Source organism: Pseudophryne corroboree, chromosome 8, assembly GCF_028390025.1.
Source record: "Pseudophryne corroboree isolate aPseCor3 chromosome 8, aPseCor3.hap2, whole genome shotgun sequence".
NCBI classification, from domain to species: Eukaryota; Metazoa; Chordata; class Amphibia; order Anura; family Myobatrachidae; genus Pseudophryne; species Pseudophryne corroboree.
This window is the reverse complement of record NC_086451.1, coordinates 231,305,253-231,367,711: the sequence shown is the minus strand read 5'-3', so window position 1 is coordinate 231,367,711 and position 62,459 is coordinate 231,305,253. Positions and strand designations below refer to the sequence as shown.

The 62,459-nt window shown below is 47.9% G+C and overlaps 1 protein-coding gene across 1 annotated transcript; it reads left to right on the top strand.

Moving 5' to 3' along the window:
- Positions 1–52,807: 52,807 nt before the first annotated feature.
- Positions 52,808–58,626, top strand: LOC134948850 (E3 ubiquitin-protein ligase ARK2C-like). Its single transcript, XM_063937098.1, has 2 exons — positions 52,808–53,056; positions 56,460–58,626. The coding sequence occupies exons 1-2, from the start codon at positions 52,987–52,989 to the stop codon at positions 57,083–57,085; spliced, it is 696 nt and encodes a 231-aa protein (XP_063793168.1). The 5' UTR covers positions 52,808–52,986; the 3' UTR covers positions 57,086–58,626.
- The last annotated feature ends 3,833 nt before the right edge of the window (positions 58,627–62,459 follow it).

Genomic DNA, 62,459 nt, shown 5'->3' with positions numbered 1-62,459 from the left:
GATACGAGCCTTCATAGTTTGGATGAGTCAATTTACCAAATATAAATTAATACAATGAAACATCTTTGGTAGTAGGTTGGATAAAGAGGACAAATATTTATACAACATTAATGTCAGTACAAAAACTGTGCTGCGAGAGCTTAATGGCTGTGCAGCTGTATGCAAGCCTCACATCACCAATTCCAATGTTAAGCATTGGCTGGAGTGGTGTAAAGCACACTGACACGGGACTGTGGAGCAGCGGACACGTGTTCTGTAGAGTGACAAATCATGCTTCTCTGGCAGCCAGATGAGAAAGTCTGCGTTTGGCGGATGCTGGGAGAACATTACCTCCCTGACTGCATTATGCCAACTGTGAAGATTGGTGGAGGAGGGATAATGGTATGAGGCTGTTTTTTAGGGTTTGTGCTAGGCCCCTTATCTCCAGTGAAGGGTAATCTTAATTTTTTCAACATATCAAGACATTTTGGACAATGCTATGCTTCCAACTTTGTGGCAACAGTTTGGGGAAGGCCCTTTTCTATTCCAACATGACTGTGCCCAGGGGCGCATCTAGAGAGGAGGAGGCCCGCGTGCAGGCTCCGACTGGGCCCCCTTCTCTCTAGCCAGCAGCGCAGTAGCTCAGGGCACTAGGGTCACTAGACAACCCTAGCACTGTCCCAGAGCCTAGAGCGTGCACAGGTCTCTGGGAACATGGCATGGTGGTCATTTCCTTACTGTAGAAATCATGACATTTAGATGCATGATATTGCTTTTTTTAAATTACAATATTAGCATGGTAATTTAGAAATGTTTCCAATTGTGATAATACAGTCAATAATTTGTTGCCAACAGCAACTCATTGGGCTTTCGCTTCACTGTACTGACTCACGTGGTCGCTTTGAAAACTGCCAGTTAGCATATTCAATGGATTGCAAGATTTTTGCAGTAAAAATTACAGTGGACCTCACAGCCAATTTTTCATTACCGCCGGTATGCATGCTCCTGATACCCGTGGTATGCAAGTAGAAAAAAAAAAGATTGGTTCAAAAAGCGTTATGCAAAAACCAGTGGGAGAGGGCATGCAGAGTGAGCAAGAGTGCACTGGGTGCAGAGTAAGCAGTTTTGTAGGAGCGCAGTGTGTGAGGGGATGTAGGGTGAAGGGTAGTGTAGGGATGCAGCGTGTGAGGGAAGGGGGTGCAGTGTGAGGAGTAGTGCAAGAGAGCAGTGTGTGCGGGGAGGGGGTGCAGTGTGAGGGGTAGTGCAAGAGAGCAGGGTTATTGGTAGTGTAGGAGTGTAACGCGTGAGGAAAGGGGGTTCAGGGTGATGGGTAGTATAGGAGTGCATCGTGTGCAGGATGAGGTGCAGTGTAGGAGTGCAGCATGTGAAGGGAGGGGGCGCAGGGTAGTGCAGAAAAGCACTGTGTGCGGAGAGGGGGTGCAGGGTGAGGGGTAGTGTAGGAGAGCAGTGTGTGCAGGGAGAGGATGCAGGATGGGTGGTAGTGTAGGAGAGCAGTGTGTGCAGGTAGGGGATGCAGGGTGAGTGGTAGTGCAAGAGAGCAGTGGGTGCAGTGTGGGGGGAACTGCGGGAGAGCAGTGGGTGCAGGGTGAGCGGTAGTGCAGGAGAGCAGTGGGTGCAAGGTGAGCGGTAGTGCAGGAGAGCATGGGGTGCAGGGTGAGAGGTAGACTGCTTCCAGCATATCAGTGAAGTGGAAGAGTGCAGCGCTGCAGTAGACAAGTAATTATTGGACTAAATAAGCTAGTTGGAAACCTCCAATTGCTTAATTAGTCAATGGTGGTGGTGCGAGTTATTCAAGGCATTCCAAAGCAGATCACGTCAATGTTTCCTTAAAATATTGATTTTCTGAAAAATTGGGCTTGCTTAAACAAAAAAAAGAAAAAATTGACGCCTGCATGTAAAAAAGAAAACCTTGCACCCAATTGAATACCGAAAATCTCGAACCCTGTTGTCACGGTCTGGCGGGAGAATGTGCAGGGGAGCCGGCTCTTACCTGTCCGGTCCTTCTGGAGGGTTCCAGCTGGCAGAGGTGCGGGCTGCTGGTGCCGGGAGGTTAGTCAGGTGCACTGGATGGCGGCTCTGCGGACTGGCAGCATGTTCCTCCGGCAGGGTGAGCGGTGCTGCTGTGGAGCCAGGGCTTCTGTGATCAGGCTGGGCTGTGTTCCTGGTGCCGGGTTCTGGCGGCGCCCTCTTGGATGTGGGCAAAAAGCCTGTCTTGCCCACACTTCACTTATTTATCACATTCATGTGACCAATTAGCTCTGAGCAGCTGCTATAAGACAGGAAGGCCTGGAGGAGGGAATTTGCCAGTGCAACGTCTTTCACAGTATCTGTGATGCTTGTTCTCTGTGCTCCCGCAGCGTCTCCGGTGTCAGGTTCCTGTCAACCACAAACTACCTGAGCATCTTGTTACAGTTATACGCAGTCTGCCGACCCTGATCCTGTGACCTACCTACCTACCTGTTCCGGATGCCGCAGTAACCAGCCTTCGGGATTCCTCCACTGAGCGGGGTCACAGTTCCGGTATCTTCAGCCACCAGCTAACCTTCAGTCGTGTCTCTATTCAACTGTCTTTGGCGAAACCTGCTAAAATTTCTCCGAAGTAATAAATGTGCAGACCTTCATCCATCCCGCTTGTTTGTTATTCAGAGATCCAAGTCACCAGAATCATCTTCCCCAAATCCGGATCCACAAGAATCTTCAGACGTGACAGTTTGCACTGGCCCAATGGATCCGGGAATGGGACAGGATTCTGGCTCGGATCTCTTGCACAGCATAGCGAGGCATCTGGAGGGATTGGAAAATTTGCAGCGACATTTGGCGCAGTGCCTCCAAGAGATATCCACTCGGCAGGATTCCATACAAGCCTCCCTAGCAAATGCTACTCCTGTCCGTCGACCGGAGTCCCAAGTTTCTCAGCCCGTCCTGGCGTCATCACCATAATCTCTCTGTTTGCCAACCCCCAGCAAGTTTGATGGAAACTCAAAACTCTGTTGCGGATTCCTTAATCAGTGCGATGTGCACTTTACGTTACAATCAGCCAATTTCCCACCTCAAAAGGTGAAGGTGGCATACATAGTCTCCTTACTCTCGAGGGCAGCCCTGGAATGGGTCTCACCGCTCTGGGAAAGAGATGATGTGCTGCTGAGTGACTAGCCGAAATTCTTAGCTACTTTTAGGAAGATCTTTGATGAACCGGGAAGCTCGACATCAGCATCCATTGAGATTATACGTCTACGCCAAGTAAATAGGCCAGTCGGCGAGTATATAATCCAGTTTCAAACCTACGCCTCTGAACTACAATGGAATGAGGAAGCCTTGGTATCAGCGTTTTGGAGTGGTCTATCTGACCGTTTGAAGGATGATCTAGCGACTCGAGACTTACCACCAAAGCTGGATGATCTCATTTCATTATGTAACAAAGTCGATCTACGATTCCGGGCGAGGCAGGCCAAGAAAAACAAGGGCGATCGCTACCGTTTCCGTCCTGTACCTCTGGCACTCACACCACCAGCAGTAGATTCTCTAGACGAACCCATGCAGCTGAACCAGGCCCGACTTACTCCTGAGGAGCGCCAGAAACGGCGGCGAGAGAATTTGTGTCTATACTGTGGGGCACCGGGACACATGGTGGCATCGTGCCCACAGCGTCCGGGAAACTCCCGCTCCTAACTGGGCTAGGAGACACCAGGTTAGGAGTCTTGTCTCGGTCTCCAAATTCCTCAGAACCTACTCTACCAGTCACCATTGAACTCTCGAAAGGTACTAAGTACGTTCTCTCTCTTTTAGATACAGGAGCAGCAGAGAATGTCATCACGGCCCATCTGGTTCAGCAGCTTCGGATCCCTGTGCGAGATTTATCCCATTCCATTCTGTTATCTGTGGTTGATGGAAGCCGTATTCCTGGTGGAGTAATTTCTCAGCGGACTATTCCTATTTCAGTTGGTATCAGTGCTCTTCATAAAGAGCAATTGGAACTTTTAGTTATACCCAAGGCATCACATGAAATTGTGCTGGATTACCCTTGGCTTAAGTAGGCATAACCCGCATATCGATTGGCACTCCATGCAACTCTTATCCTGGGGGAAGACTTGATTGACCTCTTGTCTGCCGTGTAATAAACCACTCAACAAAACCCTTGTCACATCATCCCGCACATTCCGCCTCAGTACGCTTCCTTCACCGACATCTTTAGTAAACAGGAAGCTGATATCTTGCCACCGCATAGGAAATGGGACTGTCCTATAGACCTCGAACCAGAGAAAGATCCACCCAGAGGTCGGACCTACCCTTTATCTATTCCTGAAACTAAGGTTATGTCTGAGTATATCCGGGAAAACTTGGCCAAGGGGTTCATTCAGCCATCTACCTCACCAGCCGGAGCTGGGTTCTTCTTTGTCCAGAAAAAAGATGGGTGGTTGAGACCTTGTATAGATTACCGGGACCTGAACAACATCACGGTAAAAAAAGTTATCCACTACCTCTCATTTCTGAATTATTTGATCGAGTCAAGGGACCGACCATCTTCTCCAAACTAGACCTAAGAGGAGCCTACAATCTTATCAGGATACAAGCAGGCAATGAATGGAAGACCGCGTTCAATACCAGGGATGGTCATTTCGAATATCTCGTCATGTCATTTGGTCTGAGTAACGCCCGTGCCATATTCCAAAATTTCGTCAACTAAATTTTTTGAGACCTTTTATATCAATCTGTCGTGGTCTGTCTGGTTGACATCTTAATCTTTTCCTCAGACCTTGGAACACATCGACGACACGTTCTAAAAGTACTACGTAGACTGCAGGAGAACCATCTGTATTGCAAGCTAGAGAAATGCATCTTCAAGCAGGTATCATTTCCCTTTATAGGGTATATAATTTCTGGCTCCAGATTACAGATGGATCCGGAGAAAGTACAAGCCATATTGAATTGGTCAAGACCATCTTCTCTTAAAGCAGTGCAAAGTTTTCTAGGGTTCTCTAACTACTATCGGAAATTTATTAGAGGGTTCTCCGCGCCTTCACCGCTCTTACTCGAAAAGGAGCAGACCCGTCTAATTGGTCACCAGAAGCAGAGTCCACTTTCCATCTGCTTAAACAAGCATTCATATCAGCACCAGTATTAAGATAAATGGATATTAATAAACCCTTTTTCTTCTAAGTGGATGCCTCCTTGGAAGCGGTAGGAGCGGTACTCTCTCAAAGGTACGAAGATCACAAGCTCCATCCTTGTGGTTACTTCTCGAAGAAGTTTCTCCCCGCTGAGAAGAACTACACTGTCAAGGAGCAGGAGTTGTAGGCGGTCAAGCTGGCTGTAGAGGAATGGCGATATCTCCTGGAAGGAGCTAACTTCCCTATTACCATTTATACAGATCATCGGAACTTAACCTGCCCGAAAGATCTACAATGTCTGAGTCTGCGTATTGCTCGTTGGACCATGTTCTTTTGCCGATTTTCATTCATCCTGACTTATCGCCCGGTTCACAGAATCTGAAAGCAGATGCTCTGTCATGGTTCACTACCTCCGTTGAATCTGAAGAACCTCCTCAAACACACCCCGTCCTAGACGCAAAAGTTTTTGCCTCCACTCGTCTGCAACCTCCTGCAGGGAAAACTTTTGTCGCTCCCCAATTATGGAAGAAACTCATAACTTGGGCTCATACTTCCCGATTTTCAGGTCATCCTGGTGTTCAAAAGACAATGGAATTTCTGCAAAGATCCTATTGGTAGCCCACACTGAAAACAGATGTGAGAGCTTTCATTTTAACCTGCGTTAAGTGCATCCAGCACAAGGTTTCTCGACAACCTCCGGCGGGAAAGTTATTGCCTCTTTCTGTACCACTTCAACCGTGGTCCCATTTATCAATGGACTTCATAACAGATTTACCATCTTCTAGAGGCCTACTACAATTTGGGTGGTGATTGACCGATTCTCCAAAATGGCCCACTTTGTACCATTGAAGAAACTACCAACAGCGTCTGATTTGGCTCATCATTTCATTTCCGAGATTTTCAGGCTTCACGGACTTCCCACCGAAATAGTGTCTGATCGAGGGGCGCAATTTGTAGCAAAGTTCTGGAAATCCCTTTGTACAGCCTTACAAATTAAATTGCATTATTCCACAGCCTATCATCCACAGTCCAACGGTTCCACGGAACAAGTTAATCAAGATTTGGAGACCTTTCTACGCATTCACCTTTCTTCTTCTCAGGATGATTGGGTAGAACATTTACCTTGGGAAAAGTTTGCCCACAATACTTACCATTCTTCTACTGGGCTCTTGCCCTTCCTCATTGTTTACGGAGCCCATCCTAATGTTCCAGCATTTCAGAGTCTGCCAGCACTCAACCTACCAGCAGTTGAGACTTCACTAAAGCGTTTCTTGAACATATGGAATCTGGTTCATACCAATCTTCAAAAGTCTTCCCTTTGTTACAAGAAATGGGCTGATAGGAAACGAAGAACAATCCCTAGTCTCAAGGTAGGAGACCAAGTTTGGCTTTCTACAAGGAACTTGCACTTACGAGTACCTTCGATTAAGTTTGCCCCCCCCCCCACCACTTTATAGGTCCTTTCCCAATTGTGGGAATAATCAATACAGTGGCCTATAAACTCAAACTACCCCTTACCTCAAAATTCCTTCTTCTTTCCATGTTTCCTTGCTAAAACCTTTAGTTTTGAATCAATTTCGGAGACTGTTACCACGACCAGGGCTTCTGTGGAGCCAGTGCTTCTGTGATCAGGCTGGGCTGTGTTCCCAGTGCCAGATTCCGGCGGCGCCATCTTGGATGTGGACAAAAAACCTGTCTTGCCCACACTTCACTTATTTATCACATTCATGTGACCAATTAGCTCCAAGCAGCTGCTATAAGACAGGAAGACCTGGAGGAGGGAATTTGTCAGTGCAACGTCTTTCACAATATCTGTGATGCTAGTTCTCTGTGCTCCTGCAGCGTCTCCGGTGTCAGGTTCCTGTTAACCGCAAACTACCTAAGCCTCTTGTTACAGTCTTACGCAGTCTGCCGACCCTGATCCCATGACCTACCTGGCTACCTGTTCTGGACATCGCAGTAACCAGCCTTCGGAAATTCCTCCACTAAGCGGGGTCATGGTTCCGGTATCTTCAGCCACCAGCTAACCTTCAGTCGCGTCTCTATTCAACTGTCTTTGGCAAAACCTGTTAAAACTTCTCTGAACCAATGAATGCGCAAGACCTTCATCCATCCTGCTCGTTTGTTATTTAGAGATCCAAGTGCACCAGAATCATCTTCCCCAAATCCGGATCCACAAGAATCTGCAGACGTGACACCTGTGGTGCGAGATTTTTGGATTTTTGCTCCCAACTGACTATGGGGTCATTCCGAGTTGATCGAACACTGACGATTTTCACTGCGCTGCGATCAGGTCTCTACTGCGCATGCGTATGCACCGCAGTAGAGACCTGATCGCAGTACAATGCGGAACGTTGCTCAGCTATGGATTTAATGAAGAATCCATACACACAGCCGATCACAAGAAGACTGACAGAAAGAGGGTGTTTATGGGTGTCAACTGACCATTTTCTGGGAGTGGTAGAGAAAACGCAGGCGTGTCCGTGTGTTTGGAGGGCGGGTGTGTGATATCAATTCCTGCACCAAAAAGACTGAAGTGATCGCAAGGGCTGAGTAAGTTCAGACTTACTCTGAAACTGCACAAAATGTTTTTGCACAGCTCGGCTGCACAGGCGTTCGCACACTTGCAAAGCGAAAATACACTCCCCTGTGGGCGGCGACTATATGTTTGTACGGCTGCTAAAAACAGCTAGCGAGCGATCAACTTGGAATGAGGGCCTATGTCCCTTAGTAAACATACCCAAGAAAACTCAATTCCAGAGTTAAGATGGCTATACTTAGATTATGATTTTGAAATAAAAATTAATTAAAATGTAAGTAGTACATAAATCAAAGCAACTGTAGTTAGTCTACCTATTAGGGAGATTATAAGTGGATACATTTTAAAAAGGACACAGTGGATAGAAATAACAAAGCTTGGACTTCTTCTGAAACTGCATATCAGAACAATTAAAGCAATGCTATGAGCCTGTGTTCCGTGTGTGCCTTGTGAGTGATCATCATGAATTAGATTTTAATTCAATGTGAAAAATATTAAATTTTTCCAAAACTTCTCTTTCAGAAAATAAAGCTGTTTTATTCAAAGGCTAGAGGATATTTTGTCACTTGCTTCGATAAAGATATTAGAAGGTGATCAACTTCTACCTATGAATTTGACCTTGTTGTAGAATAGTATTGCTTTTTTATAGTCTGAATACACTTGGACAGAGGATCGCAAAGACTAAACCCATTAAGCTGGGTTAAGGTACACACTGAGCTATATGTCGTCCAATCATACAGATATACAGGGCCGGATTAGCAATGGGGCAGATGGAGCTGCAGCTCCAAGCCCCCATTGAAAATAGGCCCAGAGAGTTCCCTGCAGTGCTGACAGGAAAAAATATATTTCCTGTCATCACACACAGCAGCGCACTCACCTCCGGCTTCCCATTCACCTCACCACGGCACTAAACCTGCCTTTCCTTGCCCGTATCGATGTGAGGCTCCGCCCCCATTCGACCCGAGGCTCCGCCCCCTACCAATCCAAAATGCATGCTTATACTGGATAAGCATGCGTTTTGGATTGGTGGGGGGGAGCCTCAGGTAGAATGGGGGCGGAGCTTAGGGCGGACCCAGGGGCAGAGCCTCACATCGATACTGGCAAGGAAAGGCAGGTTTAGTGCCGTGGTGTGGTGAATGGGCAGCCGGTTGCAGCAATGTGTCTAGCTGCTTCAGGGTCCAGGAGCTGCGCTGCGGTCCCCGCCACCTCCCAGCGCTCACCAGCCCCGTATCGCCTGCACACTCCCGCCCACTGGTCTCCTCCTCTTGAGAGCCTCTTTCCAGCATCTGGGCGGCAGACTTTCCACCCGCAGTGTGTCAGTGTACTGTCCCCCTCTCCAATGTGTCAGTGTTCTGCACCCCTCCAATGTGTCAGTGTACTGTCCCCCCAACCCTCCCTCCAATGTGTCAGTGTACTGTCCCTCCACCTCTCCCTCCAATGTCAGTGTACTGCCCCCCCTCCAATGTGCAAGTGTACTGTCCCTTCCTCTCCCTCCAATGTGTCAGTGTACTGCCCCCCTCCAATGTGTCAGTGTACTCTCCCCCCGCCTCTCCCTCCAATGTGTCAGTGTACTGTCCCCCCACCTCTCCCTCCGATGTGTCAGTGTACTGTTCCACCCCTCCCCTCTCCCTCCCATGTGTCTTGCTGCTTTCTAGATCCGGGAGCTGCGCTGCGGCCCCCGCCACCTCCCAGCGCTCACCAGCCCCGACATCGCCTGCACATTCCGCCCGCTGGTCTCATCCTCTTGGTGTCCTCGTTCCGGCGGCTGACTTTCCACCCGCAGTGTGATGAGCTGCCGCTATGTTACCGGATGCTTGCTGGCCTGGAGACCCTGCGCTGTGGCCTGGCTCGATCCTCTGAGCTTCCGGAGACCCCTGCACTGCTGAGAAGATCTTCGGGACCATGACCCATGCCACTGAGCTAGGACCAGAGGACCTGCCCATCAGGGTGAGTGATGCTGTGAGGGGGGAGATTGCAGGGACCACATGGCAGCCTCAATCTTGCTGCATGCACGCTTACCAGCTGCACCTCTGGGGGGTGGTTAGGGTCAGGCCCTAAGGGGTGATGTTAAATTTAGCTTGCGGGACTGGATCCGGGAACAGCTCCTGGATGCTGAGCAGGATTGAATATCTTATAGAACAAGGTACCCCACAGAGGGTACCACCCTGCCCTTCCTGTCTGATCTCATTCCATTCCTTCTATCAACTGTCACCCACTGTCTCCCTAGTGATAATGTTGTTATTATCTTAAAACATAAAGCTATACCTTTAAACACACTTATACCATGGAGCCGCTGCGGCCACTAAACTTAATATGCACTCTACGTACCTTTTACGCTATTTGCGTAATGAGTCCCGTACCATGTACGGACTCTGCGTACAAACACTGCGCTGGGGGTACAAAGTACACGCAGCGTGTACACACTCAATTAATACACTTTTAAACCTTATACAGTTAGGCAATGTAATACACTTTAAACCCTAGCAGGGAAAAGAGGACACAACACCGATTTGTAGTTAATCACTGGGTTCCGACACCACAGATTAAATATTTGTGAAAGGGGGTTAACAATACAAATTATGCACTACAATACAACAGAGTAAATGGCTACAGTCAATGTACATACGTGAGAATATTCGCTTGCGCTTCGCGGTCCTCCGCTATCAGGTACATAGCGTTGAAAGTCGTGTGTCCGGCCAGGCAGCAACAGGCTTTTTATACAATACTTCCAAAAGCAATACAATGGATACTGTAATCCCTTTGTCCATTGGACACAAGGATGCATCTTTACAGTACAGGAGAGGTCATAGGTTGATTTGAAAAGGTGGGCGATGTCTTTCTCAACTGTTCTTGTGGGTGGTCTCCTCTGGATTCCCGCCGCATACATAATATACAGTAAATACAGTTTATATCTATATTCTGCTTCTGCACATAACTATCCGCAGGAACATGCGATCTTCCTCAAACCAACACCGGAATGTTACCCTTAAAATACCCTACAGCTGGATACCAGACACCACCTTATAACCTTAGTCTGTCCCCTCCTATCATGCAAAGGTGAATCCCTTTGTTCTGGAATCACTTAAACTGTTGATACTTTCTGATGTGGTGCAGGGGTACTATGTGTACAATGTGCACTATTTGGATTAAATATGTAATGTTTTGATCGCCCTCCATGCGTTCGCAAACTCAGCCGTAAATACCCATACCACGCGCAGGACCGCGGGAGCGACCATACGCAAATTGCGGATATGTGCACGCACGGCGGAACAAGTGCACGTGCTGTGTGTTCTGTAATATTTTTCGACTTTGACAGTCCACCCTTTGGCAGTCAACAATAACTGCCACTATCTAATCACTAAACAGAAAAATATCAATACAATATCTACAGACGATTGGATGGTAGGAGGAGAGTTGTAGGCGGGAAATGTATGACCTAGTGGGATAGTAAAAAGCATGTATGTATGAATCCATGTCTGAGGGGCATGTATCATCGTGCCGTATATGTTCTAGATAAGCTTCGAGGTATTGCGAAGTATATATTAAATCCTTCTTATCCCGTATTAAGAGTCTGTAAGTGCGCCAACAAACACTACCGAGCTCTTTTCGGCTTCTTGTTCCAACAAATGGGGTGCACATTTAGTTGATGATACATGGAGGGGGAACATATGTGAGTGCTAGTATATGTGGATATCACCTGTCGACTATGTGTGTCATTAACTGAAGGTTGTAGAGATGAAGATAAGACACATCTAAAATACATTCACATAACATTTTCATAATGATTCTTGGGTATGGTCGATGTCTTTTCCGGATCAGTGTATCTGGGCAGAGGGGGAGACAAAGGAAAAAACGGGTGAAAGAAACAGGCCATGGAATTAATTTGCAATCCTTATCATAACACTGTCTCTATGGATGGGTCGTAAATTAAATCTGCTGCTGTAACAATGCCCCCGCTCCTTAAACTCATCAAATTTGTGCCGTGCTTGCGCCGCGTTAGAATTCGAACACACCTAAATATCAAGCCAATAATTATGACGACTCCCAGGATACAAAGGAGAAACTTTCCTACACTCATAATAACATTTTGAGCCCACTCTCCTAATCCTGAGAACCAATTTCGTGGGTTCAACCATGAGACCCAGCCGGTCAGCTCATTACCCACAGCGGTCAGGGTAAGGTTGTGTCTCCTCCGGAACTCCCACTTCAACTGCAATATATCATCCATCTTTTGATCGATAATCTCTGTGGGGTCATCAGTGCTGTTTGTAATATACGTGCAGCACTTCACACCATATTGAGTTGCCAAAGTGACACAGTACCCACCCGTCACGGCTGTGATATAATTGAGGACCATCCTGTGCTGGATCAGTTCTGTCTTGTAAGCTTGTAACTCCCTACCCATAAACCTGAAGGTGTCATCATACATCTCAGTGATATTATCTATCAAGTTTGCTAGCGCATGGATATACCTATAATTTATAATTCCTCTGGCAGTACGGGTGATGTCTAATGCGAGAAGGAATTGAATCCCGGTGGATTCGTGGATCAAATCAGAGGCTACGTGCTCTGTCCTCTCTATGAGGTGTCTCTTGACGATGTGTTCATAGTGAGTATGAGTATAAGGAGCCTGAGCACTGCGGTGGACATCTTTCATCTTATCATGGGTTATGGTCATGACCTCTGGCAACACTCTTCCAACATAACACAATCCCTCTGAGTTCGGGGCAAGCCACTTATACGCCTTCCTCCCACATATGAAATAGGCATCATCGGGGAGAACATATGGGACAGAATATGACATTACCATATTACAAACTTTCCAAGTGAAAAACCCAATCCCTAGTTCTCCCATCTGCTCAGTACAAGTATCAGGCTGGATGATATGAGCACAGTACCCTGGTGATACTTCTCCAACCCACATGGTCTTGCTTCCTCGAGTATACCTATACCGAAAATACCTTCCACTGTTGGCTATTTGGCGTACAAGTTCAGAGTCTATGGGTATCCTATCAGCTCTGGGCGAAAAGGCCATTGTCTGGTTATTACATGTCACCTCCCAATTTCCCGGTTTTTGGAAATTGGAAATATTGAAACATAATAAGGATCTATCTACATGATACTGGTGGAGCTTCAAACTAGGGGGCCTAGAAATATTGAATTTCTTGTCCACCGGTCTCCCACCCCGTAATTCGAGTACCTCATCTATTGCTAAAGGGTACGGTACTAATCCTGACTTGCTCTGACCTTGAGGTACTTGTGAGCACACAAAGCATTCTGTCTGGTTTAAGACCTTACCCACTAGTGAGTGGTAATCACTCAATGGATGACGGTCCATGTTGATATTAAAGCTGGACTGACATCTCTGGATGCACCCATCCTCGACTATGTTCTCACAATTCCTACAAATGCAATTTTCCTCAGCCAATAACCCTTCACAGTGCCTCCGAGCTCCCTGACTACCAGATCGCTTTCTGATACTCGCCTTTGCTCGAGTGATGTGTTGCTCTTGAGATTCTACAAATCCATCCTCGCCATCAGTACCCATTTCAGATCCTTTCTCGACCTCTCTGGGACCCTCACCAAAACAGACTGTCCTGGTCAACAACAGGATTAACAGGAAAACCCGGAACACAGTCTCTTGGGGTAAGTCCATCTTGTTAAGGGAAACAAGAAGGGGGCGGGGAAGAGAAGGTGGGTAGTGGGAGATGGAGAAAATAATAAAAAAGAAAAACTGGTGCGACAACCGCCTCTGGTCTTGTTGTTCTCCGCGCTCAGGTGCCGTCTCAACAGTTCTGCCTCTCAACCTTCCCAGAACAGACACTCCAGTGATACGATGTTCTCTACACTCTGCTCTTTGTCACGGGTTATCTCTGGGTCAGCGACCTTCTTACAGTGGGACGAGTGGACCCAAGTCCCTCTTTCGGCAACCTCTAATGCTGTCGTGCTGGTTAGTAAGACTTGGTATGGTCCTTCCCACCTGTCAATGAGGCAACCTGAGCGTAGAAAATTTTGAATCATTACATAATCCCCAGGTTCAATGTCATGACAATTACTGTTCAGTAAGTCAGGAATCACCAGCTTTAGATTTTTGTTTTGATTCCTTAGCTGCTGGCTCATCTTAACCAAATATTTTACAGTCACTTCGTTATTGCATTTCAAATCATCCTGGGTGTCTATCATTACATGGGGTTGTCGGCCAAAAAGAATCTCAAAGGGTGATAGGTTAAGTGGGGACCTGGGAGTGGTTCTGATGCTGTACAATACTAGTGGCAAAGCTTCTGGCCACAACAATCCAGTCTCAGCCATCACTTTGCTCAGCTTGTTCTTAATAGTGCTGTTCACTCTCTCCACCTTCGCACTCGCCTGTGGTCGGTACGGAGTATGCAGCTTACTAATAATTCCCATCAGTTTGCACATAACCTGAAAGACTTCACCTGTAAAATGGGTACCCCTATCGCTTTCAATTATTCTAGGGATACCATATCTACACACAAATTCCTGCACAATTTTCTTTGCAGTGAACGTAGCAGTATTTGTGGCAGCAGGGAACGCTTCTACCCAATTGGAAAACATATCAATACAGACTAACACATATTTTAAATTCCTACAGGGTGGTAACTATGATGTCAATTTGTATTACCTGAAAAGGGCCGTCTGTTGGAGGGATATGGGATGGTTCTGTTGGTATTGACTTTCCAATATTCTTCCTCAAGCAAGTAAGACATGTCATTGCTCTCTTACCCGCATGAGAAGAGAATCCTGGCGCACACCAGTAGGCTCTCACCAGCTTACACATACCCTCTTTACCCAGATGAGTCAGACCGTGTGCCGCCTCAGCTAAGCTTGGAAGATATGCTCTGGGGGCCACGGGCTTACCCTGTCAACCTGTCCAGAGTCCTGAGGACTCCTGGCCATACCCCTTTGACCTCCAGGCCGCCTTTTCCTGTGGAGAACACAAATTTTGCATTTCAATTAATTTTTGTGTGTTGATTGTGTTGAATGTCATCAGTGATGTGATATTTGTTTGTATGGGGGTGCTGGCTGCTGATTTAGCAGCTTCGTCTGCCCGGCTGTTACCAAGTGAGATTGGATCTTGGTTGTAAGTGTGTGCTTTGCACTTGATAACAGCCACTCTGTCTGGTTCTTGTATCGCTGTTAGAAGCCTTTTTATGTGGGATGCATGTGCTACAGGTGTGCCAGCTGCCATCATGAAATTTCTGAGGCACCATAGGGCCCCGAAATCATGCACTACTCCAAAGGCATACCTAGAATCTGTGTGTATATATTGGCTGACTTACCCTTGGCCAATTCACACGCTCTGGTTAGGGCGACCAGCTCAGCAACTTGTGCTGAGTGCGGTGGGCCCAGGGGTTCAGCTTCTATGATACTTCTGTCATCTACGACTGCGTATCCAGTACACAGGTCTCCTGAGTCCGTCTGTCTGTGGCAACTACCGTCAGTGTAAAAAGTAAAATCTACGCCTTCCAGTGGGTTGTCACTAATGTCAGGTCTTGCAGTGAAAGTCTGGTTCAGGTATTCCATACAATCATGTGTGTCAGTGTCTGCACTAAATCCTCCTTCACCATCATTCTCATCCTCCACCCTTTGTGCCTGTCCAGGCATACTTGGCAGATAAGTTGCAGGATTTAGTGCACTGCATCTCTTTATGGTGATGTTTACAGGGGCCATTAGTGCTAATTCCCACTTTGTAAACCGTGCCGATGAGACATGTCTGGTTTGGGCGGAGTTCAGTAAGGCTGATACTGCATGAGGTGAATGGATTGTCAGGTTGTGTCCTAACACTATGTCTTCGCTTTTACTTACTAGCAAAGCTATCGCTGCAACACTTCGCAAGCATGTGGGGAGAGTGTCCAACTGTGCACTGTAGTAAGCTACCGGCCTGCTGGAATCACCATGTCTCTGGGTTAGGACACCTGCCGCACACCCAGCACTTTCCGTACCGTACAATTCAAAAGGTTTCCCATAATCTGGCATGCCTAATGCAGGTGCCTGTGATAGGCACTATTTGAGTCTCTCAAATGCCAGTTCGGACTCATCTGTGTGCGAGATCCGATCTGGTTTGTTCAAAGAGACCATTTCTTGCAATGGTAAAGCCAGTATGGAGAACCCTGGGATCCAGTTTCGGCAGTACCCACACATTCCAAGAAAAGTGCGGATCTGTTGCTGGGTTTGTGGCAGAGTCATGTCGCGAATCACCTGGATTCTATCAGCGGTAAGGTGTCTAAGTCCTTGCGTCAAGCAATGTCCCAAATATTTTACCCTGGTCTGGCACAGCTGCCACTTATCCTTTGAAACCTTGTGTCCCGTATTAGAAAGGTGAAACAGAAGCTGTTTCGTGTCTTTCAAGGACGATTCGAGTGAATCAGAACACAGCAATAAGTCATCTACAGTATATACTGTATTAATACTGATCCGCTCTCAGGTTGAAAGGATTGTAAACAGTCATGCAAAGCCTGGGAGAAAATACTTGGGCTGTCAATGAAACCTTGGGGTAGGCGAGTCCAGGTGTACTGTACTCCCCTGTATGTGAATGCAAACAGGTATTGGCTGTCAGGGTGCAGAGGGACAGAAAAGGCAGAACAGAGGTCAATGACAGTGAAAAATTTTGCAGTAGGGGGAATTTGCATGAGGATGACAGCTGGATTTGGCACTACGGGGAATTGGCTCTCAACTATCTTGTTTATCTCCCTTAGATCTTGCACTAGCCTGTAACCCCTCCCCCACTCTTTTTCACAGGGAAGATGGGACTATTGGCAGTGCTGGACGTCCTGACTAGGATGCCCTGTTGTAGCAAGCGCTCTATGACTGGGTAAACTCCTAATTCCACCTCTGGCTTCAGAGGATACTGAGGGATTTTTAGAGCTATCCTACCATCTTTTATTTGCACTACTACGGGAGCTACATTCGCCATCAATCCAGTGTCTTGTCCATCTTTGGTCCAAAGGGAACCCGGTATTTGCGAGATCATTTCCTCTACCTTTGATGGACACTTGTCTATAACAGTAGAATGCGACATTAGCCTTTGAGGGGTGTCTAATATATCTTGCACTTCTTGAGCATGGTTCTCCGGTATATTCAAGAAGACACCCTCAGGAGTACAGTATATGACACACCGCATTTCACACAATAAATCTCTGCCGAGTAGATTAGTCGGAGCCGATGCAGCCAGCAGAAAAGAATGTTTGGTTTGCAAGGGCCCTATCGTAATCTCTGCAGGTCTACTCAAAGGGTATTGTTGCACTGTTCCTGTTAAACCCATTGCTCGAATAATTTTTCCCGTGGTTTTTATACCTGATGTGGAATTCAACACTGTATGCCACCAGCTCCCCCGCTGCCTGTACTGTATGCCACCGGCTCCCCTCTGCTGCCTGCACTGTAAGCCACCGGCTCCCCCCGCAGCCTGCACTCTATGCCACCAGCTCCCCCCGTTGCCTGCACTGTATGCCACAGGCTCCCCCGTTGCATGCACTGTATGCCACCAGCTCCCCCGTTGCCTGCACTGTATGCCACCGGCTCCCCCGTTGCCTGCACTGTATGCCACCGGTTCCCCCGTTGCCTGTACTGTATGCCACCGACTCCCCCGTTGCCTGCGACACCTTTAAGCTGTATCTGCGATGGGAAGCGGGGAGATACGCATGCTCCCTCTGAGGTGCGCCATGCCATAAAAAGCAGCTTGCGATGCATTCGCATAGCGGGAAAGATGTGTAAGGACGCATCTGTACAGAAATAGGGTTATTTATACTGTATACCATGTCAGCAATGAATATTTAGATATATAGGGCTAGATGTAATAAGGTGCAATTTTTGGAAACGTGCGATTTTTGCTAAAGAATTGCGTGTTTTCTTAAAATCACAATTGTAATGGAGTGCGGAAACATGCAAAATCGCATGTTTCCTGCAGTCTAAAAAATCGCAATGGCAAAAATCGCAACCAGATGTTTTGCCATTGCAAATATACAACTCAGCAATATAATAAGGGGGGTAATTCCAAGTTGATCGCAGCAAGATTTTTGTTAGCATTTGGGCAAAACCATGTGCACTGCACAGGAGGCAGATTTAACATGTGCAGAGAGAGTTAGATTTGGGTGTGGTGAGTTCAATCTGCAATCTAATTTGCAGTGTAAAAATAAAGCAGCCAGTATTTACCCTGCACAGAAATAAAATAACCCACCCAAATCTAACTCTTTCTGCACATGTTATATCTGCCTCCTCTGCAGTGCACATGGTTTTGCCCAACTGCTAACAAAAATCCTGCTGCGATCAACTTGGAATTACCCCCAAGATGCGACTTTTCAACTCACACCTAAAACATTATCAAAAAATAGACCATCTTCTGGCTGGCGAGATTGACAGAGGCGTGCACAGATCTGTGAGATCCATGCGTGCTTCTGTCTGGAAAAGTAAAGAAATAGGTATAACTTAAAATGACGTACTATAGAATCTTGTGGACACAGCACATCTAATACAGCAGAGTCAGTGCAGCATATGGCATGGTGCGCTGTGCCCCCTATACACAGTCACTATAGAGTCTTGTGGACACAGCACATCTAATACAGCAGAGTCAGTGCAGCATATGGCATGGTGCGCTGTGCCCCCTATACACAGTTACTATAGAATCTTGTGGACACAGCACATCTAATACAGCAGAGTCAGTGCAGCATATGGCAGCGTGCACTGTGCCCCCTATACACAGTCACTATACAGCACAGTCACTCATGGACACAGCACATCTAATACAGCAGAGTCAGTGCAGCATATGGCAGCGTGCACTGTGCCCCCTATACACAGTCACTATACAGCACAGTCACTCGTGGACACAGCACATCTAATACAGCAGAGTCAGTGCAGCATATGGCAGCGTGCACTGTGCCCCCTATACACAGTCACTATACAGCACAGTCACTCGTGGACACAGCACATCTAATACAGCAGAGTCGGTGCAGCATATGGCATGGTGCGCTGTGCCCCCTATACACAGTTACTATAGAGTCTTGTGGACACAGCACATCTAATACAGCAGAGTCAGTGCAGCATATGGCATGGTGCGCTGTGCCCCCTATACACAGTCACTATACAGCACAGCCACTCATGGACACAGCACATCTAATACAGCAGAGTCAGTGCAGCATATGGCAGCGTGCACTGTGCCCCCTATACACAGTCACTATACAGCACAGTCACTCATGGACACAGCACATCTAATACAGCAGAGTCAGTGCAGCATATGGCATGGTGCGCTGTGCCCCCTATACACAGATACTATACAGCACAGTCACTCGTGGACATAGCACATCTAATACAGCAGAGTCAGTGCAGCATATGGCAGCGCGCACTGTGCCCCCTATACACAGTCACTATACAGCACAGTCACTCGTGGACACAGCACATCTAATACAGCAGAGTCAGTGCAGCATATGGCATGGTGCGCTGTGCCCCCTATACACAGTTACTATACAGCACAGTCACTCGTGGACACAGCACATCTAATACAGCAGAGTCAGAGCAGCATATGGCATGGGTGGTCATTCCGAGTTGATCGCTCGTTATTTTTTTTTCGCAACGGAGCGATTAGTCGCTAATGCGCATGCGCAATGTCCGCAGTTCGACTGCGCCAAGTAAATTTGCTATGTAGTTAGGAATTTTACTCACGGCATTACGAGGTTTTTTCTTCGTTCTGGTGATCGTAATGTGATTGACAGGAAGTGGGTGTTTCTGGGCGGAAACTGGCCGTTTTATGGGAGTGTGTGAAAAAACGCTACCGTTTCTGGGAAAAACGCGGGAGTGTCTGAAGAAACGGGGGAGTGTCTGGGCGAACGCTGGGTGTGTTTGTGACGTCAAACCAGGAACGAAACTGACTGAACTGATCGCAGATGCCGAGTAAGTGTGGAGCTACTCAGAAACTGCTAAGAAGTGTCTATTCGCAATTCTGCTAATCTTTCGTTCGCAATTTTGATAAGCTAAGATTCACTCCCAGTAGGCGGCGGCTTAGCGTGTGCCAAGCTGCTAAAAGCAGCTTGCGAGCGAACAACTCGGAATGAGGGCCATGGTGCGCTGTGCCCCCTATACACAGTTACTATAGAGTCTTGTGGACACAGCACATCTAATACAGCAGAGTCGGTGCAGCATATGGCATGGTGCGCTGTGCCCCCTATACACAGTTACTATAGAATCTTGTGGACACAGCACATCTAATACAGCAGAGTCGGTGCAGCATATGGCATGGTGCGCTGTGCCCCCTATACACAGTCACTATACAGCACAGTCACTCGTGGACACAGCACATCTAATACAGCAGAGTCGGTGCAGCATATGGCATGGTGCGCTGTGCCCCTATACACAGTTACTATAGAGTCTTGTGGACACAGCACATCTAATACAGCAGAGTCAGTGCAGCATATGGCATGGTGCACTGTGCTCCCGGGTTGGGTAGAGAACGCCGGCGGTCAGAATACAAACCACAGCATCCTGACGATCAGAAAACAACAAGGGAAGGTAAGTATACTTAGCTTACACACATGGCCCCCTAACCCGGGGTGTGGTATGCAAGGTCGACAGTAACTAGGTTGACAGGGTCTCTAGGTCGACATGGTGTAGGTTGAAAGGTCAAAAGGTCGATATGAGTTTTTAATGTTTTTTTGGTGTCATTTTCTCCGTACAGTGATCAGGAACCCCAATTAGTGCACAGTGTCCCCTCGCCTCGTTCGCCATGCTTCAGGCAAGGTGCCTCGCTCTGCTACCACTGCGCTCGGCACAGGTCACCATTCCCAATCGTAGTCCACGTGGATCGTTAAGTATGAAATGGTCAAAAAAACACAAAACAGGATTTTGATACCTACCGGTAAATCCTTTTCTCCTAGTCCGTAGAGGATGCTGGGGTCCACTTCATGACCATGGGGTATAGACGGTTCCGCAGGAGCCATGGACACTCCTAAGACTCCTCAATGGGTGTGAACTGGCTCTTCCATCTATGCCCCACCTCCAGACTCCAGTTATAGGAACTGTGCCCAGGGAGACGGACATTTCGAGGAAAGGATTTACTTTAAACTAGTGGTGAGATACCCACCAGCTCACACCTCAACCATGCCGCACAACATGGCATTTAACATAACACACGCCAACAGGCATGAATCACTTCACTGCAGGAAAAGTACGCACTGGGACGGGCGCCCTGCATCCTCTACGGACTAGGAGAAAATAAGAATTTACTCACCGGTAATTCTATTTCTCGTAGTCCGTAGTGGATGCTGGGGACTCCGTAAGGACCATGGGGAATAGACGGGCTCCGCAGGAGACTGGGCACTCCAAAGAAAAGATTAGGTACTATCTGGTGTGCACTGACTCCTCCCTCTATGCCCCTCCTCCAGACCTCAGTTAGGGAAACTGTGCCCGGAAGAGCTGACATTACAAGGAAAGGATTTTGGAATCCAGGGTAAGACTCATACCAGCCACACCAATCACACCGTACAACTTGTGATAACCTTACCCAGTTAACAGTATGAACAACAACTGAGCCTCATTCAACGGATGGCTCATAACAATAACCCTTTATTAAGCAATAACTATATACACGTATTGCAGAAGAAGTCCGCACTTGGGACGGGCGCCCAGCATCCACTACGGACTACGAGAAATAGAATTACCGGTGAGTAAATTCTTATTTTCTCTGACGTCCTAGTGGATGCTGGGGACTCCGTAAGGACCATGGGGATTATACCAAAGCTCCCAAACGGGCGGGAGAGTGCGGATGACTCTGCAGCACCGAATGAGCAAACACAAGGTCCTCCTCAGCCAGGGTATCAAACTTGTAGAACTTAGCAAATGTGTTTGAACCCGACCAAGTAGCAGCTCGGCAAAGCTGTAACGCCGAGACCCCTCGGGCAGCCGCCCAAGAAGAGCCCACCTTCCTTGTGGAATGGGCTTTCACTGACTTTGGATGCGGCAATCCAGCCGCAGAATGAGCCAGCTGAATCGTGCTACAGATCCAGCGAGCAATAGTCTGCTTCGAAGCAGGAGCACCCAGCTTGTTGGGTGCATACAGAATAAACAGCGAGTCAGTCTTCCTGACTCCAGCCGTTCTGGAAACATATATTTTCAAAGCCCGGACTACGTCCAGCAACTTGGAATCCTCCAAGTCACGAGTAGCCGCAGGCACCACAATAGGTTGATTCAAATGAAATGATGATACCACCTTTGGGAGAAATTGGGGACGAGTCCGCAATTCTGCCCTGTCCATATGGAAGATCAGATAGGGGCTTTTACATGACAAAGCCGCCAATTCTGACACACGCCTAGCCGATGCTAAGGCCAACAGCATGACCACTTTCCACGTGAGATACTTTAGATCCACGGTCTTAAGTGGCTCAAACCAGTGGGATTTCAGGAAATCCAACACAACGTTAAGATCCCAAGGTGCCACTGGTGGCACAAAAGGGGGCTGAATATGCAGCACGCCCTTTACAAACGTCTGAACCTCAGGCAGTGAAGCCAGTTCTTTTTTAAAGAAAATGGATAGGGCCGAAATCTGGACCTTTATGGACCCTAATTTTAGGCCCATAGTCACACCTGACTGTAGGAAGTGCAGAAATCGACCCAGCTGGAATTCCTCTGTAGGGGCCTTCCTGGCCTCACACCAAGCAACATATTTTCGCCATATACGGTGATAATGCTTAGCTGTCACATCCTTCCTAGCTCTAATCAGCGTAGGAATTACTTAATCCGGGATGCCCTTTTCCATTAGGATCCGGCGTTCAACCGCCCTGCCGTCAAACGCAGCCGCGGTAAGTCTTGGAACAGACAGGGCCCCTGTTGCAATAGGTCCTGTCTGAGAGGCAGAGGCCATGGGTCCTCTGTGATCATCTCTTGTAGTTCTGGGTACCAGGTCCTTCTTGGCCAGTCCGGAACGATGAGTATTGTTCTCACTCCTCTTTTTCTTACTATTCTCAGTACCTTGGGTATGAGAGGAAGAGGAGGAAACACATATACCGACTGGAACACCCACGGTGTCACTAGCGCGTCCACAGCTATCGCCTGAGGGTCCCTTGACCTGGCGCAATATATTTTTAGCTTTTTGTTGAGGCGGGACACCATCATGTCCACCTGTGGCAGTTCCCATCGATTTGCAATCTGTGTGAAGACTTCTTGATGAAGTCCCCACTCTCCCGGGTAGAGGTCGTGTCTGCTGAGGAAGTCCGCTTCCCAGTTGTCTACTCCCGGAATGAACACTGCTGACAGTGCCTGCACGTGATTCTCCGCCCAACGAAGAATCTTCGTGGCTTCCGCCATTGCCACCCCACTTCTTGTGCCGCCCTGGCGGTTTACATGGGCGACAGCCGTGATGTTGTCTGACTGAATCAGCACTGGTTGGTCTCGAAGCAGGGGCTCCGCTTGACTCAGGGCATTGTATATGGCCCTTAATTCCAGTATATTTATGTGCAGACAAGTCTCCTGACTTGACCACAGGCCTTGGAAGTTTCTTCCCTGAGTGACTGACCCCCATCCGCGGAGGCTTGCATTCGTGGTCACCAGGACCCAGTCTTGTATGCCGAACCTGCGGCCCTGGAGCAGATGAGCACTCTGCAGCCACCACAGAAGAGGCACCCTGGCCCTCGGGGACAGGGTGATCAGCAGATGCATCTGAAGATGCGATCCGGACCACTTGTCCAACAGATCCCACTGAAAGATCCTGGCATGGAACCTGCCGAAGGGAATGGCTTCGTATGAGGCCACCATCTTCCCCAGGACTCGCGTGCAGTGATGCACCGACACCTGTTTTGGTTTCAGGAGGACCCTGACCAGAGTCACCAACTCCTGAGCCTTCTCCTCCGGGAGAAACACCTTCTTCTGTTCTGTGTCCAGAATCATACCCAGGAAGGGCAGACGCGTCGTTGGAATCAGCTGCGACTTTGGAATATTCAGAATCCAGCCGTGCCGTTGCAACACTTCCTGAGAGTGTGCTACGCTGATCAACAACTGCTCCCCGGACCTCGCCTTTATGAGGAGATCGTCCAAGTACGGGATAACTGTAACTCCTTGCTTCCGAAGGAGTACCATCATTTCCGCCATTACCTTGGTAAATACTCTCGGTGCCGTGGACAGACCAAACGGCAACGTCTGGAATTGGTAATGACAGTCCTGTACCACAAACCTGAGGTACTCCTGGTGAGGTGGATAAATGGGGACATGCAGGTACGCATCCTTGATGTCCAGGGATACCATAAAATCCCCCTCTTCCAGACTTGCAATGACCGCTCTGAGCGATTCCATTTTGAACTTGAATTTTTTCATATAAATGTTCAAAGATTTTAAATTCAGAATGGGTCTTACCGAACCGTCCGGTTTCGGTACCACAAACAGTGTGGAATAGTAACCCCTTCCCTGTTGAAGGGGGGGGACCATTATTATCACTTGCTGGAGGTACAGCTTGTGAATTGCCGCCAGGACTACCTCCCTGTCCGTGGGGGAAGCTGGCAAGGCCGATTTTAGGTAACGGTGAGGGGGGGTCACTTCGAACTCCAGCTTGTATCCCTGAGATACAATTTGTATAGCCCAAGGATCCACCTGTGAGCGAACCCACTGGTTGCTGAATTTTCGGAGACGCGCCCCCACCGCTCCTGGCTCCGCCTGTGGAGCCCCAGCGTCATGCGGTGGACTTAGTGGAAGCCGGGGAGGACTTTTGTTCCTGGGAACTGGCTGCATGGTGCAGCTTCTTTCCTCTACCCCTGCCTCTGGCAAGAAAGGACGCACCTCTGACCTTCTTGCTTCTCTGAGAACGAAAGGACTGCATTTGATAATACGGTGCTTTCTTGGGCTGTGAGGAAACCTGAGGCAAGAAAGTCGACTTTCCAGCTGTCGCTGTGGATACAAGGTCCGAGAGACCGTCCCCAAACAATTCCTCACCCTTATAAGGCAAAACCTCCATGTGTTTTTTAGAGTCGGCATCCCCTGTCCATTGCCGAGTCCATAAGACCCTCCTGGCAGAAATGGACATTGCATTAATTCTAGAGCCCAGCAGGCAAATGTCCCTCCCTAATAAGCGTGTCAGCGCCTTGTCCACCCTAGGGGAGGATTCCCAACGTAACCTATCCGTTGGCAGGAAAGGGTACGCCAGCAGTAATCTTTAGGGAATCACTACTTTCTTATCAGGGGAGTTCCACGCTTCTTCACATAACTCATTTAATTCATGTGACGGGGGAAAAAACACTGCCTGCTTTTTCTCTCCAAACATATGTACCCTCTTGTCAGGGACAGGGTTAACCTCTGAAATGTGTAATACATCTTTCATTGCAATAATCATGTAGCGGATGGCCTTGGTCATTTTAGGCTGTAATTGTGCCTCATCATCGTCGACACTGGAGTCGGACTCCGTGTCGGCATCTGTGTCAACCATCTGAGATAGTGGGCGTTTATGAGACCCTGACGGCCTCTGAGTCGCCTGGGCAGGCCCGGGTTGAGAGCCCGGCTGTCCCCCGGCTGCAACGTCATCAAACCTTTTATGCAATGAGTTTACATTGTCATTTAAGACCTTCCACATATCCATCCAATCAGGTGTCGGCCCCGACACCACATTTATCTGCACTTGCTCCGCCTCCACGTAACCCTCCTCATCAAACATGTCGACACAGCCGTACCGACACCCAGCACACACACAGGAATGCTCTGACTGAGGACAGGACCCCACAAAGGCTTTTGGGGAGACAGAGAGAGAGTATGCCAGCACACACCACAGCGTTATTATAACCCAGGGACCCTCACTATAATAAGTGATTACCCAATAGCTGCCGATAATATGACTTTTGCGCCTAAATTTATGTGCCCCCCCCATCTCTTTTTTACCCTTCTTGTATCAGGATACTGCAGGGGATAGCCTGGGGAGCGTCCTTCCAGCGGAGCTGTGAAGAGAAAATGGCGCTGGTGTGCTGAGGAAGAAGGCCCCGCCCCCTCAGCGGTGGGCTTCTGTCCCGCTTCTGTGTGAGAAATATGGCGGGGGATTTTACATATATACAGTGCCTGACTGTATATATGCAGTTTATACCAACAGGTACTTCAATTCCTCTTCCGTAGGAGCCTTCTTGGATTCACGCCAAGCCACACATTTTCTCCAAATACGGTGGTAATGTTTCGACGTTACCCCATTCCTGGCCTGAATAAGTGTGGGAATGACTTCCTTTGGAATACCCTCGCGAAGAGGAAGAGGCCGAGGATCTTCTACCTGAAGATCTGGGTAAAAAGCCCTCCTTGGCCAGTCTGGGGCAATGAAGATTGCTCGAACTCTTGTTCTTTTTATGATCCTGAGAACTTTTGGAATCAGTGGAAGTGGAGGGAAGACATACACCGACCGAAAACATCCACTGGGCCACCAGTGCATCCACTGCTATTGCTTGAGGGTCTCTCGACCTGGAACAATATGTCTGAAGCTTCTTGTTGAGACGAGATGCCATCATGTCTACTTGAGGAACTCCCCAAAGACTTGTCACCTCTGCGAATACTTCTTGGTGGAGGCCCCACTCTCCTGGATGGAGACCATGTCTGCTGAGGAAGTCTGCTTCCCAGTTGTCTACTCCGGGAATGAAAATTGCCGACAGAGCCTTTACATGTCTTCAGGCCCAGAGGAGGATCTTCGTCACCTCTGCCATTGCAGCTCTGCTTTTCGTTCCGCCCTGCCTGTTTATGTACGCGACTGCTGTTACATTGTCCGACTGGATCTGAACGGGATGATCTTGAAGAAGATTTACTGCTTGTTGAAGGCCGTTATAAATGGCTCTCAATTCCAGCACGTTTATGTGAAGGCAGGTTTCCTGACTTGACCATTTTCCTTGGAAGCTTTCCCCCTGAGTGACAGCTCCCCAGCCTCGGAGACTTGCATCCGTGGTTACCAGGACCCAGTCCTGAATCCCGGCCCTGCGTCCCTCTAGTAGGTGCGAGCTGCGTATCCACCACAGGAGCGAAATCCTGGCTTTTGACGACAGGACTATCTTCCGGTGCATGTGTAGGTGGGATCCCGACCACTTGTTCAACAGGTCCCAGTGGAATATTCTTGCACGGAACCTGCCAAACTGTATGGCCTCGGAGGCCGCCACCATCTTCCCCAACAACCGAATGCACTGATGGATCGACACACTTGATGGTTTCAATAACTGTTTAACCATTTTCTGGATTTCCAGAGCCTTTCACACCGGAAGAAATACTCTCTGAACTTCTGTGTCCAGAATCATCCTGAGAAAAGACAATCTTGTCGTCGGTTCCAACTGTGTTGCTGGAGTATGGACAGGGAGAGCATGATGTTCTGTAGCAACTGCTCCCTGGATCTCGCCTTTATGAGGAGATCGTCCAGATAAGGAATTATATTGACTCCTTTTTGACAAAGGAGGACCATCATCTCCGCCATCACCTTGGTGAATACCCTCGGCGCCGTGGAGAGACCAAAAGGCAACGACTGGAACTGGTAATGGCAATCCTGAACCGCGAATCTCAGATAAGACTGGTGAAGAGGATAAATGGGAACATGTAGGTAAGCATCCTTTATGTCTACTGACACCATTTAATCCCCCTCCTCCAGACTGGAAATCACTGCCCTCAGTGATTCCATCTTGAACTTGAACCGTTTCAAGTAGAGATTCAGATTTTTTAGGTTTAGGATCGGTCTGACCGAGCCGTCTGGCTTCGGAACTACAAAGAGGCTTGAATAAAACCCCTCCCCTTGTTGTGACAAAGGTACCAGGACTACGACCTGATCCTGACATAATTTTTGAATTGCCTCCCGCAAGGGAGCCCCAGCGTCATTCTGTAGATTTGGCAGAAGTAGGGGTTGACTTCTGCTCCTGGGATCCTGAAGTTGTGGAGGACTTCTTTCCCTTTCCCCTACCTGCAAAGAAGGGAGAATCTTTGGCCGTTTTGTATTTATTGGGCGGAAAGGACTCCATTTGAGAGTGATATGTCTTTTATGCTGGTGCAGGAGTAGAAGGCAAAAAAGTCGACTTACCTGCGGTAGTCGCTGAGACTAACGCATCCAGTCCATCACCAAATAAGGCCTCACCTTTTTACGGGAGAGCCTCCATATTCTTTTTGGAATCTGCATCCGCGTTCCACTGGCGAATCCACAACGCCCACCAAGCCGATACTGCAATGGTAGCGGCTGTTGAACCCAAGAGTCCATTATCTTTCATCGCCTCTAGCATGTATGCGGCAGCATCTTTGATATTCCCTAACTTAAGGAGTATCTCATCATTATCAATCATGTCAATCTCTGATGACAAGCTTTCTGACCACTTTTCAATAGCGCGACTCGCCCACGAGCAAGCAATTGTGGGCCTGAGCAGCGTACCATTGGCAACATAAATGGATTTTAATGTAGTCTCCATTTTGCGCTCTGACGGCTTTTAGTGAAGCCGTCCCAAGTGCAGGGAGAATTACTTTCTTTGTCTACCTGGACAGTGCACTGTCTAACACCGGGGGTGACTCACACTTTTTCCTGTCCTCTGTAGGGAAAGGATAAGTCATCTGAATCCTCTTGGGAATACGAAATTTCTTCTTAGGATTCACCCACACCCCTTCAAAGAGAGTATTAAGCTCGTGGGAAGGAGGGAAAGTGACCTTAGATTTCTTTTCTTTATAGAAATAAGCCTTCGTATAGGAGTGGCTTCCGTGACTTCCAGAACTTCCCTTATAGCCACAATCGTATATTTTTCGCCAATTTATGATCTATTTCCCTGGAATCACTATTGTCGACACAGGAATCAGTGTCCGTGTCGGTATCAGTATTTACAATATTTGCAAACGGTCTCTTATGTGACCCAGAGGAGTCGCCTAGGAGTGGAAGAACAGAACCCTGAAAAATCACATCCTCCACAGATTTTCTCCAGCACACAGCATGAGAATCAGACTTATCTAATCTCCTATTGATATGATGCATACTATCACAGATTTCTTTCACCCATGCAGGCTCTTGGTGTGCCGGCAGCGCCACCACATTACAAGTGTGTGTCCCTAAAATGGTTTCCTCCGGGGAGGAACTCCCTGCCTCTGACATGTCTTAAGCTGGCCATACATCAGGACGATATCTTTCCAACCAGCCAACTAGTTGGCTGGTTGGAAAGATAATGTGGCAGTGTGTGGGAGCAAACGATTATCAGCCGTTTGCTCCCAAACGGACAGAAACGGTCTGTCCAACTAGTTGGGAAAATCAAACCTGTTTGATTTTCCCAACCAATCGTTCAGGTGTAGGGGAAACTTTCCCCCCCAACTGAACGATAAGTAGGCGGACACTGCCTGCTAGTGTCCGCCTACTGCGCGGCAGCATGAAACCCCCCCCTCCCCACAATCACCTGTGACAGCGGGCTGTGCAGTTCGGGGCCTGAAAAGGGGGCGGAGCTACGGCGGCACGAGGGGGCGGAGCTACACGGAATAGAGGGGCGGAGCTACACGGGACCAGACAGCTTTGCAGTGATGGCCAGCCAGACTTGGTAAGTGGAGGGTGAGAGAGAAGTGTGTGTGTGTGTGTGTGTGTGTGTGTGTGTGTTTGTATATATGTGTGAAGTGTGTGTGTATATATGTGTGTGTGTATGGTGGGGGTGTGTGTGTGTGTATGGTAGAGGTGTGTGTATGTGTGTGTGTGTGTGTTTGTATATATGTGTGAATTGTGTGTGTGTGAGGTATGTCTGTGTGTGCGCGCTTTATGGACGCCACTGCTGGCAGGGCCATTACATGCAAGGACGCTACTACTATAGGGGGGGCATTATGTATAAGGACGCTACTATTGCTGGGGGGGCCATTACGTATAATGATACTACTGCTGGGGGGGCATTATGTATAAGGACGCTACTATTACTGGGGGGGCATTACCTATAACAATGCTACTACTACTGGGGGGCATTATGTATAAGAACGCTACTACTACATGGGGGCATTACATATAACGATGCTACTACTACTGGGGGGGCATTATGTATAAGAACGCTACTACTACAGGGGGGCATTACATATAACGATGCTACTACTACTGGGGGGCATTATGTATAAGGAGGCTACTAATACTGGGGGGGCATTACATATAAGGACGCTACTACTGGAGGGCATTATGTATAAGGATGGTGCTACTACTACTGGGAGGGCATTACATGTAAGGATGCTACTACTACTGGGGGGGCATTATGTATAAGGACGGTACTACTACTGGGGGCACATTACGTATAAGGATGCTACTACTACAGGGGTGGCATTACGTATAAGGACGCTGGATCAGATGAGTATAATTATCTTTTATTTTCAGGTACCCGTGGATTCTACTTGGAGAAGAGGACCGACTGCTTCGGGTCAACATAGGTAAGTATGTGTGTGTCGACATGTGTGAAATAAAGTTTTACTGTCACGGTGTGTGTCTCCTGTTTTTATTTGGGTATTTTTTTCCCATTAGAACTACAGGTACCAGCGGGCCCGTTTTTTTCTCCCGCATGCTGGTACTTGTGGTTCTCCAAGTACCAGCTTGCGGGGGAGGCTTGCTGGGACTTGTAGTACTACTGGAAAAAACAATATTCTTTCAATTTTCTATCCCCGCAGCCTTTGGATGGGGGGGACAGCCTCGGGCTTCACCCCTGGCCCTTGGGTGGCTGGGGGGGGGGACCCCTTGATTGAAGGGGTCCCCACTCCCCCAGGGTACCCCGGCCAGGGGTGACTAGTTGGATATTTAATGCCATGGCCGCAGGGCACTGTATAAAAGTGACCCCCGGCTGTGGCATTATCTGTCCAGCTAGTGGAGCCTGATGCTGGTGTAAAAAATATGGGGGACCCCTACTCTTTTTGTCCCCCGTATTTTTTGCACCAGCACCAGGCGCAGAGCCCGGTGCTGGTTTTAAAAATACGGGGGATCCCCTGTCCCTTTTTTCCCTGGATTTTTAGAACCAGGACCGGCTCGAAGAGCCCGAGGCTGGTTATGCTTTGGAGGGGGGACCCCACGCAATTTTTTTCCGGGTTTTTCCCATTCCATTTAAAAAAAAAATATATATATATAATAATAATAATCTTTTTAAAAATATATAGTGCCGAATATCTACATCTTATATATATATATATATATATATATATATATTTGCCTTGGCAGCCCAACCATGCTGGTACCCATAGTTCAGTATAAAAATAAGTAAATCTAATAAATGTATGGTGGTGAAAGAAAAGCCCAGTTTCACTGAAAAAAAGACACGTCTGCATGTTTTGAAATTAAAAAACAAAACAAAACTGAAGAACTGTAGGCAGGCACTGTCCGCCTACTTCGGTGACATCACAAGTTGGACAGAAGTTGGTAGGTTGGTTGGTCTGATGAAAAGTTGGTTAGATGTGTGGAGCACTGGTAAAAAGTTGGTGAGATGTGTGGGGCACTGTTTTAGTTGAACAGACAAGTTGGATGGTTGGAAGTTTGGAGTGTTGGAGAAAAGTTGGTCTGATGTATGGCTAGCATTACACACGTGTATAACACACACACACACTGGGACTTATAGGGGACAGACCCACAGTAAAATCTGTCAGAGGGACATAGTTTAGGAGCAGTCAGTTCACAACCACAGCATATAATGCCTGTGGACACAAAATGCCCACTGACATGCAGCACTTTTTACACAGTAAAACACACTTGTAAAGCACCAAATTCGCTTGTGCCCCCCCCCCCCCCCCCCCCGTTTTGCGGTATCCGTTCACATGGTCGACCATGTTATGGTCGACCATGTTATGGTCGACAGTCATTAGGTCGACCACTAATGGTCGACATCGACATGGTCGACACATGAAAATGGTCGACACGTGAAAGGTCGACACATGAAAAGGTCGACATGAGTTTTTGAACTTTTTTTTCTTTTGGGGAACTTTTCCATACTTTACGATCCACGTGGACTACGATTGGAATGGTAATCTGTGCCGAGCGAAGTGGTAGCGGAGCAAAGGCACCATGCCCGAAGCATGGCGAGCGAACGCGGTGCACTAATTGGGGTTCCCAGTCACTTTACGCAAAAAACGACACCAAAAAAAGTTAAAAAACTCATGTCGACCTTTTCACGTGGCGACCATTTTCATGTGTCGACCATGTGTCCATGTCGACCATGTCAATGTCGACCAATAGTGGTCGACCTAATGACTGTCGACCATAACATGGTCGACCAGTCATACCGGAACCCTGTTTTGCACCCTGATACTTGTAGTCAGAAGTGGAGGAGGACCAGCGATCTCTCTGCAGCCTGAGGAGAGAGAGAAAATGGCGCTGAGCAGTGTGCTGGCTGCCTGTGGAAGAAGCTCCGCCCCCGCAATGGCGCGTTTTTACCTCAGAGTGATTTTATAATATTTTTACTGGCGGGGGTAGGGCTGTGCCTGGGCATCTTATGCCCCCTTTTAGCCAGTTTACATAGGAATTTTGCTGCCCAGGGCGCCCCCGCCCTGCACCCTGCAGTGCCTGTGTGTGTGGGCAGCAATGGCGCGCTGCATTTCCGCCAGCCGCGCGGTACCTCAGCCGTCACTTTACTTGATTGAAGATCTATCTTCTTACACTCACCTGTCTTCTGAGCTCTGGCTCTGTGAGGGGGGTGACGGCGTGCTGTGGGAGTGAGCATCTAGACACGGCTAGCGTTCAGTTCCCTTTAGGAGCTAATGGTGTCCTGTCAACCAGAAGCAGAGCCATGAAACTCTTCAGGAAGTTGGTTCCTACTTCTGCCCCCCCAGTCCCACGAAATTTATATTTACGCCATTGTACAGGGAGTTTCAAAAGTCCATCCACAGTGAGCACAGGCACCTTCAGCATTCAATGTAGATAAGTATGACACACATTCTTTTTAATGTGAATACAGTGTTTAACAGCAATTGTGTTGTCGTATTAGGCTGGGTACAGGAATCAGACAGTCAGGATGCCGACACTTTCATAGGTAAGCTAATCCTACCCCTTGTCCACCCCCTAACCTTCCTGTCCTGCAGCCTAACCCTCCCACAGCCTTACCCTCTCCATAGTACCTGACCCTAACCTACACCCCGCAGAATAACCCTAACCCTCTCCCTAGTGCCTGACCCTAACCTACACCCCGCAGTATAACACTAACCCTCCCGTCGTAGCCTAAACCTCTCCCTAGTACCTGACCTTATCCTACACACTGCAGTATAAGCCTCCCCTCCTGCAGCCTAACCCTAACCCTCTCCCTAGTACCTGACCCCAACCTACACCCCGCAGTATAACCCTAACCTTCCACGCCTGCAGCCTAACCCTCTCCCTAGTGCCTGACCCTAACCTACACCCCGCAGTATAACACTAACCCTCCCCTGTAGTAGCCTAAACCTAACCCTTTCCCTAGTACCTGACCCTAACCGACACCCCGCAGTATAACCCTAACCCTCCCCTCTCGCAGCCTAACCCTAACCCTCTCTGTAGTACCTGACCCTAACCTACACCCCGCAGTATAACCCTCCCCTCTCGCAGCCTAACCCCCTCCCTCTCCCTGGTACCTGACCCTAACCTACACCACGCAGTATAACCCTAGCCCACCCCTCCCATAGCCTAACCCTCTCCCTGGTACCTGACCCTAACCTACACCCCGCAGTATAACCCTAACCCTCTCCCTAGAACATGACCCTAACCTACACCCCACAGTATAACCCTAACCCTCTCCCTAGTACCTGACCCTAACCTACACCCCACAGTATAACCCTAATCCTCTCCCTAGTACCTGACCCTAATCTACACCCCGCAGTATAACCCTAACCCTCTCCCTAGAACATGACCCTAACCTACACCCCACAGTATAACCCTAACCCTCTCCCTAGTACCTGACCCTAACCTACACCCCACAGTATAACCCTAATCCTCTCCCTAGAACCTGACCCTAACCTACACCCCGCAGTATAACCTTCCCCAGCATACTTATGTTCTGGATGCTGACTGTTGGGATTCTGATCGGTGCCTGGATTTCGGCGCCGGTCACCTGACCGCTGGCATCCAGAGTGTCGGGATGCCAACTACATTCCGTCACATTACTTGGCACACAGTCACTGGTGTTCCTTAGGATGGGGGGGGGTGTGCGTGCTTTATTGGTGGTCTACGTTTTGGGGAGAGTATCCCCTTCCTCGGGACTGTAAATACACTGTGGCACACAAAGTCATATTTAACCAAATAATAACTTGCCCCCATAATGGTCTCCAGCTGAAAGAGCACTGTGATCCTGCCGCGCTGGAAATGACGTCACTCAGCCGGACCCGGGACCATAGGTACACACTGTACACAATAACACAGTGTGTCATATCACAATCGCACATGTGCATTATACAGTATACATAAAATGAACATTGCACTGTGCACCAATACAATAACACAGTGTGTCCTATCACAATCGCACATGCGCATTATACAGTATACATAAAATTAACACTGCACTGTGCACCAATACAATAACACAGTGTGTCCTATCACAATCGCACATGTGCCTTATACAGTATACATAAAATGAACATTGCACTGTGCACCAATACAATAACACAGTGTGTCATATCACAATCGCACATGTGCATTATACAGTATACATAAAATGAACATTGCACTGTGCACCAATACAATAACACAGTGTGTCATATCACAATCGCACATGTGCATTATACAGTATACATAAAATGAACATTGCACTGTGCACCAATACAATAACACAGTGTGTCATATCACAATCGCACATGTGAATTATACAGTATACATAAAATGAACATTGCACTGTGCACCAATACAATAACACAGTGTGTCCTATCACAATCGCACATGTGCCTTATACAGTATACATAAAATGAACATTGCACTATGCACCAATACAATAACACCTTGGGGTATATTTACTAACATTCGTAATTCTCCCGATTTGGTGGGAGAATAATCACGAATGACATCGAAAGTGTAAAACTGCAACTTTTTGAATTTATTACGACTAATTTACTAAGCTGCCGTATTCTGCATTTTCGGGTTTTCCGATGTCGATGTCATTCGTTTTTTTAGGCAGTGTTTTACGTGAGTGAATTGTAAAACACTGCCGACTTTAATACAATGAATCTCGGCCGGATCTGAGAGATCCGTGCTGGGCTTCATTGTGCACTTTGTTTTTAAAAAAAATAAAGTTTAAATGTTAAAAAAAAAATTGCGTGGGGTCCCCCCTCCTAAGGCAAACCAGCCTCGGGCTCTTTGAGCCGATCCTGGTTGCAGAAATATGGGAAAAAAATGGACAGGGGTTCCCCCATATTTAAGCAACCAGCATCGGGCTCTGCGCCTGGTCCTGGTTCCAAAAATACAGGGGACAAAAAGAGTAGGGGTCCCCCGTATTTTTAAAACCAGCACCGGGCTCCACTAGCTGGACAGATAATGCCACAGCCGGGGGTCACTTTTATATAGTGCCCTGCGGCCGTGGCATCAAATATCCAACTAGTCACCCCTGGCCGGGGTACCCTGGGGGAGTGGGGACCCCTTCAATCAAGGGGTCCCCCCCCAGCCACCCAAGGGCAAGGGGTGAAGCCCGAGGCTGTCCCCCCCATCCAATGGGCTACGGATGGGGGGCTGATAGCCTTTGTTGAAAATGTAAAGATATTGTTTTTAGTAGCAGTACTACAAGTCCCAGCAAGCCTCCCCCGCATGCTGGTACTTGGAGAACCACAAGTACCAGCATGCGGCGGAAAAACGGGCCCGCTGGTACCTGTAGTACTAATACTAAAAAAATACCTAAAAAAAGACAAGACACACACACCTTGAAAGTAAAGATTTATTACATACATCCACACAAACATACATACATACTTACCTTATGTTCACACGCAGGTCGGTCCTCTTCTCCAGTAGAATCCATGGGGTACCTGTTGAATAAATTATACTCACCAGATCCAGGGTCCCAGGCTCCTCGTAGAATCCATTTGTAATCCAGGTACTTGATTAAAATAAAAAAACGGAGACCCGAGCCACGCACTGAAAGGGGACCCATGTTTGCACATGGGTCCCCTTTCCCCGACTGCCAGAAACCCACTCTGACTTCTGTCTAAGTGGGTTTCTTCAGCCAATCAGGGAGCGCCACGTTGTGGCACCCTCCTGATCGGCTGTGTGCTCCTGTACTGACTGACAGGCGGCACACGGCAGTGTTACATTGTAGCGCCTATGCGCTACATTGTAACCAATGGTGGGAACTTTATGCCCTGCGGTTGACCGAAAGTGACCTCACCGCTGAGCAGAAAGTTCCCACCATTGGTTACAATGGAGCGCTTAGGCGCTACATTGTAACACTGCCGCGTGCTGCCTGTCAGTCAGTACAGGAGCACATAGCCGATCAGGAGGGTGCCACAACGTGGCGCTCCCTGATTGGCTGAAGAAACCCACTTAGACAGAAGTCAGAGTGGGTTTCTGGCAGTCGGGGAAAGGGGATCCATGTGCAAACATGGGTCCCCTTTCAGTGCGTGGCTCGGGTCTCCGTTTCTTTATTTTAATCAAGTACCTGGATTACAAATGGATTCTACGAGGAGCCTGGGACCCTGGATCTGGTGAGTATAATTTATTCAACAGGTACCCCTTGGATTCTACTGGAGAAGAGGACTGACCTGCGTGGGGCCATAGGTAAGTATGTATGTATGTTTGTGTGGATGTATGTAATAAATCTTTACTTTCAAGGTGTGTGTGTCTTGTCTTTTTTTGGGTATTTTTTTAGTAGTAGTACTACAGGTACCAGCGGGCCCGTTTTTCCGCCGCATGCTGGTACTTGTGGTTCTCCAAGTACCAGCATGCGGGGGAGGCTTGCTGGGCCTTGTAGTACTGCTACTAAAAACAATATCTTTTCATTTTCACAAAAGGCTATCAGCCCCCCATCCGCAGCCAATTGGATGGGGGGGACAGCCTCGGGCTTCACCCCTGGCCCTTGGGTGGCTGGGGGGGGGACCCCTTGATTGAAGGGGTCCCCACTCCCCCAGGGTACCCCGGCCAGGGGTGACTAGTTGGATTTTTTATGCCACGGCCGCAGGGCACTATATAAAAGTGACCCCCGGCTGTGGCATTATCTGTCCAGCTAGTGGAGCCCGGTGCTGGTTTTAAAAATACAGGGGACCCCTACTCTTTTTGTCCCCCATATTTTTGGAACCAGGACCAGGCGCAGAGCCCGATGCTGGTTGCTTAAATATGGGGGAACCCCTGTCAATTTTTTCCCCATATTTCTGCAACCAGGATCGGCTCAAAGAGCCCGAGGCTGGTTATGCTTAGGAGGGGGGACCCCACGCATTTTTTTTTAAGGGAAAATAACCACTTTCCCACCCCTTCCCACTGATATACATGCACGGATCTCATGGATCCGTGCATGCCTATCCAATCACGGTAAAAAAAAGCAGGTCTGGGTTTTTTTAGCACTTTTTTACGAGTTGTAATTTTTCACGGCAGTGTTTTTTTTTTTTTTTGCTTTGCACTTCTTAGTAAATGACCGAGATTCATACTTAAACAGCCGCGTTTTGACCGATGGTGTATTCATTCGTAATTTTTTTCTTGGACTTCCAAAAAAATACGAATGGCCTCATCACTGCCGTGATTTGAGTTTAGTAAATTACCGAGATGACACTTTGAAGAAAAAACGGCATCTCGGTCAAAATCGGGATCTTAGTAAATATACCCTAGTGTGTCATATCACAATCGCACATGTGCATTATACAGTATACATAAAATGAACATTGCACTGTGCACCAATACAATAACACAGTGTGTCATATCACAATCGCACATGTGCATTATACAGTATACATAAAATGAACATCGCACTGTGCACCAATACAATAACAGTGTGTCATATCACAATCGCACATGTGCCTTATACAGTATACATAAAATGAACATTGCACTGTGCACCAATACAATAACACAGTGTGTCATATCACAATCGCACATGTGCATTATACAGTATACATAAAATGAACATCGCACTGCGCACCAATACAATAACAGTGTGTCATATCACAATCGCACATATGCCTTATACAGTATACATAAAATGAACATTGCACTGTGCACCAATACAATAACACAGTGTGTCATATCACAATCGCACATGTGCCTTATACAGTATACATAAAATGAACATCGCACTGTGCACCAATACAATAACACAGTGTGTCATATCACAATCGCACATATGCATTATTCAGTATACATAAAATGAACATCGCACTGTGCACCAATACAATAACACAGTGTGTCATATCACAATCGCACATGTGCATTATACAGTATACATAAAATGAACATTGCACTGTGCACCAATACAATAACACAGTGTGTCATATCACAATCGCACATGTGCATTATACAGTATACATAAAATGAACACTGCACTGTGCACCAATACAATAACACAGTGTGTCATATCACAATCGCACATGTGCCTTATACAGTATACATAAAATGAACATTGCACTGTGCACCAATACAATAACACAGTGTGTCATATCACAATCGCACATGTGCATTATACAGTATACATAAAATGAACATTGCACTGTGCACCAATGCAATAACACAGTGTGTCATATCACAATCGCACATGTGCATTATACAGTATACATAAAATGAACATTGCACTGTGCACCAATGCAATAACACAGTGTGTCATATCACAATCGCACATGTGCATTATACAGTATACATAAAATGAACATCGCACTGTGCACCAATACAATAACACAGTGTGTCCTATCACAATCGCACATGTGCATTATACAGTATACATAAAATGAACATCGCACTGTGCACCAATACAATAACACAGTGTGTCCTATCACAATCGCACATGTGCATTATACAGTATACATAAAATGAACATCGCACTGTGCACCAATACAATAACAGTGTGTCATATCACAATCGCACATGTGCATTATACAGTATACTAGAGATGAGCGCCTGAAATTTTTCGGGTTTTGTGTTTTGGTTTTGGGTTCGGTTCCGCGGCCGTGTTTTGGGTTCGAACGCGTTTTGGCAAAACCTCACCGAATTATTTTTGTCGGATTCGGGTGTGTTTTGGATTCGGGTGTTTTTTTCCAAAAACACTAAAAAACAGCTTAAATCATAGAATTTGGGGGTCATTTTGATCCCAAAGTATTATTAACCTCAAAAACCATAATTTACACTCATTTTCAGTCTATTCTGAATACCTCACACCTCACAATATTATTTTTAGTCCTAAAATTTGCACCGAGGTCGCTGTGTGAGTAAGATAAGCGACCCTAGTGGCCGACACAAACACCGGGCCCATCTAGGAGTGGCACTGCAGTGTCACGCAGGATGTCCCTTCCAAAAAACCCTCCCCAAACAGCACATGACGCAAAGAAAAAAAGAGGCGCAATGAGGTAGCTGTGTGAGTAAGATTAGCGACCCTAGTGGCCGACACAAACACCGGGCCCATCTAGGAGTGGCACTGCAGTGTCACGCAGGATGGCCCTTCCAAAAAACCCTCCCCAAACAGCACATGACGCAAAGAAAAAAAGAGGCGCAATGAGGTAGCTGTGTGAGTAAGATTAGCGACCCTAGTGGCCGACACAAACACCGGGCCCATCTAGGAGTGGCACTGCAGTGTCACGCAGGATGGCCCTTCCAAAAAACCCTCCCCAAACAGCACATGACGCAAAGAAAAAAAGAGGCGCAATGAGGTAGCTGACTGTGTGAGTAAGATTAGCGACCCTAGTGGCCGACACAAACACCGGGCCCATCTAGGAGTGGCACTGCAGTGTCACGCAGGATGTCCCTTCCAAAAAACCCTCCCCAATCAGCACATGATGCAAAGAAAAAGAAAAGAAAAAAGAGGTGCAAGATGGAATTATCCTTGGGCCCTCCCACCCACCCTTATGTTGTATAAACAAAACAGGACATGCACACTTTAACCAACCCATCATTTCAGTGACAGGGTCTGCCACACGACTGTGACTGATATGACGGGTTGGTTTGGACCCCCCCCAAAAAAGAAGCAATTAATCTCTCCTTGCACAAACTGGCTCTACAGAGGCAAGATGTCCACCTCATCTTCACCCTCCGATATATCACCGTGTACATCCCCCTCCTCACAGATTATCAATTCGTCCCCACTGGAATCCACCATCTCAGCTCCCTGTGTACTTTGTGGAGGCAATTGCTGCTGGTCAATGTCTCCGCGGAGGAATTGATTATAATTCATTTTAATGAACATCATCTTCTCCACATTTTCTGGATGTAACCTCGTACGCCGATTGCTGACAAGGTGAGCGGCGGCACTAAACACTCTTTCGGAGTACACACTTGTGGGAGGGCAACTTAGGTAGAATAAAGCCAGTTTGTGCAAGGGCCTCCAAATTGCCTCTTTTTCCTGCCAGTATAAGTACGGACTGTGTGACGTGCCTACTTGGATGCGGTCACTCATATAATCCTCCACCATTCTATCAATGTTGAGAGAATCATATGCAGTGACAGTAGACGACATGTCCGTAATCGTTGTCAGGTCCTTCAGTCCGGACCAGATGTCAGCATCAGCAGTCGCTCCAGACTGCCCTGCATCACCGCCAGCGGGTGGGCTCGGAATTCTGAGCCTTTTCCTCGCACCCCCAGTTGCGGGAGAATGTGAAGGAGGAGATGTTGACAGGTCGCGTTCCGCTTGACTTGACAATTTTGTCACCAGCAGGTCTTTCAACCCCAGCAGACCTGTGTCTGCCGGAAAGAGAGATCCAAGGTAGGCTTTAAATCTAGGATCGAGCACGGTGGCCAAAATGTAGTGCTCTGATTTCAACAGATTGACCACCCGTGAATCCTTGTTAAGCGAATTAAGGGCTGCATCCACAAGTCCCACATGCCTAGCGGAATCGCTCCGTGTTAGCTCCTTCTTCAATGCCTCCAGCTTCTTCTGCAAAAGCCTGATGAGGGGAATGACCTGACTCAGGCTGGCAGTGTCTGAACTGACTTCACGTGTGGCAAGTTCAAAGGGCATCAGAACCTTGCACAACGTTGAAATCATTCTCCACTGCACTTGAGACAGGTGCATTCCATCTCCTATATCGTGCTCAATTGTATAGGCTTGAATGGCCTTTTGCTGCTCCTCCAACCTCTGAAGCATATAGAGGGTTGAATTCCACCTCGTTACCACTTCTTGCTTCAGATGATGGCAGGGCAGGTTCAGTAGTTTTTGGTGGTGCTCCAGTCTTCTGTACGTGGTGCCTGTACGCCGAAAGTGTCCCGCAATTCTTCTGGCCACCGACAGCATCTCTTGCACGCCCCTGTCGTTTTTTAAAAAATTCTGCACCACCAAATTCAAGGTATGTGCAAAACATGGGACGTGCTGGAATTTGCCCATATTTAATGCACACACAATATTGCTGGCGTTGTCCGATGCCACAAATCCACAGGAGAGTCCAATTGGGGTAAGCCATTCCGCGATGATCTTCCTCAGTTGCCGTAAGAGGTTTTCAGCTGTGTGCGTATTCTGGAAAGCGGTGATACAAAGCGTAGCCTGCCTAGGAAAGAGTTGGCGTTTGCGAGATGCTGCTACTGGTGCCGCCGCTGCTGTTCTTGCGGCGGGAGTCCATACATCTACCCAGTGGGCTGTCACAGTCATATAGTCCTGACCCTGCCCTGCTCCACTTGTCCACATGTCCGTGGTTAAGTGGACATTGGGTACAACTGCATTTTTTAGGACACTGGTGAGTCTTTTTCTGACGTCCGTGTACATTCTCGGTATCGCCTGCCTAGAGAAGTGGAACCTAGATGGTATTTGGTAACGGGGGCACACTGCCTCAATAAATTGTCTAGTTCCCTGTGAACTAACGGCGGATACCGGACGCACGTCTAACACCAACATAGTTGTCAAGGACTCAGTTATCCGCTTTGCAGTAGGATGACTGCTGTGATATTTCATCTTCCTCGCAAAGGACTGTTGAACAGTCAATTGCTTACTGGAAGTAGTACAAGTGGGCTTACGACTTCCCCTCTGGGATGACCATCGACTCCCAGCGGCAACAACAGCAGCGCCAGCAGCAGTAGGCGTTACACGCAAGGATGCATCGGAGGAATCCCAGGCAGGAGAGGACTCGTCAGACTTGCCAGTGACATGGCCTGCAGGACTATTGGCATTCCTGGGGAAGGAGGAAATTGACACTGAGGGAGTTGGTGGGGTGGTTTGCGTGAGCTTGGTTACAAGAGGAAGGGATTTACTGGTCAGTGGACTGCTTCCGCTGTCACCCAAAGTTTTTGAACTTGTCACTGACTTATTATGAATGCGCTGCAGGTGACGTATAAGGGAGGATGTTCCGAGGTGGTTAACGTCCTTACCCCTACTTATTACAGCTTGACAAAGGGAACACACGGCTTGACACCTGTTGTCCGCATTTCTGGTGAAATACCTCCACACCGAAGAGCTGATTTTTTTGGTATTTTCACCTGGCATGTCAACGGCCATATTCCTCCCACGGACAACAGGTGTCTCCCCGGGTGCCTGACTTAAACAAACCACCTCACCATCAGAATCCTTCTGGTCAATTTCCTCCCCAGCGCCAGCAACACCCATATCCTCCTCATCCTGGTGTACTTCAACACTGACATCTTCAATCTGACTATCAGGAACTGGACTGCGGGTGCTCCTTCCAGCACTTGCAGGGGGCATGCAAATAGTGGAAGGCGCATGCTCTTCACGTCCAGTGTTGGGAAGGTCAGGCATCGCAACCGACACAATTGGACTCTCCTTGTGGATTTGGGATTTCAAAGAACGCACAGTTCTTTGCGGTGCTTTTGCCAGCTTGAGTCTTTTCAGTTTTCTAGCGAGAGGCTGAGTGCTTCCATCCTCATGTGAAGCTGAACCACTAGCCATGAACATAGGCCAGGGCCTCAGCCGTTCCTTGCCACTCCGTGTGGTAAATGGCATATTGGCAAGTTTACGCTTCTCCTCCGACAATTTTATTTTAGGTTTTGGAGTCCTTTTTTTTCTGATATTTGGTGTTTTGGATTTGACATGCTCTGTACTATGACATTGGGCATCGGCCTTGGCAGACGACGTTGCTGGCATTTCATCGTCTCGGCCATGACTAGTGGCAGCAGCTTCAGCACGAGGTGGAAGTGGATCTTGATCTTTCCCTAATTTTGGAACCTCAACTTTTTTGTTCTCCATATTTTATAGGCAGAACTAAAAGGCACCTCAGGTAAACAATGGAGATGGATGGATTGGATACTAGTATACAATTATGGACGGACTGCCACGGTTAGGTGGTATAAAAAAACCACGGTTAGGTGGTATATATTGTAATACAATTATGGATGGACGGACTGCCTGCCGAGTGCCGACACAGAGGTAGCCACAGCCGTGAACTACCGCACTGTACACTGGTTGATAAAGAGATAGTAGTATACTCGTAACAACTAGTATGACTGACTATGACGGTATAAAGAATTAAAAAAAAACCACGGTTAGGTGGTATATATTGTAATACAATTATGGATGGACGGACTGCCTGCCGAGTTCCGACAGAGAGGTAGCCACAGCCGTGAACTACCGCACTGTACACTGGTTGATAAAGAGATAGTAGTATACTCGTAACAACTAGTATGACTGACTATGACGGTATAAAGAATGAAAAAAAAACCACGGTTAGGTGGTATATATTATAATACAATTATGGATGGACGGACTGCCTGCCGACTGCCGACACAGAGGTAGCCACAGCCGTGAACTACCGCACTGTACACTGGTTGATAAAGAGATAGTAGTATACTCGTAACAACTAGTATGACACTATGACGGTATAAAGAATGAAAAAAAAACCACGGTTAGGTGGTATATATTATAATAATACAATTATGGATGGACGGACTGCCTGCCGAGTTCCGACACAGAGGTAGCCACAGCCGTGAACTACCGCACTGTACACTGGTTGATAAAGAGATAGTATTATACTCGTAACAACTAGTATGACTGACTATGACGGTATAAAGAATGAAAAAAAAACCACGGTTAGGTGGTATATATTATAATACAATTATGGATGGACGGACTGCCTGCCGACTGCCGACACAGAGGTAGCCACAGCCGTGAACTACCGCACTGTACACTGGTTGATAAAGAGATAGTAGTATACTCGTAACAACTAGTATGACACTATGACGGTATAAAGAATGAAAAAAAAACCACGGTTAGGTGGTATATATTATAATACAATTATGGATGGACGGACTGCCTGCCGACTGCCGACACAGAGGTAGCCACAGCCGTGAACTACCGCACTGTACACTGGTTGATAAAGAGATAGTAGTATACTCGTAACAACTAGTATGACACTATGACGGTATAAAGAATGAAAAAAAAACCACGGTTAGGTGGTATATATTATAATACAATTATGGATGGACGGACTGCCTGCCGAGTGCCGACACAGAGGTAGCCACAGCCGTGAACTACCGCACTGTACACTGGTTGATAAAGAGATAGTAGTATACTCGTAACAACTAGTATGACTGACTATGACGGTATAAAGAATGAAAAAAAAACCACGGTTAGGTGGTATATATTATAATACAATTATGGATGGACGGACTGCCTGCCGACTGCCGACACAGAGGTAGCCACAGCCGTGAACTACCGCACTGTACACTGGTTGATAAAGAGATAGTAGTATACTCGTAACAACTAGTATGACACTATGACGGTATAAAGAATGAAAAAAAAACCACGGTTAGGTGGTATATATTATAATACAATTATGGATGGACGGACTGCCTGCCGACTGCCGACACAGAGGTAGCCACAGCCGTGAACTACCGCACTGTACACTGGTTGATAAAGAGATAGTAGTATACTCGTAACAACTAGTATGACACTATGACGGTATAAAGAATGAAAAAAAAACCACGGTTAGGTGGTATATATTATAATAATACAATTATGGATGGACGGACTGCCTGCCGACTGCCGACACAGAGGTAGCCACAGCCGTGAACTACCGCACTGTACACTGGTTGATAAAGAGATAGTAGTATACTCGTAACAACTAGTATGACTATGACGACGGTATAAAGAAAGAAAAAAAAAAACCACGGTTAGGTGGTATATAATTATACAATTATGGATGGACGGACTGCCTGCCGAGTGCCGACTGCCGACACAGAGGTAGCCACAGCCGTGAACTACCGCACTGTACTGTGTCTGCTGCTAATATAGACTGGTTGATAAAGAGATAGTATACAACAATATACTACTATACTGGTGGTCAGGCACTGGTCACCACTAGTCACACTGGCAGTGGCACTCCTGCAGCAAAAGTGTGCACTGTTTAATTTTAAATTAATATAATATTATGTACTCCTGGCTCCTGCTATAACAACCTGCAGTGCTCCCCAGTCTCCCCCACAATTATTATAAGCTTTTATACATTGATGTGCAGCACACTGGGCTGAGCTGAGTGCACACAGACTGAGTCACACTGTGTGACTGCTGTGTATCGTTTTTTTCAGGCAGAGAACGGATATAGCAGAGAACGGATATATTAAATAAAAGTTAACTTAACAACAACTGCACTGGTCACTGTGGTAAACTCTGTCTGCACAATCTCTCTCTCTTCTAATCTATTCTAATGGAGAGGACGCCAGCCACGTCCTCTCCCTATCAATCTCAATGCACGTGTGAAAATGGCGGCGACGCGCGGCTCCTTATATAGAATCCGAGTCTCGCGAGAATCCGACAGCGTCATGATGACGTTCGGGCGCGCTCGGGTTAACCGAGCAAGGCGGGAAGATCCGAGTCGCTCGGACCCGTGAAAAAAAAGTGAAGTTCGTGCGGGTTCGGATTCAAAGAAACCGAACCCGCTCATCTCTACAGTATACATAAAATGAACATTGCACTGTGCACCAATACAATAACACAGTGTGTCATATCACAATCGCACATGTGCATTATACAGTATACATAAAATGAACATTGCACTGTGCACCAATACAATAACACAGTGTGTCATATCACAATCGCACATTTGCATTATACAGTATACATAAAATGAACATTGCACTGTGCACCAATACAATAACACAGTGTGTCATATCACAATCGCACATTTGCATTATACAGTATACATAAAATGAACATTGCACTGTGCACCACCTCAATAAAATACACATATGTACATATTTAAAATACAAAAGCAGTATAAAACATAGGGGGTCATTCCGAGTTGATCGTAGCTGTGCTAAATCTAGCACATCTACGATCATCTTCCCTGACATGCGGGGGGACGCCCAGCACAGGGCTAGTCCGCCCCGCATGTCAGTGCACCCCCCTTTCCCCAGCACAAATACAAAAGAATCACACAGCGGCGATGCTTTTGTATTTCAGGAGTAACTCCCGGCCAGCGCAGCTCCTGCGGCTGGCTGGGAGTTGTTTGTCGCTGCCGCCATGGCCCCCCAACCCCCCTCCCCCCACTGTGTTGGCCGGACAGCGCCTCCTAAACGGCGGCTTAAAGCCGCCGTCCAGCCCCCTCCCGCCAGCAACCGCCTCTATCTGCCATGCGCTGCGACAAACTGCAGCGAGTGATTGGGTCGGAATGACCCCCATAGAATGGATGTTATCCTAAGGAGGACAAATATGTCTAGCTTAAAGTGCTAAAATCATATATAGTGTTAATCGACATACTATAATAAGAATTTACTTACCGATAATTCTATTTCTCGTAGTCCGTAGTGGATGCTGGGCACTCCGTAAGGACCATGGGGAATAGCGGCTCCGCAGGAGACTGGGCACAAAAGTAAAGCTTTAGGACTACCTGGTGTGCACTGGCTCCTCCCCCTATGACCCTCCTCCAAGCCTCAGTTAGGATACTGTGCCCGGACGAGCGTACACAATAAGGAAGGATTTATGAATCCCGGGTAAGACTCATACCAGCCACACCAATCACACCGTACAACTTGTGATCTGAACCCAGTTAACAGCATGATAACAGAGGAGCCTCTGGATAGATGGCTCACAACAATAACCCGATTTAGTTAACAATAACTATGTACAAGTATTGCAGACAATCCGCACTTGGGATGGGCGCCCAGCATCCACTACGGACTACGAGAAATAGAATTATCGGTAAGTAAATTCTTATTTTCTCTGACGTCCTAGTGGATGCTGGGAACTCCGTAAGGACCATGGGGATTATACCAAAGCTCCCAAACGGGCGGGAGAGTGCGGATGACTCTGCAGCACCGAATGAGAGAACTCCAGGTCCTCCTCAGCCAGGGTATCAAATTTGTAGAATTTAGCAAACGTGTTTTCCCCTGACCAAGTAGCTGCTCGGCAAAGTTGTAAAGCCGAGACCCCTCGGGCAGCCGCCCAAGATGAGCCCACCTTCCTTGTGGAATGGGCTTTTACAGATTTTGGCTGTGGCAGGCCTGCCACAGAATGTGCAAGCTGAATTGTATTACGAATCCAACGAGCAATAGTCTGCTTAGAAGCAGGAGCACCCAGCTTGTTGGGTGCATACAGGATAAACAGCGAGTCAGATTTTCTGACTCCAGCCGTCCTGGAAACATATATTTTCAAGGCCCTGACTACGTCCAACAACTTGGGAGTCCTCCAAGTCACTAGTAGCCGCAGGTACCACAATAGGTTGGTTCAGATGAAACACTGAAACCACCTTAGGGACAAAATGAGGACGAGTCCTTAATTCCGCCCTGTCTGAATGGAAGATCAGATAAGGGCTTTTACAGGATAAAGCCCGCCAATTCTGACACGCGCCTGGCCGAGGCCAGGGCCAACAACATGACCACTTTCCATGTGAGATATTTTAACTCCACAGATTCAAGTGGTTCAAACCAATGTGACTTTAGGAACCCCAAAACTACATTGAGATCCCAAGGTGCCACTGGAGGCACAAAAGGAGGCTGTATATGCAGTACCCCTTTTACAAACGTCTGAACTTCAGGAACTGAAGCTAGTTCTACCTGGAAGAAAATTGACAGGGCCGAAATTTGAACCTTAATGGACCCCAATTTTAGGCCCATAGACACTCCTGTTTACAGGAAATGCAGGAATCGACCTAGTTGAAATTCCTCCATCGGGGCCTTTCTGGCCTCGCACCACGCAACATATTTTCGCCAAATGCGGTGATAATGCTTTGCGGTTACATCCTTCCTGGCTTGATCAGGGTAGGGATGACTTCATCCGGAATGCCTTTTTCCTTCAGGATCCGGCGTTCAACCGCCCTGCCGTCAAACGCAGCCGCGGTAAGTCTTGGAATAGACAGGGTCCTTGCTGGAGCAGGTCCCTTCTTAGAGGTAGAGGCCACGGGTCCTCCGTGAGCATCTCTTGAAGTTCCGGGTACCAAGTCCTTCTTGGCCAATCCGGAGCCACGAGTATAGTTCTTACTCCCCTCCGTCTTATAATTCTCAGTACTTTTGGTATGAGAGGAAGAGGAGGGAACACATACACTGACTGGTACACCCACGGTGTTACCAGAGCGTCCACAGCTATTGCCTGAGGGTCCCTTGACCTGGCGCAATACCTGTCCAATTTTTTGTTTAGGCGGGACGCCATCATGTCCACCTTTGGTTTTTCCCAACGGTTTACAATCATGTGGAAGACTTCTGGGTGAAGTCCCCACTCTCCCGGGTGGAGGTCGTGCCTGCTGAGGAAGTCTGCTTCCCAGTTGTCCACTCCCGGAATGAACACTGCTGACAATGCTACCACATGATTTTCCGCCCAGCGAAAAATCCTTGCAGCTTCTGCCATTGCCCTCCTGCTTCTTGTGCCGCCCTGTCTGTTTACGTGGGCGACTGCCGTGATGTTGTCCGACTGGATCAGCACCGGCAGACCTTGAAGCAGAGGTCTTGCTTGGCTTAGGGCATTGTAAATGGCCCTTAGCTCCAAAATATTTATGTGAAGTGATGTCTCCAGGCTTGACCACAAGCCCTGGAAATTTCTTCCCTGTGTGACTGCTCCCCAGCCTCGCAGGCTGGCATCCGTGGTCACCAGGACCCAGTCCTGAATGCCGAATCTGCGGCCCTCTAGAAGATGAGCACTCTGCAACCACCACAGGAGAGACACCCTTGTCTTTGGTGACAGGGTTATCCGCTGATGCATCTGAAGATGCGATCCGGACCATTTGTCCAGCAGGTCCCACTGGAAAGTTCTTGCGTGGAATCTGCCGAATGGAATTGCTTCGTAGGAAGCCACCATTTTTCCCAGGACCCTTGTGCACTGATGCACTGACACTTGGCCTGGTTTTAGGAGGTTTCTGACTAGTTCGGATAACTCCCTGGCTTTCTCCTCCGGGAGAAACACCTTTTTCTGGACTGTGTCCAGGATCATCCCTAGGAATAGAAGACGTGTCGTCGGGATCAGCTGCAATTTTGGAATATTGAGAATCCAACCGTGCTGCCGCAACACTACTTGAGATAGTGCTACCCCGACTACCAACTGTTCCCTGGATCTTGCCCTTATCAGGAGATCGTCCAAGTAAGGGATAACTAAAACTCCCTTCCTTCGAAGGAGTATCATCATTTCGGCCATTACTTTGGTAAAGACCCGGGGTGCCGTGGACAAACCAAACGGCAGCGTCTGAAACTGATAGTGACAGTTCTGTACCACAAACCTGAGGTACCCTTGGTGAGAAGGGTAAATTGGGACATGGAGATAAGCATCCTTGATGTCCAGAGACACCATATAATCCCCTTCTTCCAGGTTCGCAATCACCGCTCTGAGTGACTCCATCTTGAATTTGAACCTTTGTATGTAAGTGTTCAAGGATTTCAGATTTAAAATAAGTCTCACCGAGCCGTCCGGCTTCGGTACCACAAACAGCGTGGACTAATACCCCTTTCCCTGTTGTAGGAGGGGTACCTTGATTATCACCTGCTGGGAATACAGCTTGTGAATGGCTTCTGCTGCAGCCTTTTTCCTCTCCCTCTGCCACGGGGCAGAAATGAGGAGTCTTTTGCCCGCTTGCCCTTATGGGGCCTAAAGGACTGCGCCTGATAATACGATGTCTTCTTATGTTGAGAGGCTACCTGGGGTAACAATGTGGATTTCCCAGCCGTTGCCGTGGCCACCAGGTCTGTTAGACCTACCCCAAATAACTCCTCCCTTTTATAAGGCGATACTTCCATATGCCTTTTGGAATCAGCATCACCTGACCACTGTCTTGTCCATAACCCTCTTCTGGCAGAAATGGACAGCGCACTTACTCTTGATGCCAGTCGGCAAATATCCCTCTGTGCATCACGCATATATAGAAATGCATCTTTTAAATGCTCTATAGTCAGTAATATACTGTCCCTATCTAGGGTATCAATATTGTCAGTCAGGGAATCCGACCAAGCCACCCCAGCACTGCACATCCAGGCTGAGGCGATTGCTGGTCGCAGTATCACACCCGTGTGAGTGTATATACATTTTTAGGATATTTTCCTGCTTTCTGTCAGCAGGTTCCTTAAGGGCGGCCGTATCCGGGGACGGTAGTGCCACCTGTTTAGACAAGCGTGTGAGCGCTTTATCCACCCTAGGGGGTGTTTCCCAACGTGCCCTATCCTCTGGCGGGAAGGGGTATGATGCTAATAACTTTTTAGGAATTAACAGTTTTTATCGGGGGAAACCCACGCATCATCACACACTTCATTTAATTCCTCAGATGCAGGAAAAACTACAGGCAGTTTTTTCTCACCCAACATAATACCCTTTTTAGTGGTACTGGTATTATCAGAAATATGTAAAACATTTTCCATAGCCTCAATCATGTAACGTGTGGCCCTACTGGAAGTCACATTCGTCTCTTAATCGTCGACACTGGAGTCAGTATCCGTGTCGGCGTCTGTATCTGCCATCTGAGGTAACGGGCGTTTTAGAGCCCCTGATGGCTTTTGAGACACCTGGACAGGCACAGGCTGAGTAGCCGGCTGTCTCATGTCATCAATCTTTTGTAAAGAGCTGACACTGTCACGTAATTTCTTCCATAAGCTCAGCCACTCAGGTGTCGACTCCCTAGGGGGTGACATCTCCATTACAGGCAATTGCTCCGCCTCCACACCATTTTCCTCCTCATACATGTCGACACAATCGTACCGACACACAGCACACACACAGGGAATGCTCTGATAGAGGACAGGACCCCACTAGCCCTTTGGGGAGACAGAGGGAGAGTATGCCAGCACACACCAGAGCGCTATATATATACAGGGATAACCTTATAGAAGTGTTTTTCCCCTTATAGCTGCTGTTTTATTAATACTGCGCCTAATTAGTGCCCCCCTCTCTTTTTTAACCCCTTTCTGTAGTGTAGTAACTGCAGGGGAGAGCCAGGGAGCTTCCCTCCAACGGAGCTGTGAGAGAAAATGGCGCAGGGTGCTGAGGAGATAGGCTCCGCCCCTTTTTCGCTGACTTTTCTCCCGCATTTTTATGGATTCTGGCAGGGGTTAAAATACATCCATTTAGCCCTGGGGGTTATATGTGATGTATGTTTGCCAGCCAAGGTGTTTTTATTGCTGCTCAGGGCGCCCCCCCCAGCGCCCTGCACCCTCAGTGACTGCAGTGTGAGGTGTGTATGAGGAGCAATGGCGCACAGCTGCAGTGCTGTGCGCTACCTTGGTGAAGACTGATGTCTTCTGCCGCCGATTTTCCGGACCTCTTCTTGCTTCTGGCTCTGTAAGGGGGCCGGCGGCGCGGCTCTGGGACCGGACTCCGAGGCTGGGCCTGTGTTCGGTCCCTCTGGAGCTAATGGTGTCCAGTAGCCAAGAAGCCCAAGCTGGCTGCAAGCAGGCAGGTTCGCTTCTTCTTCCCTTAGTCCCTCGATGCAGTGAGCCTGTTGCCAGCAGGTCTCACTGAAAATAAAAAACCTAAAACTAAACTTTCACTAAGAAGCTCAGGAGAGCCCCTAGTGTGCACCCTTCTCGGCCGGGCACAAAAATCTAACTGAGGCTTGGAGGAGGGTCATAGGGGGAGGAGCCAGTGCACACCAGGTAGTCCTAAAGCTTTACTTTTGTGCCCAGTCTCCTGCGGAGCCGCTATTCCCCATGGTCCTTACGGAGTGCCCAGCATCCACTAGGACGTCAGAGAAAATATAATATGAACAAGTTAAACAATATATAATAGTATATAAAGAAATAAAATGTATATAGAAAATAAAAATAAATACTGTGTCAATGGCTAACACCATTATGCTGTAAGTGCTGCCATCTTGTGGCTAAATATTAAAAGTACATTATACATCCAAACCGAGCCAAATAAAACCAGCAAACTCCTATTAAATACAAAAAAATACAAAAAATCTAAGATGGATACCTAATCTGAACTGATAACAGCTAACCAGCGGATAACGGGGGTAATTCCAAGTTGATCGCAGCAGGGTTTTTTATAGCAATTGGGCAAAACCATGTGCACTGCAGGGGAGGCAGATATAACATGTGCAGAAAGAGTTAGATTTGGGTGGGTTATTTTATTTCTGTGCAGGGTAAAGACTGGCTGCTTTATTTTTACACTGCAAATTAGATTGCAGATTGAACACACCCCACCCAAATCTAACTCTCTCTGAACATGTTATATCTGCCTCCCCTGCAGTGCACATGGTTTTGCCCAATTGCTAACAAAAATCCTGCTGCGATCAACTTGGAATTACCCCCAACATCCAATGCGTTTCACCACAACGCAGCTATGTCCTGTCACTCAGACACATTTTGTTAGAATCTGGAAGAAGCGCAGTTCTGCAGCTCCTGTTCAAGCGGCTGTAATCAGACTCCTGGCCAAGGCCACAGGATTGATAAGCAAGGCTGCAGATAAGAAATAATATGGAAATTCTTACATTATCAATTGGGGGCTATGGATTAGTATGTTGCAGACTGTAGAGTAATGATTTGGAATTGAGAATTTACCATGAGACATACCAGCCACTATTACATACAAACACAAACTGTCCCTATTTGTGAACTTACAGGGGGTGGTGCTTATGGGGTAGTGGGTGGGGCTTCATTGGAAAGTTTGTAGAAATATTGTGTAAGCTAGTCAGCAGTAAAATTCATGATAATACAGATATTCAGTAGCTGGTTTTCTCCATGCCAGTAAGAAATATGGCTGCCTGACTGCAGTGATGCGAGCAGTCGGCCATTTGTCTATGGACAGGTATATAAGCCCAGTGCACAGCCACATCAGTGGCAGTTGACAGTTGAAGCTCTGGTGGCTGATACTATAGTCTTGCCTTGGAAGAGCGAGCTAGTGTGCTTTGGCAGCTAGTGTTCTACTTCCAGCGTTTATCTTGTTGTTCAGAGCACAATAAAATCTGTGATTTTCCTGAACATTTTTATTTTTTTATTTTTTTCTATTTGGTGGATTTATTGAACATCTGGAGATGAGCCGGAGAATGGAGCTGAGACGGCTCCTGGAGGATCAGAGGAGGTGGAGCCGTCACGGAGATCATGGTAAGTGAGATTTTGGGGCAGTGATTTCAATCTAAAGAGCAGATTTATCAAAGATTGGAGAGAAATTAAGTACTAAGTGATCAGCTTCTAACTGTCATTAAAATAACAGGAGCTGACTGGCTGGTACTTTATCTCTCCCCACATTACCTTTCTCCAAGCTGTGATAAATCTCCGCTATGTCCTCTCAGCCTGTGTGGCATGCGGGTGGTAGTTGGAGTTAGCTGCACATTAGCTATATGTCCTGCCTTACACTTTGTGGGAGATTCCTGAAAGCTTGGGGAGAGATAAAAAGGTCTATGTACTAAGACTTGGAGAGAGATAACGTGAAAGGAGATAAATTACAAACCAACCAGTTCCTGTCATTTTTCAACACACAGCCTATAACATGGCAGTTAGGAGCTGATTGGCTGGTACTTTATCTCATCCACTTTATCCCAGGCTTCATACATAGACCCCAATATACCAACCAATCAGCTCCTAACATTTTACAGTCAGAGGGGGAGATATACTAAGCCTTATCCTTAAAGTGATATAGTGGATACAGATAAAGCACCAGCCAATCAGCTATGTTACAGGCTGGGTTTGAATGATGACAGTTAGCACCTGATTGGCTGCTACTTTATCTCTCTCCAAGCACCGATAAATATACCCCCATGCTATGTTACCCTGGGTAGCATGCGGGTGGCAGCTGATGTGGCCCCCATACATCAGCAATAAATTAGGGCAATTTGGCATTTTGCAGATCATTCTGTAAACAAAATCCACAATATATGGGGATCACAGATCGCAGATTCTGACCAGTGATTGGTAAATCAGGTTTTTAAATATGTTGAATTTCACAGATCAATTAAAGCTGTAGATTGCTGGTGTATGGTAACAATCAGCAGATTTGCAGACCGTTACTAGTAACATGATGAGACTTTCCAGATTCAGCAGATCTGTATTTGCTGAAAATGATCTGCAATCACTGAACAATATCTGTAATGTATGGGGGCAGATTGGTGGATTGGGGAATCTTTAACCACTTAACTGATGATTTTTCTCTCTAAAACCATTCGTAACAGTGTTTTCCTTAAAAAAAATGTTATTAATATAACTTAAAAAGTATTTTTTTCCAGTGTTATATTATACTCATCTGCAGAACGTATCTCCTTGTTACACACTGGGGGACACAGTGGGGTGGGGCGGGCGCATGTGATCTGACCATGCTGCACATTATCTCTATGCCCTGCCACACACTTTTTATATTTACATAAACCATCCGACCCTTATGGGTACTGTTCAGTAATAATACTGGGGCTGAGGATTTGGGATCACACGTAACACAAGGCTGATTTAGGATCTATTGAGCTGCCATCTCTATTCAGTTGCTGGACCAATAGGGGGGGTGACGCAGTCTGATAACAATGCAATGTGCTCCGAGTGCCAAAATGAACTGGCAATGGGGTGTGATAGATAGTGAAATAAGAAGATCATGGATGGGTGTGAGTGGTGCCGCATTAAACCCTGTGGAGGCCCCTAGGCAGCCGAAATCTCAGAGCCCCTCTCACAAACTATCTCAATATATATTTAATTTTACCAACCAACAGTCTACGATCTGGAAATTGTAATGTGAATCTGAGGTCTATGGTTTATGTACTTTACAGAGTATGGAAGATATGTGGGTCAGGTTGGAGGGATTACATGCATGGGCTGGATGGAAAGTTTTGGGGTGGAAAGAGGAGTGTGAGCAGATAGTGGGGAGTGTACGGGGTCCCGGGTTGGGTGAGATGTCACCACCAGCCATGAGAAGGTGCAGGGTGAGATAGAGGACATGCCCGGATGAATTGTGGGTGTGAGGTGCTTCTGCTTATATAGGCCTGAGAGTGCGCTGGTGCAGGGAACAAAGCAGGTCATGGTGCAGACTAGGGAGGAGGGACGCAGTGATGGGGAACTAATGCAGAGGGAGAAATAGGAGCTGACAGTTGAGCTCTGGGTCCAGCAGCTGAACAGAGATGGACACGGCCAGCTTGGCCCAAAGTAACATGGTGTCTCCGAGTTCACAAAATCACCAAGTCATTGTATGATGTAAGGGGTTTCTCATACTCAGCCCTCAGGACTGCTGACAGGTCACGTGCTGCAGACCCCCTAGCTGGGGCACAGGTGGGCTCATCACTCGCTGTATCTGTCACATTTCAAAAGTTGCAGCACATTCATTCCTGACTGACACAGTCTAGGGAAACACAGGTCTGGAAAACATGACCTGTTAGGGGTGCTGAGGACCAAGTATAAGAAACACTGACCTGAACCATTAGAGCTCAGTCCTCAGCAGGTTTTCATTTATAGACTAGTTCAGTATTTTTAGATGATTTTCCCATTCCGCTACTCACTTATGTTCCTTACAGGCTAGCCCAGACTCTCCCACAGCCCTCACACCCTTATTCCCATCTCTTTATTACCCTACTCCCACCTATTCTACCCCCACTAATGCACCCTCACATGTAGCCCAATCTCCACTCTGAGCCGCACTCGTTCCTCTGGTGCCTTCTCATTTAATCCCCCTCCGACCACTCATAGATATTATAGGGGCTCCTTGGGATACTTATGGTGGATCTGTCTGAGAATCACAGGGTTCTGGTCAGCGACTGATCGTCTGAATGTCACACTCACTGGTATTACCATTCCCTACTCCGCTGCAGACACACACATCAGTACTCACTCATGCAGCTAAATGCAGCTAATTGTACTGCTGCTGCTCATTAGAAACATCCAGCGCTGCCTCCCTTCTCTGCTCTACTTAACCCTATTTGGAAAATCTACACCTGGAATACATTTCTAGCGTCCTGCCTGAGCACCCCAGCCAGTTTGCATATATTTGGGCACCTTGGGTTTGTCATAACGAGGCCTCCTCCACTATATCCCCTGCTTAGATCTGATATTTTATCACTTAATGATTTGTCATGCCAGCACTCCCCCTTCCTCCTCCCTTCCTGCGTGCACCCCTACCAACATGCTCTTCTTTCTCCCCCTCCTACTTTTTACCTCTCATTTCCCCTCTTGTCGCTTTTCTTGTCTCCCTATATCGCTTCTGTTTAGTGCAGCTCCCCTCAGGCCTTCTGTTCTACCTGCATTATTCTGTGTCTTTTCTTACTGGAACACCTAGAGATCCATTCTCCCAATGAGAGCGGCTCCTTATTGGTTCCTTTCTTGCTTAGTGCTGTAATATTGCTCTTAATGGAAATTTCACTTACAAAAATAACTATAATAAATGAAACAACTCTTATTCTGACAGTCTCTTACAGTGTAACACTATCAATGATATACCAAAATGTTTACTGTAACTCAAGTTATTGATCGGCAATTGATTGGTACATGTTATCGATAGGTAATTGTTATGGCTACTATATAAGGTATATCTTTTCAGATGATTCAACGCAGACCGTATTTGAGGAGAGACTGCGGTCTGAGCGCCGAAGAGGTGAAATAAGATCTCGTCAGGACACCCAGGAACATCTGCAGAGGCCTCAGAGGGAGCACAGACACCGAAGCCGTTCTCCTCTTCCTGCTCCTGAGATAGCACCAACAGACGGACCAAGTCCAGATCCTCTCCCTGGTCCAAGTCATCTACAGCCAACGTCTCAGCAGCCAGCGGAGAATAGGCAGAATCTCTCGGACATGGTGCACGAGATCGTCATGCAGATGATGACAGCCGCTGAGGAAGCCGACAATGAGCAGAATATCCCGGCCATCTTGGAAGAGATCATCGAACAGAACAGGCCAGCTGTGGTGGAAGAGATGCACAGGCAGAATGTCCAGGCCTTGCCGTTAAAGATCAGATTTTTCCAATCTACCATCATTGCTGGGGATGAAGCGACACAGTCATGTGCTATCTGTCTGATGCAGTACCAAGATGGGGAGCGAGTGTCTACCCTGCCCTGCAGCCACAAGTACCATCCAAGCTGCATCTTACAGTGGTTTGCAACACATTCCAGCTGTCCCCTGTGCCGCGGAGAGTGCATCCCAGGGCAAATTGAGTGTTGGATCTCCTGAATATGGTAAGAGGAAGATCTAAATTACCACCTTCTCTAGATTCCATACCACCTCCTCCATTCTACTTTGGGCCTACTGCCCACACTGCTCACCAGGCATAGCGCTCGCCTATTGTGCCATTCTATTGGGCCTAATGCCCCTTTTATATTGCCCGGGCCTAGTGTCTGCCTAATGATTCCCAGGCCTAGTGCCTGCTATGCCCACGGGCCTAGTGCCCGAACCATGGTGGTCTAGGGTGGGACCGTCTGGATTTACCCATCCTAAGGGCTGTGGCTGGACCAAGCTTGGTCCAGACCCGCCCACCACTTGGTATTGCTCCCACTACCTCCGGCCTTCCTGGAGTCTTCACCTGGGCAGTGGTGGCCAGTAAAAGCTATTTTACGTCACACACAACTGTCACAGGACTTCAACGTTTTCACATCTGCTGCGTTGCGCCGACTTATTTATCCTGCGGCCTAGCACCGGATGAAGCGATATCACAGCTTAGCACCGACTAACAACACCTGTAGCCTAGCGCCGACTTATCCAACCTGCGGGCTAGCGCAGGATCAAGAGATACTACGGCCTAGTGCCGACTTACCAGACCTGCGGTTAATCGCACAATGTAATACTACTGGGCATTGTGCCCTTGTCTATACCAACCTTGTCGTCCACATAGTAGCTTTGGGCTTACCGCCCACTGTGCCCTGGCCAATTGTTGCCTATATGTGGGACTTTGCTGCCATGGGCCTGTTTCCTGCCTACCTGAAATGATCCCAATGCTTTGGGCCTATTGCTCACCTACCTAAGAATCTTACAATAAGCTTTGGGCCAAATGACCACGGGACCCCGACCTATTGCTGCCGTTAGGGGCTGAATATTCTATCCACGGCGAGCTGACCACGTAGTGTGCAGCTCTATTGGGCCTTCTGCCCACACTGCTCACCGGGCCTAGTACTCGCCTATTGTGCCATTCTATTGGGCCTAATGCCCCTTTATGTCACCCGGGCCTAGTGCCCGCGTAATGAATCCCAGGCCTTGTACCTGCTATGTCCACGAGCCTAGTGCCCGAACCCTGTTGGTCTAGGGTGGGACCGTCTGAATTTACTCATCCTAATGGCTGTGGCTGGATGAAGCTTGGTCCAGACCCGTCCAACGCGTGGTTTTCGCCGGAGGTGGGATGTCTCCTACCACCTCCGGGCTTCCTGGAGTCTTCACCTGGGCAGTGGTCGCCAGTAAAAGCTCTTTTCCGTCGCACACTACTGTCCCAGGGCTTCGACGTCTTATCCACATCTGCGGCGTAGCGCCGACTTATCCAACCTGCGGCCTAGCGCCGGATGAAGAGATACCACAGCTTAGCCTTGACTTACCAAATTTGTAGACTAGCGCCGATTTATCCAACCTGCGGTCTAGCGCAGGATGAAGAGATACTACGGCCTAGTGACGATTTACCATACCTGCGGTTAATCGCACAATGTAAGACTACTAGGCCTTGTGTCCTTGCCTATACCAACCTTGTCATCCACACAATAGCTTTAGGCTTACCGCCCACTGTGCCTCAGCCTATTGTTGTGTATCTGGGGGACTTTACTGCCATGGGCCTGTTGCCCGCCTACTTAATATGATCCAAATGTTTTGGGCCTATTTCCCACCTACCTGAGTTTGGTGCCTGATGACCATGGGGCCCAGACCTATTGCTTCTGTTGAGAGCTAAATCTTCTATCCACGGGCCTAGTGCCCGCCTAATGTGCAAGTCTATTGGGCTTACGGCCCACACTGCTCCTCGGGCCTAGAACCCACATATTGTGCCATTCTATTGGGCCTTATGCCCCTTTATGTCCACCGGGCTTAGTGTGCACTTATGCGACCCAGGCCTAGTGCCTGCTATGCCCACGGGCCTAGTCTCACACTCTGGTGGTCTAGGGTGGGATCGTCTGGATTTATCCATCATAAAGGCTGTGGCTGGACCAAGCTTGGTCCAGACCCGTTCTCCGCGTGGTCTTCACCAGAAGCGGGATGGCTCCCACCACCTCCGGGATTCCTGGAGTCTTCACCTCGGCAGTGGTGGCAAGTAAAAGTTCTTTTCTGTCGCACACCGCTGTCCCAGGGCTTCCGACGTCTTCACTGACAAGCGTCGGATCTATGATCTTCACCCGGCGGGCGGCGGTGTGTAACAGCTCTTTCCCAACTGCCACCACCCTCCAGGACTTCCGGCCCCTTCCCCTGCGTCTTCTATCTTCAATCTTCGGGAGCTCTTCACTGCTCCCTCCCGGCCGACATACTGCTCACCCATGCCCGGTGCTGGCTGATATAAGCCAGTGCCAGGAGGCGGGGCTATGATGTAACGAGCCAGGATTGACTCGCCGCCGCCACTCGATGCAGGTACGCTGCCATTACACATGTGGAGCGGAAGTGGTTATTCACCAACGCCTCCATGGCCGCTGCTGAACTCTGCAGCCAGTTGGGCAGGTGGGGACTGGACCAGACACGGCCCAGGTCCCCAGCGCTGCCTGGTTCCACTGCCAGATCCTTCCCCATAGGACGGCAAAAGGATCCCTCTTGATCCCAGCCCGTCCCAGGCAAGGAAGAACAGAGCACATAGTAGCAGGTCCAGTGACTGCGCTAGTACACTGGGCATTGCTACACATGTGCAGTACAGGTCCATGACATTGATCATACTACGGTATTAGATTATCAGTGATTGACAGTCCGATTACGCTTGAGGGTGGGGAGGGGTGGCAACAGCCTGTTTCTCAAAATGGATTTGTGTCGCCCAATGTTTTTAGGGAGGGACTAGGCCAGGATTATCCGCCTGAGGTTGTAGATTTCATGACTCCTTCATAGTAGACGCGGTGGCTGACTTGCGCGACTCCTTGGGTCACTCAGCCGGCCGTTAGTGTTGCAGAAGATCCGATACTGCCTCCTAGGATGTAGCTCAGATCAGTAATGCATGCAGGAGGCTGTATTACCATATTAGCGCTACCACTGCTGCTTTTGTATGAGCAGCAGATATAGTTCCTCCGTCCACATCTGAATCAGGCCCACTGTGCTCCTACTGGCCAGTGGCCATCTTATGTGTGGCACTGGGGGAATCCTTTGCATACCCCACAGCCGTCCTGCTTTGGATACGATAGTCCCGCTTTTCGGGAACTGTCAGGCTGTCCCATCCGCGGGCCGCAATGTCCCGGGGTGGGGGGGGGGAGTTAGGGGGAGCACTCCAACCCCTGCTCTGCATAGCATACATGCCATGTGCAAGGAATCTACCAGGGCCTGATTCAGGAGGCGTCTTATGTAAATAGACATAACCTGATGGCTTCTCTGATCTGCTGCTGTTCTGAGCATTGTACCACCTGTGTTAGCATCGGTCATCTGAGTAACCCTCAGGCCTTAACGCACCAAGAAAACGGGTCAGACATCACTGGCGGAGCTTGAGAGTGTTGGGCTCAGGTTCAAAAATATGCTCTGGGACCCCCCTCATCCGTCATACGCGGGTTTTCGCACCGGCGATGTCTTTTATAGCTTCTGCTTTTGCTCCCCTTGTAGTGGCTATGGCCCCTGATTCTGCAGGGCCCTTGACCATGGTTCAGGGCGGGGGCCTTATTTCCGTCCCATCCAGACCGGCGATGCAGCAGTTTTTGCAGGCATGTCAGGACATGGGAGCGGCTGTTGTCCAACTGGGTATGAGCGCACCTGCAACAATAGAGTATACTAGGGCGCCCGCTATGGTTTCTCCTCCCCTTTTGCCCGCCTCCGTAGCTTCATCTTCGGGGGCGGCTTTAACTCCTTTTTCAGAGTTTGATGAAGAGCTGAGAGAAGATGAAGCTGTTTCCTCGGCGGAGGCGTTGGTGACTGGTCAGACCGAGACTTCAGGTGAGGCAGAGCCAGATTAAGGGGGGCCAAGGGATATGTTACCCTGGGCCCCCTCGCCTCTTAGGGGCCCCCCATGATGGACCAATTATGTCTTTCAGAGATGGAGACAGCACCTTTGCCTACATCTCTGCAGCGGCCGGGGCCACCCGCAGTCACAATCAGAGCGCCTGCCTGGCTGCTCCTCACAGAGAGCTCTGATCGGCAGATCTCTCTGCATTGGATACATTACACCCACACAGCTGAGGCCAGGAGCTACTGAGCATGTGCAGCAGCAGATCAGCTCACATGGACTCCAGCAGTGACTCTCCTCCTCCTCCTCTTCCTGTTTTGGTTCATTTTGTATTTTGTATGTGTATGCGTGTGTTTTGTAGGTATGCTGTGTGTGTAGGTATGCTGTGTGTGTATGTATGTATGTATGTATGTATGCATGCTGTATGTGTGTGTAGGAATGCTGTGTGTATGTGTGTATGCTATGTGTGTTTGTAGGTATGCTATGTATGTATGTATGCTGTCTGTGTGTGGGTATGCTGTTTGTATGTATGTATGTATGTATGACTCTCCTCCTCCTCTTCCTGTTTTGGTTAGTTTTGTATTTTGTATGTGTATACAGGTGTGTTTTGTAGGCATGCTGTGTGTGTGTATAGGTATGCTGTGTATGTATGTATGTATGTATGCTATATGTGTGTGTAGGATTGCTGTGTGTGTATGTATGCTATGTGTGTTTGTAGGTATGCTACGTATGTATGTATGCTGTGTGTGGGTATGCTGTTTGTATGTATGTATGTATACATGCTGTGTGTATGTTTGCATGCTGGGTGTATGTATGTATGTCTGCATGATGGGTGTGTGTAGGTATGCTATGAATATATGTATGTATGCTATGTGTGTATGTATGTATGGTGTGTGTTATGTGTATGTATGCTGTGTGTATATAAGCATGCTGTGTGTGTTTGTAGGAATGCTGTCTATGTATGTATGTGTGTATGTATGTATGTATGTATGTGTGTGTATGTATGTATGTATGTTTTGTGTATGTATGCATATGTGTGTTTGTATGTATGCTGTATGTGTTGTGTGTATGAACGTATGTGTGTATGCATTCGATGTGTGTAGGTATGCTGTGTGAATGTATGTATGTATATATGCTGTGTGCATGTGGATTCCGAATGTCATTATGCTGACAACGGCATCCCTAGCGGTGGAATGCCGGCAGGGGGGCGAGCGCAACTTAGCCCCATGCGGGCTCGGTGGCGAGTTGTTTTATTCTCTCTCTATGGGTGTCATGGACACTCATAGAGGGGGAATCACCTACCTCGCCGGTATACCGGCGGCGGCATGGTGCCCCCGTTGGGATCGCAGCACCTGTAATGTGACTGCCGGGATCCCGACTGTCGGTATGCTAACTGGGGATTCAGAGGTTGATGGCTCTGGCTCTGCTACTAGCGCGGTCAGGGCATGGAAGCGTGCTGCTAAGGGGGGTTTTCAATTAAGTGTCTTTTTTTGACCAGTCAAAAAAAATAGCACT

Excerpts from the sequence above, each read along its gene's own strand:
- LOC134948850 (XM_063937098.1), top strand. The coding sequence starts at position 52,987 with ATGAGCCGGAGAATGGAGCTGAGACGGCTCCTGGAGGATCAGAGGAGG. Across the intron at positions 53,057-56,459 it reads GAGCCGTCACGGAGATCATG|ATGATTCAACGCAGACCGTA; the intron begins GTAAGTGAGATT and ends ATATCTTTTCAG.